The sequence below is a fragment of the Choloepus didactylus genome, chromosome 5 (genome assembly GCF_015220235.1).
Source record: "Choloepus didactylus isolate mChoDid1 chromosome 5, mChoDid1.pri, whole genome shotgun sequence".
NCBI classification, from domain to species: Eukaryota; Metazoa; Chordata; class Mammalia; order Pilosa; family Megalonychidae; genus Choloepus; species Choloepus didactylus.
The window spans coordinates 130,408,655-130,480,743 of NC_051311.1; the positions used below are offsets into that span (position 1 = coordinate 130,408,655).

The 72,089-nt window shown below is 39.2% G+C and overlaps 1 protein-coding gene across 1 annotated transcript; it reads right to left on the minus strand.

The window, feature by feature from the left end:
- Positions 1-33,297: 33,297 nt before the first annotated feature.
- LOC119534987 (protein O-glucosyltransferase 2-like) lies at positions 33,298-35,374 on the minus strand. The gene has a single exon (XM_037837518.1). It carries the CDS (start codon positions 35,004-35,006, stop codon positions 33,495-33,497), a length of 1,512 nt encoding a protein of 503 aa, XP_037693446.1. The 5' UTR covers positions 35,007-35,374; the 3' UTR covers positions 33,298-33,494.
- Positions 35,375-72,089: the final 36,715 nt, after the last annotated feature.

Here is a 72,089-nt window from a genome sequence, read left to right on the forward strand (position 1 = left end):
AAAGATTTATGGGAAAAATTATTTTATCTTGTAAACCAAATGTTAATGTGAATGTTAATGCTATCCAGTATCATCAGAAACTAGTTATAATTCCCATAATCCCATTCAGTTTTGCTGAATATCTCTGGTCCTGAAAATAAGAAATAAATATTAGCAGGAGATGGGGAGGAGAAAACTAGATTTTTAAAAAACTTCTTTATCCTAAAAGTCCATCACAGAATACACTAGTTTTTGGCTTTTCCTCTTCCAAAATCTCTTCTGGCTTATAACAAGAGGTTCATCATTTTCAGACCAAATCTAACATGCCTTGTAAACACACACCTGTCTAGCAAGATACATTCTATGGTGAGTTGAAAGTAAGTATTATGAATGTTGACAGAAAGAAAATCATAACAAGCGCAATCCATGGACACAGAAAATCTTTTAAAAGAGTGATTTTCTGTAAATAATGGTCACTTAGCATATTGAAACACCAGAGGTAAAAATTAGCTATTCCTTCCTCCTATGATACTTCAGCCAAAGATTGATCAAGAAGCCCGTTCTTCCTGTGACCACTTCAGGACATGTAAAAAAAGCATCAGTTTCCTATTATATGCTGATCATTTGTGATTTTAATTTATGAGGAACTACAGTGGGAACAGATCTTTGGTGGTAGGGAAGTAGTTATTTAAGTAAACAATGTTTCTAAAAATTAATTTTTAAAACATTAGCCATATTTAGTGTGTTATAGCACTGGTTAAAAAACAGCAACAACAACAGGCCATACATTTAAAATAGGAATGAAAAGTTTTTAGGCATAATAACTTCTTCATTAAAAATTTTAAAATGGTGACATAATCAAGATGCCCAAACCAAATGGAATCCAGTCATCCTTATCTTCAGTTATCTCTTATTTATGATCTAGGGTTTGCATCCTACTTTTGTTCACAAATAGTTTGTAAAAAAATAAAAAAAAAGTGACAAGATCTGATTATAGACATACCGTTAAATGAAAGGTCAAATGCAATACAGCAGTCTGCTGGCTGGAAAGCATGTAGGTGCTCTGCATTTCAGGCAGTGGATAAATATTCTGTGCAATGCGGGGGCTGTCATAGAATTTACCTTTGATTGAATGCTAATGTAAATAGTCATTTAAAATCCCTTTTAAATGATCATAACACAAGTTAGAGTGGCCTCCAGCAGCTTCATCCGTGTATCTTCTTTTGGAACATTTTTAATAGACATGCTTTGTCTTTTGAATGAGTCATACACCTCTGTTTTGATTAACTTTAATCAAATTTGGGGATTTTGTTTCCCTTGTAGATAGGTAGAGAATTAGCCACTTAGATATCACTGAAAAGAATTTTAATGAATGAAATAACAAAGCTTTTCATTGGAAATCCCCAGGGGAAAATTAGGCCCTAATGGAGTTAACTAAAGAAATGAGAAAGTTTTCTCCATTTCCCCTGCTTACCTCACCAAGTTGTAGGAAAACTTCCATGAAGATTTCATTTTTCCTGCCATTCATGACAGACCTAGATATATTTTTAATAATGTGAACTTGTACAAGTATGGGGTGGAACCTAATAATTGGATGAAGGAAGAAAAATGAAAACATGAGATCACATAGTAAAAGAAGTTGAAAAATCTGTAAGTTAAGAATGGATCAAAGACTACTACTTTTATTATTACTATTACTCAGACATTTATATGACTGAGAGTTCCTGCAGTTTATGCAGTGTTTCGGTCTTAAGATGTAAGACATAATCCTTGCTATTAATGTGGTACTTTAATTTTATAGCATAGTAAGCCAAATTGTTGCCATTCCTCTGTCATTCCCTTGGCTTGGGGACCTAGACAACACATTTATTGTTGCAAGTCACTGATGGGCCAGTTAATGCATCAAAGGACCCACAGGTACTTTGAGATAAGGTAGTGGTTCTCAAACTTAACCCTGCATCAAAGCCAGCTGGAGAGCTTGTTAAAACACAGACTGCAGGGCCCCACCTGCAGAGTTTCTCATCCAGTTGGGGGGAGGGGAGGTGGTTTGAGGTTTTGCATTTCTAACACGTTCCCATGGGAGGCTGATGGTGCTGGTCCCGGGAGCACACTTTGAAGAGACCACAGAAACAGATACTGTGGAGATTCCTGAGAGGTGTGAGATTATCACAGAGGAAGATCTCTGTGTATTAGGGAGAAAAGGGAAATAAATTGCTAATTGACTTCCTTTAATGTTTTGTCTTCCTCTACTTCTGTTCTTACTAGGTAATATCCAAGCTCAAGTCTCAGAATATGGCTTTCAATTGAAATTCAGATATATTTTTTCCCATGGAAGAAAAATACAATACCTGGAACATAATATGTTCGTAGTATATATTTGTTGCCTATGTTGAATTCTCTGGCTAACCTGAAGAAGACACTTACCACAATATTCCTACCATATAGCATTGCATGGTGCTAATGAGTTCTGATGAACACCAGAACAGTGTCTGAAGGTCAGTGACTCTATGGATGAGGTGAGCAAAGGAAATAGGGTTGGGTCTAGGAGGACGTGATGTGGAGAAAAGCAGAAATTCCTGGATATCAGGAATTTCAACTTTCAAGTACCAAAACCCTTAAGGAACCCTTATTACATGTGCAGTCCTGGCTTAGGGTGTGTGGATGGTGAAATGAGCTCCCTTCCCTTCAGGACACTGCAATCTTATTTGCTCTCGGTACCTGCACATAGACCTACTTCTGGAAGAGGACTGGGAACACATGGAGCCTAGGCCTGGGCCTGCCCCTGAGTACATGGATAATTTTGGGTCAGTTGCTAAACCTCTTTGATCCTCGTTTGCTCACATTTTTTTTAATGCTTTAGACTGTGCCCTGTCATATTCATGATCTTAATTTTCACAGCCATCCAGAAGTGTAAGGATTGTCCCCATTTTACAGTTGTAATCATATTTGTAAAACAGTGACAACAAAGCCTGTCCTGCACTTCAAAGCAGATTTCTGAGGATCAAAGAGATAAGATCCAGGTAACGGCTTTGTAAACTGTAAAGTGCAGCGCCAATGCAGAGGGTCATTCTTCATCTACTTATAAATATGTATGTAAGAAGGCCCTTCTCTATGACAGTCACCCTCAAATGTTCCTAATTAGAGAGAAAGGAGAACTAAAAGCATTTGCTTCCATGAGGCTAGAGCTCCAGGACATTCTCTTGGTTACTCTGTACGGATGTTTTTCTAATAGTGATCCATGAGAATGGCCTGAATTCTCTGCTTATGCCTGGGCTTCTGACTGATAAGCAGTCATGCCCTGGTTGTGTGGTGGCTATGCAAAGCGTCCTTCATGCAGTTATCCTCATGCAGTCTTGTATAGGCAGCACTTCTAGACAGTGCAGGGAGTGTTGGTGGTGGTGATGGGCATTCAGCTTCCAGCAAGAGCTAATGAGGCGTAACTGTGAGGTGGAAAAAACTCAGGAGCTAGGCATACTTTGATTGGATCTTGATTTAGTGACATACGTTTGTGTGGCTTTGGGGATAGCACTAGTTCTTTGAGTCTCAGTTCCCTCATTGGTAAAATGGGAATAAAAATAGTATCTCTGTCAAAGATTTCAGTGAGGATTAAATGGGTTACTGAAGTGTTTCCTAATAAATACAGGCGTTTGGCACATAGTAAGTACTTAAGTGATGTTGGCTGCTATTATGATCATGTGTAAGTTAGAAATTTGCAAAAGCACATTTTTAACCTGTAAATTCCTTAAAATTTTGTCTTTAAATCCAGGACGTGTCCAAAACCCATTTCTGTATAGAGTAGCCTTGCGGCATTTCAAAAGTGGACCTCCAGGCATGTTACCCCTCCCTTCTTGTCCCCATTGTTAGTTCTAGCTTGAGCCTAGTTCCTTTTGTCCATTTCTTTCCTTGTGATCATTTCTGATAATTTTGCTATCCACATTAGTGGTCTTTCAAATACGCATAATTCCCTTTTCCCGGATTTTCCAAGATTTGACAATTACAGCCATCCACCTGCTGCAGTCCACCTCTTTCCTTGCTGCCTTTACTGACCTTCCATGTCTAAAATTCAAAAGTCTGTTCCTAAACTGTTACCATCTGATCTCTTCTAATTCCTCCACAATCCCTTGCTTTCCACATTACCCTCATTGTGACCTACTCCGTCCTCTGCCTATGCTGCTCTTCCTGATCATATGTGTCTGTCAGGTTGTTTGTTTATCTGTACATATTATGTAGCAGTTACTGTGCTAGGCACTAGGGAAAGAGAGACAAAACACAGAGTCTGCCCTCAAGGTGCTCTTGATCTAATGAGGAAGACAGTTTATTAAACCAACAAAGATGGGGGTAAGTACTGGTGACTGTAGAAGCATAGGTGAATAGATAGTTTTCCCAGAGAAAGTGATGCTTGCGTCTTAAAAGACAAGCAGGTTGGCTATGTGTAGATGTATGGAAAGGGGATAAGAGTAAAGGAAGAGTGTGTGTGAAGATATAGAGGTCTTGGAGAGTCCAGATGCTTTAGGGAATTACGAATAGCTGGATATGGCCTGAGCATGAGGTGCAGGTGGGAAATGCTTGGAAAAAGAAGGAATGTGGGCCTGAGAAGGTCAGATCATGGAGGTCCTGTGTGCTCTACCAAGGAACCATATGATCTTATTTGTTAGGAAGAAATCTCTGAAAGAACATTCTGGCATCAATGGGGAAGATTGGTGGCAGGGCTGCTGCTTAGATCAGCATTGCACTCATCCAGGCAGGCGATGATAAGGGTCTAAACCACAGCAGCGGTTGACCCAGACTCTGAGTTTTGCACCTCTCTTCCCAGGCTGAACACTAGGGTCAGTCATGCCAACACTGATCTTACCATACTTTTTTAAAGTCTTGAAAATATACCTATCCTTTAACTTAATAATTTCACACCTTGAAATTTAACTGAGAGACATTTTCAAAGATAGATGTATGAAACTTGAATATCACTATACATTTTAGAAATAGCTTAATTATCCAATAATAGAAGAGTGGTTCAATAAATTTTCCTTCAACATTCAGTGATATTTGATGCAACCCATTAAAATTATCATGGAGGAGAAACTAAGACGGCGGCTAGCTGAGACAGGGCGAAAAAAACGCCTCCGTGAAAAACACTAGCTAAAAAACAGAAAGTGACCTAGAATACCGGTTACAGCGATGCGCCAGCTGGACGAGGGCTTCTAGCTCCAAAGGGGCCGTAAACTTGATGAAACTGAGAGTCTGCATTCTGAAATGAGTGAGTAAGCTGGCTGGAAGACCCGCAGCCATGCGGCAGGCTGGGGAAGCCAGGGTTCAGCATTTGGAGACCGGCTGGCTTTTTTTAAAAAAAAAGGGAAAAACCCAGGAGCGGCTCCAGCTGCGATTGTGGGAACCACGCAGTAAAACACAGCAAGAGGGGGCTGGGCCAGCTTCTCGGTGTCTGGCCGGGAAGATAGCCTGCAGCAGATACCCTTGGGTCTGGGGGAACGGAGGGGAGAGCCGGAAGCAGAAAGAAACCCCGCGGCTAGCAGCTGGCCCCCCGGAGGGCTGGATAAACTCCTGCCCAGGGCCATGCCCACAGCCCGGAGCCCCACCAGTTGTCCCGGAGCTGGGAAGGAGGAACTGTGCAAGGAGGAGGGGGCTGAGATGCCCCGTTCAGCCATTTTTGCCTCAGGCTGAGAGCGCCCCTGCACAGCCTGGTGGCCCGGGTCTTCCCTTGAGGGATGGTGCGCACTGGTGACATAGCACAGCATTCCCTCGGCTGAGCTCCTGGAGGAGCACGGCTGGGAGGGGGGATCCATTCGGAGAACCCAGGGACGCTACGCCAACTCCGGTGGTTTGTGGATCAGTGAGAGAGAGGGTCTGGGGCTGAACTGAAATGAAGGCTTAGACTCTTGTGGCGGCCTTGAATCTCCAGTATCCTGGGGGATTTGAATATTAAAACTGCCCTTCCTCCCTGGCCACCCATACACACGCCCCACATTCAGGGCAGACGTCTCCAGCAACATACCCAAACTGAGTTCTCCTACTGAACTCACAAGAATCATTTCTCCACACACTGCGGGAACAAGGTTGAGAACTGACTTGAGGGATATAGGTGACTCACAGACGCCATCTGCTGGTTAGTTAGAGAAAGTGTATGTCACCAAACTGTGTTCCTGAAAAATTAGATCGATATCCCTTTTTCTTTACAACTTGAAAGAACCCTATCAAGCAAAACAAATGCCAAGAGGCCAAAAACAACAGAAAATCTTAATGCATATGATAAAACCAGAAGATATGGCGAATCCAACTCCAAACACACAAATCAAAATATCGGAAGATACACTACCTCTCAAAATTAATCAAAGAACTACAATCGAGGAACGAAAACATGGCAAAGGATTTAAAGGACATCAAGAAGACCATGGCCCATGATATAAGTGACATAAAGAAGACCCTCGAAGAGCATAAAGAAGACATTGCAAGAGTAAATAAAAAAATAGAAGATCTTATGGAAATAAAAGAAACTGTTGGCCAAATTAAAAAGACTCTGGATATTCACAATACAAGACTAGAGGAAGCTGAACAACATCTCAGTGTCCTAGAAGCCCAAAGAACAGAAAATGAAAGAACAAAAGAAAGAATGGAGAAAAAAATTGAAGAAATCAAAATGGATCTCAGGGATACAATAGACAAAATAAAAAATCCAAACTTAAGACTCATTGGTGTCCCAGAAGGGGAAGAGAAGGGTGAAGCTCTAGAAAGAGTATTCAAAGAAATTGTTGGGGAAAACTTCCCAAAGATTCTACACAATATAAATACACAAAGCATAAATGCCCAGTGAACTCCAAATAGAATAAATCCAAATAAACCCACTCCAAGACATATTCTGATCAGACTGTCAAATACTGAAGAGAAGGAGCAAGTTCTGAAAGCAGCAAGAGAAAAGCAATTCACCACATACAAAGGAAACAACATAAGACTAAGTAGTGACTACTCAGCGGCCACCATGGAGGCGAGAAGGCAGTGGCATGACATATTTAAAATTCTGAGAGAGAAAAATTTCCAATCAAGAATACTTTATGCAGCAAAACTCTCCTTCAAATTTGAGGGAGAGCTTAAATTTTTCACAGACAAACAAATGCTGAGAGGCTTTGCTGATGAAAGACCTGCCCTACTTCAGATTCTGAGGGGAGCCCTGCCAGCGGAGAAACAGGGAAAGAAGAAAGAGATATAAAGAATTTTAACAGACATATATAGTACCTTACATCCCAAATCACCAGGACACTCATTTTTCTCTTGTGATCACAGATCTTTCTCCAGAAGGGACCATAAGTTGGTACATAAAACAATCCCCAAGAAATTAAAAAAAAAAAAAAAAAATTGAATATACTCAAAGCACATTCTCCAACCACAATGGAATACAAATAGAAGTCAATAATTTTTGAACTGTAATTCCACTATTTACTTCCTACATGATATAAAATACACAAACTCTAATGACAAATCAGTGGTTTTGAACTCAATGTAAAATATATAATTTTAGACAACTATATAAAGGTGGGGGAATGAAGGAGTATAGGAACATAGTTTATGTGTCCTATTGAAGTGAAGGTGGTATCAAAAAAAAAACAAGATTGATATAGATTTAAGAGGTTAATTTTAAGCCCCACAGCAAACACAAAGAAATTATCAGAGAATATAACCATAGAGATGAAGAGTAGAGTTTGGGTTAAGAGAAATGGGGGAAGGGGCAATGGGGAGTTAAGAAATGAGTGTAGGGTTGCTGTTTGAGGTAAAGAGAAATATCTAGTAATGGATGGTGGGAAAGAGCATTACAACATTCTAAACATGATTAATCCCACTAATGGAATTCTAGGGAGGGGTGGAATGGGAAGATTTAGGCTGTATATATGTTTCCACAACTGAAAAAAAAAAAAAAAAGACAGTCTAACTAGATGACAATTGAATACTAAGGATGAACTTGGATGGGACTGGAGGATAGAGGACAGGTGGCTCAAAGGGACACAGTTGAAACATAAGGAAAAGGAGATATAGAATGTAAGCTTTGTATCATTGTTGAATCTATTGTACTTCTTAGCTGCGCTTAATGGGATTGCATAAAAGAATGTTCTTGTTCATGGGAAGTGTATATGTGAATTATAGTGTATGTTCAAGGATGTGTGCAGCTAACTCTCGTATGTTCAGAAGACAGAGCAATAGATGATGGATGATAGATAGGGAGGAGGGGAGGGAGGGAGGGAAAGAAATAGCGATATGACAGCATGTTAAAGTTGGTGGATTGAGCTATTGGGGGAGGGAGGTCAGGGTATGATGGATCCTGTGTATGGGGTTAGTATTGTTTTTGCAACTGTGCATATAACTTTGAATTTATTTCAAAATAAAAAAAAATAAACTATGAATTAAGATAAAAAAAAATTATCATGAAACTGGATTTGACATTTATACTGCAATCCCTAAATAGGAATATTGAGTAATTTGCAAGACTCTTAAGCAAATTTTCTTCTCAGAAGAACTGGTGTTTTTCTCCCTCATGACTTGATTCATCATCTCCCTTAGGTCTCCAGTGTCAGGATGTTGGCGTGGGCCTGAAGAGATCTGTTGCCATCTTTAACACCCCAGTACAATTTTCCAGCCCCTTACTAAACTGAGTCTTATAGATTTGCCTGCAAACGCACGACTAGTAATAATGGGGGGTGCTGACATTTGAATCCCTTATCTGCCTGGCTCCAAGGTTCATGATCTTAACCACTGTACCTTTCAATGATCATGAAATAAACCCCAATGAATAGAAATCATGGAGACAAGGATAGTTAAATATTGAGTCCCTTTTATTTGTTCAAGGGAGTGGATATGTAAAGTGAAATTGAATCATATTTCATAAAGAAATGAGTATGATTATAAAGAACATCATGCACACAGTATACCTCATTTGCTACAAAAATGAACTTTAATGGATAATGAATGAAGATGGGTTCTTATGGTATAGAGTTGTACCTGATAACAATTTTCAGATGCAACAGATTATATAACCTGTAGTTTATATAAATATAGGGCATCAAGAGTCCATATATCCCTTGTTTTGCCACTCAGAACTTGAAGTTATGAAAAGGTAACTTTAAAAGCCCATTTAGTGAAAATGCAGGCTAGCAATCCAGTAGCTGCTATGTCATTCAGGCAGATGTATTTTTCAAAAATACGTGAAGATTTTTGAAGTGGTGCCACCTTTTCATATTGACTCATTATTATATGCAGTTACTTTATTATGCTTATGAGGGTCAGAGTGCCCCTCAGAATCTGCATCAAATCCAAAACCTCTGTCTCCACTTCTATCCCATGGTCCTGGCCCTCTCCTCTAGCCAAGAGGCTGATGGGGGAACAGGAAGAATGGAGATAAGCATCCTGCTCAAAAATCTCCTTTCTATCTCCCCTATAAATCTACGTGTCCCTGGGAAGGAATGCTAAAGAGAGAATGGGAGAAGAAAACAAAATTGCAATTCCACCTACAGCATGGCAAAAAGAACCTTCAGAATTTTGGAATTATCAAAGGGAAACCAACCTGTAGGCTCCACAAATAAAATAACATGAAAAGAAGAATGAGGGAACCAGAATCATTGTATGCCCCCTTTAAAAAAAATATGACTTGTCTTTGTTCCCTTTTTCTGAGATAACCTTCTGCCTTATGACTTGGCGATTATCTGTCGAGAAACACAGACAGGAGGCCTTTCAGATGAGGTGACTCATTAATAAGGAGAGCAGGCCCTGCTACTCTCAGCCTCCTTAGCATTGCAAACCAGGCTTCTTGTGGTGCTGGCTCTGACCAGGGCCTAACACAGTTCTACACAGGAGCTGCCTTGACCCTGCTGGAAGCTTGTCTCCTGGGCCTTTTTTTTTTTTTTTTCCTACCTCATTAACAGTCATTTATAAATTCCTTCCTAGGATAAGGCCAGAAGTTTCTCAGTTTGGGAATACTAACGAATCTCTAAAGAAAGTCTCCGTTCTAACTCGGACATTCAGTATTGTAGGTACAGTGCTGTCGGCTTTGCTGCCAAGTCGCCAAGGAAACCACTGCTATTTGTGACTCTGTTTGGAGCTCAGGAAGTAATTCTTACCTGCTTTAGCAAGACTGACAGTGTCATGACAGCTTTGAGAGGCTGTCGTTTCCATGAGGAGAGATTCTGTAAATCGATTATTAATGAAGCACTGCCATATTTTAAGTGACTCTGTTCTTTGAGGGAACGTGTTTATATTTAATTTTTGAAATATGAACCCTGAAATGGCACAGTAGCACAAAAGTCAGTTATTATTCCCCCCCAAAATGATTCAAAAATCAATCTTCATTACAAAACCCATAATAAAAAAATAAAAAATAGCAATTTATTGAGAAAAACTAAAGACATCCTGTGTCAGAAAAGCTATCATTAGTTGTGCTAAAACCAATATGTACATATTTTTAAAGAGAGATGTTGTAATTATGCAAAAGAATTTTAAGTACTTAGTGAATGGAGGACCCACTGAATTGTCACTATCATTGGTAGTTTGACATTTGCCCTGCTTCTGCCTCACACCAGCCGTGGAGGCAGCTGTTGTTAGAGATGTGTATGAATAGTTAAAAAAGAATTCTACCCATGCTGCCATGCTTCCACTCTTTCTTGAGTGTGATCAACTTGTTCTGACAAAATTTTGACTTCTTATGGCCTCAAGAATATTGCCACGTTCTGGTGCTTCTGAAAGTCTATGTTGAGGGAGGGGCATTAGAGGAGAGGGTGGGAGAGTAGGGCAACAGAAAAACCTTTTCAGTTGACATTAGTGGGCTCAGCATTTCTATATAAATGGGACAGTCAACCATCATTTTACATAAAGTTGTGAAAATATTGTCTTAAGCAAAGAATGAATGGGTGCTATTGAAGTTCATGGATAGATAAAGCCCCCAACCCACCTACCACATTGTCATGGGCTCTTCAGTACTTGGCTCCTATGTTTTAGGAATAAGACAGGGCCATTGAATTCTTGTAAATGGTTTCTGATGTGATCAGGTCTGTGTTTTAGAAAGGTATCTCTTGACTGAGCAGGAGACCTATCAATTTTGCCCAAGGAGGAGAGGATAGTAGCTTGGACTCAGATGCAGCAGTGGTGAGAAATAACAAGGGTCACAGCAGTAATAACCAAAGCTGTCATTTACTATGAGAGGCATTTTAGATGCCTTATTTTATTTACTTTTTGTAAGATCGTTGCATGATGGTATAATTATGCCCATTTTACAGTCTGAGAGATACGAAGTTAGTGACAAAGGTAATACAGCTAATAGGTGGTAGTGCTGCAGTTTGAACTGAGATGCGCTTGAGTTTAAAGTCATGATGTTTGAGCAGTCAAGAGGCAGACAGCAACAGATAAGTAAGAGAGTATTGACGTGTAATGGAGAAGTAGTACAGGTTGAGTCAGAGGTTTCCAGCTTAGTTTATGGGTGATTGATGATATTTGGAAGGGAAGATAATGAGTTTGTTTAGGATATATGGTCGTTTTTAAGTCAATGCAGAATGTGCAGAAGGAGAAGCCCAATAGGACTTTGGAAACTCAGTTCTGGAGATGATATTTAGGCTTATCTAAGGATAACAGTCCAAGTTGAACTCATGGACATTGATAAAACTTCTTGCAGACAGTACAGAAAATTTAAAGAGTAGAGGAGAGCTGAGAGTAGAATCTTGAGAAAATCTAGTGTACATCAGAATGAATAGAAAAGTTTATAAGGCGTATAGATGCCCTGGATTTTCCCCCGATCAATTAAATCGGGATTTCTAAGGTGAAGCCCAGGCAAAGGCAATTTATAAAAGCTCCACTATGATTCTAATGTGCCACATAGTTTGAAACCGTAGTTAAAGGAGTGGGTAGAATGAAGGCAGGGTGATGTGATGCCTGGGAACCATCTGGGGACAGTAGGAGCTTGTCACAGGCTGAGAGAAGTCAGGTAGAATGGGGCCCAAAAGGAAGCTGTTTGCAGCAATAATTTTAATGGAATTGTGAAGGAGGCAGGCAAACTATCTAGATGAATAGAATGGAAGCAAGGAGCATGGCTTCTCTTTTCAAGCGTTTGGGTGGTAAATAAATTGAGAGATCTCAGAATGCTTTTTCATGTGTGGGAGTGGCTTGGGCTTGGAGAGACTTTATCACATTTATTGCAAACAAATCCAATGGTGCTGGAATAATAAAGGAAGATATAAAAGAATAGAGATCCTGGAGGAGATGAGTTTGTGAGGATTGAGTCAAGAGCATAGGTGGTTTTGAAAAGGAGGAGTGACGTTCTTCTGTATCAAGAGGGAATGAAGATGTATGGAGATCAGTTACAAAGTAGAGGGAGAGCAAGTTCAGAAAGTTCAAACACAACTGTCTTTATTTTCCAGAAGTAGAAAGCCATTGGGCCTTTTTCTCCTGGAAAGGGATTTGCAGAGCTGTCAGGCACAAATGACTTCTCTCTTGTTGCTTTCAGAACTCTATTTATTTTTGGCTTTCAGTAGTTCGATCATAATGTAACTAGGTGTGGACTTCCTTGAGTCCATTTTACTTGGAATTTGTGATATTCATGAATGAGTATATTAATGTTTTTCATCAAATTATGGAAATTTAGCCTTTTTTCTTCAAATATATTTTTTCTGCCACCCTCCACCTTCTGGGATTCTTATTATGCATATGTTAGTTCACTTGCTGGTGTCCCTAGGTCTCTGAGACTCTGTTCATTTTTCTTCATTCATTTTCCTTCTGTTCATCAGATGGGATAAACTCAGTGAATTATCTTCAAGTTTGCTGATTCTTTCCTCTACCACACAAATCTGCCATTAAGTTATCATGAATTTTTCATTTCAGTTATACCTTGCAGCTCCAGAATGTCTATTTGTTTCTATTTTATAATTTCTGTCTCTTTATTGATATTCTCTATGTGGAGAAACATCATTATCATAAATTCCCTTAATTATTTAGACTGGTTTACCTTTAGTTTAAGATTTAAGGTCTCTGTCAAGTAAATCTAATACCTGGACTACCTCAGGGACAGTGGATGTAAGTTTCTATTGACTGATTTTTTCCTGTTTATGGGGCATACTTTCTTGTTTCTTAACAAGATAAATTATTGTCTCGTAAATTATTGCTGAACACTGGACATTTAAAAATATATAAATGTGGCAATCCTGGAATCAGATTCTCCTCCTTTCCCCAGGATTTGTTGTTGTTCCTGTTGTTGCTGCTACTGATAATTGTTTGTTTTTTTGTTTTCCTGAACTAATTTGGTAAAGTCTATATTCTTTGTCTTGTGTGGCCTCTGAAGTCTCTGCTTGGATAGCTTAGTGATCAGCTAATAATTGGATAAAGATTTCCTTAAATGCCTAGAACAAGTAAATCACGCTGCCTTTGCAAGGGGCTCTATGTGCATAATGGGACATACCATAAATATTTAGGCAGGCATTTGCTTATGCAAAGCTTCAAGTTCATTTAGAGGTAAGAGTTTAGGGCCTTCTCAGATCTATTCTGGACATGTGCACAGCTGTGGTTGTGCACACAGCCCTACAGATCTGCATGGCCTTCTAGGTTCCCAGGAATATGTCAGAGCTTTGCAAAGTCCCCATAGAAATAACATTCCTCAGATTTTCCTTTTAAGATTTTGACTGGCTTGCAGTTTGCCACGATGGTTATTACTGCCTCAAGCAGCTATGAACTTAGACAGCTGCCACTGATTGGTTTCAACAAATGCCCCCAGGGAAAAGTACTGTTGGTACTGGGTGAGCTCTGAGTCAGGTCAAATAAAGGCAAGCCTTGTGAGTGGAACTGCAGGCTAAATAATGACCATTCTCTGGGAATGGAATTTGAAGGAGCTCCAACCCCATTCTGCTCCAACTGTGGCTGCCAGGCTGCTGGATTTCACTGTGATTGGAGGCTATTGGTTTTCAAGGCTATCATGGAACTGGGAAGAAAGACTTGAAATCGCCAATTTGAAATGCCAGAAAACAGACAGTTCTTACCAAGATTCAGTTGTTTTTCTCAAATAAACACTCTCTGGATTGTTCCAGTTCTTTGGTTAATTTTCAGAGCACTGAAAATTTGGTTTTGACAATGTTCTTGTTGCTTTTATGGGGAAAGGGAGTTTTGGAGGTCTTTATGGCTTTTCTGCTTACACCTTTCTCTGTGACCTTGGACTAGTTGCATATCTCTGTGAGACATAGAACTCAGGATTTAATATTTAGGATTAAATAAGCTTCTAATGTGGCAAAGTGCCTGCCACATTAGAAGAACTTGATAAGCAATGGCTTCATGAGCATGTTGTTGAAGCAGAGTGAAAGCTAACTCAAGGAATGTGCCAGAATCTCCCCATCCCCATGTCATACTTTTTTGGATGCTCCAGGGAAAGAAGAGGTGAGTTGGCTGAGCCAGGACAAACCAAGGCCCATGGTTACTGTGGAGACCCCTAGGACTTGAGATGCAGTGAGAGAGTGCTACCTGAGTTCATGAGGATGCTGAGAGATAGAGATGCAAGTCAAGTGTGTCCTGGAAAACTGCACTCAAAATCCTGGAAAGCACTAGTCAAAACTCCAAATTTCATGCTCAAAGACAGAATTAGGATAAAGATACTAAGACCAAGATTAGGAGTTAGGCAGGGATCAGGTGAGTACTAGTTTAGGACAGAGATGGTATTAGGGAATTAGATGCAAGGGCAAGTGACAGAAAAGGGTTTCTGTAATTTGAGTAATTTTAAATAATGCCGTGATACAGATAATCCCAAAATATGATTAATTTAAAATTTGTCCATGGAGTTCATTTTTGCCTCCAGTTTGCTTCATAATATGAATATATAATTCAGCTATATAATGTTAAAATTAGTTTAAGTGGAAAACTGCACTTAAAATTTTTCAAGTTTTTCTGGCCAGTAGGAGCTGGCAGCCTGTCTTGATCTAATAAGGCCCAATTGGCTTAAAGGCCCAGGGTGAGGGAAGGGGTTGGTGGTGTGGGACATCAATTTAGCCTGCAACATTGGTGGGGAGGGGATGAGACCATTGTTGGGTGGTCCCAGGCCATGTGCATCATCCCAGATCACACAGAAAGGCCACAGCTAAGCCATCAGGAAACTTGGTAGAAGAAGATAAAATATTAGGCCAAGTGGGAACAGGCTCCTTTTTTCAAGTTTTCTCCACATTATTGGGAAGTCTTTCTCCTGCCTTATGTAGTAGAGGAGGAAAAGAACTGATTGTCTTTTCTCCTTGCCAGAAGCTCCACCACAGTCCTTTTGCTCATGCAGTTAAACAAAGCCATGAGTATGTAAGAAATGTAGAGTGAGGCAAAGATAAATGCCAAACTTAAAAATGGCAAAATACTTTCACTAAATTCATTTACAGTCACTTCTCAATAACATGCAACATATTCTGACAGTATGCCCTTGGGCTTCCTCAGTTGATATTGCTCAAGGAAATTAAACTAATTTTGACATTATATAGCTGAATTATATATTCATATTATGAAGCAAATTGGAGGCAAAAATGAACTCCTTGGACAAATTTTAAATTAATCATATTTTGGGATTATCTGTATCATGGCATTATTTAAAATTACTCAACATTTACTGAGTTCTTTGCATGTGGTAGGCACTGAGCCTAGGACCCGGAGAGGGAGATGAAGACAAGCAAAGAATTCAGGGAACTTATAATTGAGTGGAGAGGGAGAGAAGGAACAGAGAGACCAGCTGCAATGCAGAGCAAAAAATGTATGTGTTAAAAAGAGATATAAACTCTGTATGTGAGAGAACATGGAGGAATCAACAATTAAAACTGAGGAATGTTTCACATAAGAGGGACATAGCAAGAGATCTGTGCATTAACAGTTTTAAAGGGAAGAATTTTGATAGGCAAAGTATTGTCTCTGTTGGAAAATAATTTGTATAAAGTGAGAACCTTTTTTTCTATTTCATGTATCATTCATTATCATCCATGTATAAGTTTATCCTCATACAATAATTACAATCAAGAATATAGTATCTCCTTTAAAAAATAAAGCTATTTGAGTTTCTGCTTATAGATAAGAAGCTCCCTTAATTCATGATCAGAGAAGGATTTTAGATCACTCTAAAACTGAGTTATATTTCATTTCTAGTATTTTGGAATAGCTAGAAGGAAATACCTGAATCTGTTGAACTGTAATCCAGTAGACTTAATTCTTGATGACGATTGTATAACTACATAGATTTTATCATGGGACCGTGTGATTGTGAAAACCTTGTGACTGACACTCCCTTCATGCAGTGTGTGGGCAGATGAGTAATAAAGACAATAAAACCTGAGTTATAGATATTTTCATTTTGTTTATGTACAGTCAAACCTTAATTACCCATAAAAGTTATCAACCTGTTTGTAAAATGATGTTTTTTCTCTCTTTTAATATCAGGATACTGAAATATTAGAGAGTTAGATCCTGCTTTAAGGTCACTCAATTACTTAGGATGACGTTGAACTTATATTCTTTCAGTTTCTAGTAGAGTTGAACTACCTATTAGAATCACCATGTGCATAAATAAGCTCTTGATTCATATTATTTGAGCATTATCTAAAGCCCACTAAGATTTGCCTGAAGAGAAGGTAAAAATGTTTTTCAGTACAACATTTGTCAAGCTTCTACTATGTTAAAGATTTAATAGAAACTTCTTAGCATATGGGTGAGGGAATTGCCTTTGTTCTAGTTCAGTCCAGAATCTTCTTTTAACCCACTTTCTTCATGACATTATTTTCTGGTCTCTAGAACTTTACCCTCAGCCATAAAAATAGCTCACAACTATGTGCTACGTACTTCTCATAAACAGCCTCACTTAACCCTTAATCAACCCGAATAAGTACATACCACTTATGTACATTTTATACCTGCTGAAGTACAGAACATTTAAGTAATTTACTCAAAGTAATGCAGCTTGTATGTAATTGAGCTAGAATTCAAAACTATTTCATACAAAGGAATTAATAGTATCTATATGCGTAATAATAAATTGAACAGTGTTAAACTATTATTTAATCCAGCAGCTGGAACATTAATGATGCTGTTGAAAAGAGTCAGTGTTCTTGAAACATATAATGCCTCCTTTATGAACTTGCTCAGTCTTCTCTTTAAGGTAAGTTTTTAATCTGTTTACATACAGACTTGTTGCATCCAATACATAGATAAAGTGACTTCCACTACAGAGTTATTAACCTGGAAACAGCTTTCCTGGAATGTATGCTTGGGCCTGCAGCCCTGCCTTCTTTCTGGGATTCCATGTTTTGACTGCACTCCTTGGCCCAGGACTTCCATTTGGCTGTAAGTGTAACTTGCTGATTGCATCTTGAAAATAGAGTCTCTACTGGGCTAACGCACTGATTCCATGATGCATTCCTGACAAGATAATAAATATCTTTCCTTTCTCCCCCATCAGAGAAGATCTCATTTAACCATTTCATGACCACTCTCAGGTGAGAGACACTATCATCAGATACTCAGCATTCATAGGTGAGCGGAGTTCTTTTCCCATATGGAAATTCTGAGTAACTGAAGAAAATTTTGTAGACTATTTTCTGAAGTCTAGCTAATACAAGCTGGAAATTTCAGAACCACAAAAGATCTTTGAATATTAAAGAAGAAGAAAAACTGAAAATCACGGTTACTTAGTTTATGCTTTAGGAATCAATGTTTCCCTAAAGGTTTTGTGGTAGAGATAGTTTGGGTTCAGTTTTGCCAATACCAATTTGGTCTGGTATGTTGAATATACTAATTTCACATAATTGTCTCCACAGAATGTATCTACTTTCTTGCTATGTAGATTCAGTTCTCATATGCACAGGCAGGGTTGGAAGCTGCAAACTTGAAGATGTGTGCAGAAGTACAGTTCAGAAAATGTGTATTAAACCTACATGGCAGATGCGGTCCCTACCCTAGAGGCACTCACAAAGGTTTAGATGAAGAAGCAGGCACTTAAACAGAATGTTCAGTACAAGAGGTGAAAGTTGTGATAGAGGCACAAGTGCTTTAAAATTAATCATTATAACATTGTCATAGTCCTCGACTCTGCAACCTGAAATTCTCAATCATTTTGTCAATCAGTATTACTTATAGTGATAAGTGACTGGATGGAGCTCTGGTAGCTGTATTAGTTTCTTATTGTTGCTATAACAAATTAGCACAAACTTAGTAGCTTAAAACAATACAAATCTATTTTCTGATAGTTCTGGAGGTCAGAAATCTAAAGTAGATTTTACTGGACTGAAATCAAGGTGCTGCCTTTGGTGGATCTAGAAGACAATCCATTTTTCTTGCCTTTTCTGTGGCTTATAGCCTCTAGTAGTGAAGCCAGTAAGGTAGCATCTTCGAATCACTCTCTGTCCTCCATTACCGTCATCACATCTTTTTCTCTGACTCTTCTGTATCCCTCTTTTCCTCACAAGAACCCTTGTGATTACACTGGTCCCACCTGTATCACACAGGATAATTTTCCCATATCAATATCCTTAAACTTAATCATATCTGCAAAGTCTATTTTGCCATGTACAGTGTCATATTCACAGATTCTGGGGACTAAAGCATGGATAGCTTTGGGATGGCCATTTTTCTATCTACCCTGGTAGCATTTTAAAAAAACACAGGGCCCTTCTCTAACATTTATTGTGGCCCTACCTTGAGTGAACCATATGCATCTCATTCTCATTTTAGCCAACTAAATGCATACTTAGGACCAAAGGTGAGGCTGTTTGTAGAGAATACAGAATGGACATTTTCATCAGCAAATGCGTGTTGGTTAACAAATTACTTTGGCACCCCTGGGACCACGCTCTGACAGGCCAGTGTCATGTTCCTTTAATTGCCACCTTATCAACGGCTCTTTTGTAGACCACACAGAATTTCCCACTTGCACTCATCATCCCATAATTCTGTATTTCACTTTCCTCCATTTCCTTGGAGATTTGCTTGTTTTGGCTTGCTTGACATGCCCAGCTATCAATGGTGCACAGACAGTCAATGTTTCTACCTGCTATTCCTTACTTACTATGTTTCATTCAGTTCCAGCCATCAGGATCCAAAGCAGCAAGCTTGTTAAGTGATTAAACTCATTTTCTTCATTTGCTGTGGCGCCAGATTTCTGTTTCTTTATAAAAACTAGCTCAGTCATGTGGCAGGTTCAACTAGAGATTCCAGATGCAGATCATTTTCTCTACCATAAATTATCTCAGTCTTACTCAGAGTTTGAACTGTAAAGTTGGCAGAAAACAGTTTTTATTTTTTGGAACTTGCCCAATTATTGTAGCCTGTAAAATGAAAAGATTAAAAAAAGAAAAAGCCCAGTGATTTTTATTCTTTATATGCAGGCAGATAATGTATCTTTCTTTATAAATTGAATATTTGCATAGAGCTAAAGAAATTTTTCTATCAGCTTTTTTTCTGGATCTATAAATTTCAGAGTACCAAACCAGATTTCCAAAAAGGATATTATGTGGAGCTCTAATTTTTACATTTCTTCTGTTTGCTTTTCCTCATGTTCAGGTACTTATTTTTCTAATTTTAACATCTAATTCTATTCATAATTATTGAATTTTTATATATTAAGAAAAACTGGCACTCAATGTATGTGTTTAAATGAAAATGACTAATTCATAAATCGGATGATAATTTGATATTTATGAAGTGCCAGCTTTATCTGTTAGTATGAGAATTCTACAATTATCACTGAACTGTTCTTTGAAATTTTAAAAAATTGCATAAAAGGGGTTACTAAATTTCACAATTAAAATTCAGAAATGGAAAAATTATCTTACATAAATAATTATTTAGATACATGTTCCTCTGTGTTGGAATTATAGCCTTCACTCTCAAACCAAATATTCTGTTCAAATATCGAACTTCCAAGTGATGAATATTTGTGATAAAGATTCCTGCATACATGAAGCACTCAATAATTTTTTGAATGAATGACATTGGATGGTCAGCTACAAGATACTTTGACAGGAAACTAGAGAGATTAGATAAACATAAAGGAAGTGTTTTTATATGATCTATTCTCAGGGAAATATCAGACTATGTAGAGAAAATGACTTTAATGTCTTTCCATTTCTTCTGGTTTCTTCCTTTTGCTACATAATTTTACAAATACCTAAACATAGTGGCCAGAAATAGCACTAATCACTTATTTTGCTTACAAATCTGTGGTTTGGGTGGGGACAACTCCTCTCTGCTCCACATGGTATCAAAATAGGTGGCTTTACTGGGAGCCAGAGGATCTTCTTTCATGAGGGCTCCCTCACAAGGCTTGGCAAGTTGGCTCTCACGTGGGCCTCACTCTGCATCCTCCTCCATGGGCTGCTTGGGCTTCCTCACAACATGGTGGCTGGTTTTCAAGAGACACAAAGTAGAAGCAGCATATTTCTGAAAGCCAGAGCCCAGAAGCTCACACTCCTGCAGTATTCTACTGGTTAAGTAGTCACACAGCCCAGATTCAAAGGGAAAAGGCATAGACTCCACCTAGAAAGAAGCAGTGTCAAAAAATTTGCTGATATGTTTGAAAACTGCTACACCATTGCATTAAAATAAAACACAAGCTGCTTCCCTCAGACTCAAGGCATTAAGGGTTTGGCAAACTTTTTCTGTAAAAAACCAGATAGTAAATATCTTAGGTTTTGTGTGCAAAAGGACAGTGTCTTGTTGCTACTCTTCAACTCTGCTGTTTTAGCAAGAAAATAAGCATAGACACAGTATAAACAAATAGATATATCTGTGTCCCAATAAAACTTTACTTACCAAAGCATGTGGCAGTTCAGATTTAGCCTGCAGTCTCTAGTTGGCCAATCCTTGCCCTAGATGGTCTGCTTCCTCTTACTTCTCCATTCTCCCCTCTCTGCTGCTTGCCAAGGATCGATCACATACCTTCCTCTCAACCCCTGCAAGACCTCCCCTGGGCTCTGTGCACACCCTATTCCTAATAGCATTTGCTTCAGCCTAAATGTTACTTACTCTGCAAAGTCTTGCTAACTCTACTTTGTAGATCTCCCTTTGCTATTCTCCATGACAATTCCCTAACTATTTCCTCAGGAAGCACCTACATTTTATAATTTATATATGTATTCATTTTCTTCAGCATTCCACAAATATTTGGATGCCTACTGTGGTCCAGGCACATTCTAGACCCTGAGGTTAAATGGATAAATGTGGTGTGCAAGGCTCCTGCCATATGGGACAAACATTCTTTTAGGAGAGACAGGCAATAAGCCAGAAGACAAATAAACAAGATAACATCAACTGGTGCCCTCTGGGGCATGTAGGCTGGAGGGAAGCTTGGTATGACCAAGGAAAGGAGAGAAGCCAGTGTGATTGGAGCAAAGAGAGTGAGGGGAAGGATGCTATCTGATGATGTCAGAGAGGGTGGCAGGAGCTAGAAGTTGCAGGCCAAGTAGGAAGTGCAGATTTTATTCTATATGCATTAAACTTTGACAAACACTTATTGAGCATATGCATTGGGCCAGGTCCTATGTGAAGTGCTAAGATGTAGCAGAGAACAGGTTGTCTGTCCCATTGGTTGGGATGCTGCAAAAGGGCAAGGATCCGTTCTGTTTTCTCATCACAGTAAAACTAAGGCCTGGCACATAAGAGGCACTTAATTGGTATTTGAATGAATGAATGAAGGAATGTATAGGAACATTTTATTCTGTATGGTATCTATCTTAGGGTGAGTTCCCCAGGAGCAGAACTGATACGAGAATTCATGTGAAAATGATTTATTAAGGCTGTCCCCAGGAAAAATAGTAGGTGATTATAGAAGTGATGGAGGCCACACAACGGTGCCATATTAAATATAGCCCCAGGCAGCGTAACTTTGGCTCAGTCGTACAGAGAAATCTGGAGGCAGTGGGACCTATCTTAGAGCTATTCCTATCTTGGAACCAGGGAGCTGGGGCGTTTAGACTTCCAACCCATCAGTCCTAAGGAGATGTAAATTCTTAGGCACCCCTGGCTCTCCACAGGCAAAGAGGTCAGGCAGCCGAGGGCAGTCCTCCAACGAAGAGAGAAAATGCCTTCTGTGGGGAGATTGTGTTTACCAAAATGATAAAGGGATCTGTTATGGATTGAATCATATCCCCAATAAGATGTGTTCAATTCCTAACCCCGAGTCCTGAGAATGTGATCCTATTTGGAAACAGGGTCTTTGAAGATGTTATATGTTAAGATGAGGTCTAACTGGATTAAGGCGGGCCCTAGTCCAACACGTCTGGTGGCCTAATGAGGAGAGGAAATTCAGACACAGATGGAGAGAGTCAGAAAGAAGATGGCCATGTGACCAAGGCAGAGAATGAGTTACGCCATAAGCCCAAAGGGTGCAGTGCATTGCTGGTCATCCCCAGAACCCTATGGGTTTCAGGGGGAGTATGCACCTTGCCCACGCCTTGATTTCAGACTTCTAGACTGTAAGGAAGTAAACTTCCGTTGTTCTAATCCACCCAGGCTTGGTACTTTGTTATGGCAGCCCTAGAAAACTAAGACACACTAAAGGCCTATGGGTAGAGCCTGGCAGCATTTGCTGCAGTATCATCAGGTACTCCTTGTTAATATATTAAACATGTTAGTATAAGAAGTGCTTCAAGAAAATGCCCTGTGTTGCCAACCTGTGGGTTAAGAATTGTAGCATTGTTGCAAAAGGTCTACAGGCAACAAGCTTTGTCCTAAATAATTACCCTTCCCCCACGATTTGTTCTATTTATTTTTAAAGTTTCTGTAGATGCTACTGTGGTTGGTAAAATGCAAGTCCATTTAAAAAGTGTTATTGAATTCGTAACAGCTTTTAATATTATTTTAGTAATTAGGGATAGTAACAGCATAACTGTTATCATTTGGAAACAATGATAACACTTTAAAATTTTTTGACATTGTAAAGGTATCCTCAAGCTCAAAACTATGGAATCCCTGATGCAAATCTTCATAAAATTCTTTATCAGTAAAATATAACTTTTTTTTTCAGAAAGGAGATGGAAAGAAATGCTATGAAGAAAGCAATATAATATTTTTTAGAGTAAATAGTTATTCTAGTTGGACAAAGCATAATGGGAAATTTCCCTGGGTGTTAAGACAGGAGCCCTGGCTCTGAACAAGTCACACCCCCAATTTCCATGTATTTCTTGAATAACATATTATTTTCCTGCTTTGAGCCATGGATACCAGAGAAAAGGCAGCTGTAAGACATTTTAGTGTGCATAATACACTGTCACTCTAAAAAGTGTTTGCTGTTGTAAAACATTGTTTCTCACTTCATTTCACAGAATCATAACCCATTAGGCATCGCTTTCTCTGACCTTCAATAAATATCTGAGGACACAAAGAAAGCTACACATGATATAATGGATTTCTCCACTTCCAGTTTGGTGGGGGGAAAAACTTCCCCTGGATACTTTGATTCTCATTTCCATTTCTCACTTTCTAGTATGGCTACCCTTTGCAAGTACATACTGTTCTTATATCTGTATCCTAATTCTGTCAGGTTCAATGTAAATGATTACACAAATGTATTTAAGACATGATCTCTTAGCAACTGGCCAATCATCCAGCATTTTATCGGACTTTTCCTTTCCTTTGTGCATGTTCCAAACCCTCTCTAAAATAAAGTCAACTCTCAGTCCAAACACCAGGATCTTTCACTTTTGAATTGATCCTTTTTTTCTTTTCCTGCAACTCAAAATGTTTTGGCATCTTTAATGGCATGGCTTTTATTTATACATTTCTTAAGGCTACATCAGCAGTTTTCAACGTGGGGCAGTTTTGCTCCAGGGAGTCTTTTGGCGATGTCGAGAGACAGTTTTGGTTATCACAACTGGAGTGGAGGGATTGCTACTGGCATCTAGTGAGTAGAGGACAGGAATGCTGCTGAACATCCCACAATGTGTAAGACAGCACCCACAGCGAAGAATTAGGGTCCTAAATGTCAATAGTGCCGAGATTGAAAAACCCTGGGCTAGATTAAGGTCTTGCCTACATCTTTTTGAATAGATGGATGCTTGCAATAGTTTGTAAGCTTTAGAAGCTCTCAGTAACTGACATCATCAGTCTTTAGGTCTCCACGCAGTAATGAACAAATAGGCTCAAAGCAGAAGAGTAGGGCTTGGCTCTCTGAACCTTCTACCATGTAAGAGGTCAGATACCTGTTCTTGAGCTTATGAGAAGCCTAAATACCAGGGTTATTTATGTTTAAAACCCTGTGTCACTAGTGGGGTCATAGTAAGGTGACTGAGCCTCTCACCACTTCCTCCAGTACATGATTAATTATGAAGAAAGATCTCTGCATGAACTCAAAATGTTTCCCAAAGGAAGTTGTCTGCCATTGAGTTCGGCAAACCTTTCTTTTGCTTCAAGCCACCAGAAATGGATTATGCTTAACCCACATATGCTCTTTGCAGAGCAAGCCTTCCCAGGCAGATAAAAGCCATGAAATTTCATAAGTACAGCAGAGTGCTAAAAATTTGGATGGCAAATGCACGAAATACTGCTATCAATATCCTCGGGCTTAGAGCTGCTATTAACATCAGGCATATGTACTATGACTTTATTTCCTAAACTACATAGATAGTACTTAAACGTATGGATTTATTAGCACATTTGGCATATTTTATTTATAGCATAAGAAAGGTGAAGTATTCTGCAGCATTGCATGTTAAGATTAGGATTTATCGTCCAGGAATCCTTGAACAATTTTATCAAAAGCCCATTTCTAGGTGGTGTTTTTCTGCAATAAATCATACAGCAAGAATCTATCAGTGTACACCAGGAAGAGATAAATGAGTGTAGAGGAAAGAGGGTCATCACAGATTTTTTTTCTGTATCATGACCTGTCATTGGCAGAAATCCATTTATTATGGTTCACAGATGATTTTTTTACCTACTCGCTATGTTTTCTGTTCGGGGTGTTAGCCAAGATAAAATGAAAACCTAGCAAAATGTAAGTTATCAGAATCCATGACGACAGACATAACTTAAAGATCATGAGATACAAAGAGTATATTTTTTTCTACTCCATGTAGTTGCAACTGTTTCTGAAATGTCCTTTTTTTTTTCTTTTTTTTAATTTAGTTTTTTTTTTTTTAATTCTTAAAACAACTTTATTGAGGTATAATTGACATACAGTTAGCTGCACATATTTAAAAAGTACAATTTGATTGAAATGTCCTTTTAAAATGTAAATATTTTAATTTGAAAAGTAATTGCTCCACTATAAGAGTACAATTAATGGCAAAGCAGATTCCCATTGCAGACTAGAACTTTGCTCAGAATATTTTTTAAGAAGAAAAGCAAATGGGATTCTAGCGGTTGTTGAGTAGCTGTTGAATATCCTCTCAGTGATTTTTCTGTCCTGTTGTTACATACTCTATCTTATTTAACCTGTAACAAGGCCCCTGTAATTTGAAACAAGACCAGGTACATAGAAAAATACAGCATTGTCAGGCTAAATATAAGACTAATCTTTTTGAAGTTGTTTACCACAATTACAATTAAATTTACTTTTGATTGACAGAATTCAATAAAACATAGTATTTCAAGTTTCTTCTTTTTTGTAATTATTTTTGCACTGTGTTCCCTCACCCTTCAACAAGTTGTTTAAAAAAAGAAACAACTTGTGAAAAGCATTTCCACCTTCTTCAAATGAAACACTAGTGATTAGGCATTGAATGAATGCCATGTTTCCACACAAATATTCCAAACAGGTTTGCTTTCTTTGGAGGGGAAGCTGGGGGACACCCATCCCTGCACACTCCAGGACAGAGGTGTATCAACTTGAGGTAATGCTACATGATACCCAAGAGAACCACTTTCCCTCCACACCCCTAAAAAGCCCCCAAATGGACACTTGTTTAAATATCATACAGTAGAGCAATAGAAAAAATATAGGTGAACAATTGCTTTCCCAGTGTGAGACCCAGACTGGGTCCCTGTCCCTCCACTTCAAGGAGTATAAAGCAACTGAGGTTAAACATATCATCTCCTCCTTTCTGGTCAGGTAAAGATAAACCTTCTTTCTGTGGGACATGTAAACCTGTACACCGACAGTGAACCCACAGAAAGGAGCCAATAGCAAAACTGGATTGCTTCCTTCCTCTACTTTATCAAATACAATCTGCCCCTCTGCAATACTTAAGAGAAATTGGATAGTTTTTTTTTTAGTCTCAGGTAAAGTACCAGGGACAAGATAAGACAAGTTGAGGGAGTTGCCAGGGGCACAAAATTTAAGGGGTAGGGTGCCAAAAAAACTCAGTAATCAAGGTGATGGTTTCATGACATATTTTAGAAATTAAAATTAATGCAAAAAATCCATGATAAGCAAAATATCAAAATTTTAAATAATCAGTATTGATTTTTCCTTTTGCTCCAGTGTTGCTTGGCATGGCATTGCCTAGTACCCATTGAAACAAGTATTAGTGGAAGTTAAAGAAAGTCACTTGTCGTCTTTATAACTGCAGTGGTTCTATCTGGGCAAGAGAGACATCATCTGGAAGCAGGAATTTATCACATGGTATTGAGGCTGTGAAGTGTGTGCTTGGGGGCAGCACAGAGAAGCTTATAGCACAGTCGCTTCATGGGTTTTAGTCCTGGTCTACCACTAACTAGCAGTGACCCTGGGTGAATCATTTGACTTCTCCAGTTATCAGTTTCCTGATCCATAAGAGAATACTGGAGAAAAAGGAAGGCTTTGAGATACTTCTAGAATCTACCATTATCAATGAAAAATAATTTATATTAAAGTGATGACTTGGTCATTGAATTGAGTTTATTCAAGGTTAATCTGAAACATTAGTTGTGGTGTCAGTCGGGTAAGGAATTGGCTCATGTGATTGTGGGACCTGACAAGTTCCAATTCCTTGGGCTGGTTGGCAGGCTGGAAATTCAGAGAGGAGTCGATAAAGTGTTGAGGCAAAATTTCTTCTTCTCAGTGAAAATTCAGTTGTTGCTCTAAAAGCCTTCAACTGATGGGATGAGGCCCTCCCACATTACTGAGGGTACTCTTTCATTTAAAGACAACTGATTGTAGATGTTAATCACATCTACAAAATATCTTCACAGCAACATCTAGATTAGTGTTTGAATAAATAACTGGGTACTATAGCCTAGCCAAATTGACACATAAGACTAACCATCACAATTATCTTGTTTATTCTCTTAATAAAAACATTTCATTTGATTAGTTTTTAATTCCTCTAACTGGGCACCAGAAAGACACTGAGAATCTGAGGGTCAGGGGTAAATTCTGTTCCATCCGTGCTAAGGTCGTATCTGTTCTGAGAACCCATAAAAGATTATGCCTTTAATAAACATTGTGCTCATTTTGGTTCTTAAAATATGGTGTGATATTAGATAACTCATTACTTTTCAGCTAAGCAGTTCATTCTTCTGCGAGTCTAAATAGAACTAAAACTTGGCAATGCAATCAGAGACACAAGTCATTGCTAGTGTAGCCCATGAAAAAGATTCAAGAAGAAAGTTTTGCATCACCTAATCATCTGAAACTTCTCTAATTGGCCGTGTTAATCAGATTTTACCCTATTAGTAACTTGAAATGTCATTTAAATCCTTTTCTTGATAATTATTCCATCTCTTTCTTCAGCCTTCTTTGATACTTCGTTTTTAGTATCTGGGACACTTGTTTTTCTTGAAATGTTAGCCAATATCCTGAAAGATGTAATGTGCCCAGTTTTAGAGGGTATTTTTTGAAATGAGCACTCAATTATGAATGATAAACAACAAAAAGCAGAAATAGTTCACTCTTTTTTGTTTGAGAAGGTTAAAGTGAGCTAAGAACACTTGAAAGCCAAGACCAAATAATCGAATGTACAGCTTCTGCTGTGCTACATCACAGAGGAAAATTTAATTGTGTGTGCATATGTGTGCCGACACATGGGTGTGCGAAAATCTGAACTTGCTTTTCCCCTTCTTCCCCAGTGATCCCAGACCTGTGTCTGTCGCTGTTTCTGGTTGTCCCAGTCTACTTTCCCAGAGACCTGATCATCAGCATATGAGTATCTGAAGCCTTTCTTTACACTCTCAGCCTGCAAAGTGAGTTAAGGATATCCTGGAGCTTATAATCCATGTGATGTTTGATTGTAGAGCCCATGGGAAGAATTTAAATACTTTACCATTTAAAATAACTTAGGTTCAATTGTTATAAAAAGAGTGACTGATAGAAACAGAGAAGACTGACTGGACTCTTAACCCATTGCAGGGTGTAAATTAAAGGCTGTCTCTGGCCATTTTAACTTAGTCCAGACATTTTACACAATTATTGTCTCAACAGGGTAGAAGAATAAAAGGATCTTGCTTCCTTTGCTACATATTTTTTCTTATCATCTCTCATATTATACACTAAGAGAGGGGGAGAGAGGGAGGAAGAGAGATAAAGAGAGTAGAAAGAAGAGAGAGAAGAGAGAGCAATGCATTTCAGTTTATTAGTTTGCAAAATTAACCTGAAAAGGAATGTCAGTGACATGATTACTTAAAGCATCCCTCCTGTTAATTTATCCAGAAGCTTCCAGTTGGCAAAAACAAACAGACAAACAAACAAACAAAAAAACCATTATGAATCTAGGGGCAAAAAAAGACCCCTCTGTTACCAAAGAAATGAAGTTGCGTCTTGGGAGGTGTCAGTGGCAAAGAGTACTCTTTGAAGATGATGGTTTGATCACTCTGACGTATGAATTGTTTTTAAGATAAACAAAATTACAAGCTGAAGAGATATTGACGTATCTTGTTAACTTTTCTGCTTCTTTTGCCGGCTTCTTGGGCTGATGTTTAAAGGATTAGAATGATGCTTGCCTTCTGTGTGTTTGTGAAACTTCCCACTGAACAGCCTCTGAGAAAAATGCTCTGGTATATCATGTTTCCAACACTTAAAGATCTAATTGGGATATTGTTCTGTACATGCTGTTAGACACTGTAGTGACAAGAAGAATCCTAGCCTACATTGGCCGGGAGCCAATACATACCTTCTCTGAACAAAGTGCAGGATAATTAAAGTGCAACTACAGAGAGAGAGGGTACTACAGAGTATGCACAAAAATAGCCATCAATAAAGTGCTGCAGAGCATGTTCCTTGGGAACGTTAGGAGCTTGTGGCTATTTTCACTTTTGTTTTTTCAAATATGGCTCATCAGAAGTATTTTCTTTCTCACTTATTGAGTATTTTGTGAGAAATTATAAATTAAAAAAAAAAAAACCGATAAAACAAATGTCTCCTTCAGTCATCTATACGAAATTAGAGCCCCGTCAAGAGACTAAACGAATTTGATTTCACAAAATTTAAGGGGAAAGGAGGCATTTTAGAAGCTTCATTTCAATTACAAATGGAGAACTCAGAGCTAAATAAAATGCAGGGGGCATTTTTACATCAGTCACAATTCCTTTTCAAACAGCCTATTTAAATGTGCACAGGCCTTTCATGCAGAGCTACTCAAATGCCCTCGCATAGCAGGTTCTGCAAGTAAATCAGGAAGGCGTTGAGATTGTATAAGACTGCAACATGACCCCGGGTAAGCTCAGTTACCTTTCTAGCATAACCATTAAAAAAATAGTTTTTCCGTTCATTTTTTTTTAAAACCACAATTTTGTACAAATCATCAAGCATTGGGAACCTCTGAGTAGCTGGTTCCTACAGTGAAGCCCAAAGGATTTACACTGGAACTTCCCAATACCACTAAAGTGAACAATGCATATAAATCCCTTTTGCTGTGATGGGGAAATGGGATCCTTAGAAAGCTCCTTCGCTATTCAATGAAACCTGCCAATTTTTTACTCTTAAAATACGATTCGGTCCACAGGGCAACTTCAAAATGGTTTCTCCACATTTCTTTAGATCATGTGTAAATCAAGTGCTGTTCGGCAGATACCATGTATAAATCATCCATATTTTATTCCCACTCTTTTTATAGAATGCATTTGCAAGATCAATTTCTGATTTTGCAGAACTCCCTTGACCAGGTTAAACAAGAGATGCCTTGCTTTTTTATTTTGGTTTGCCTTTCCCTAAGCGACCCTCAGGAAACACAATGATAGTCTAAGTTCAGTACATAATCGTCTGGCAAGGTCAAATGTAGAGTTATAACAGACAGGCATCTATTTATTTACACATGTTGCCAGGCTATGCTGAGTTAGCTGCAACATATTCAAGTTTTTAAATCATAGAACTTGCTTTCAAATCAACTTCTCAAGACAGCTGAAGGATTCTAGTCAGTAGATACCTTCATGTTCCTTTTTCTAATTAAATCTCTTTATAGGGTCACTTAATGATATTGTTAGGATGCTTGATGCAGCCCACCAGGTGAAAGACTGTCTGTAAAGCATAAAGAATGAGCTGCTCTCCTTCTGCCACAGCCTCTGCTGATTTACAACCACTTTGTGTTTGATGTTGGACAGGATAATTTCATCAGTCTCCGACCCTTGTGATCACGTCCCAAAATGACTCGTCAGGTGAAGCCCTGGCGGAAGATTGCTTGTCACCTGTAGGAAGTAGCTGTCTGCTCTGAGTACTCTTTCCTCATAAATGTAATCATCTGTTAGTTATTCATTGAGCTATACTTCATGGCACGATGGAGTGGTGAGGGCAAGGAACGCACTCCTCACCGGGAAAATGCTTAGATACAACAACTGTGCCCATTCTATTTTTCTTTCTCTCTCTCTAATGTTGGGGGGCAGGGATGTCCATCTGGGTTCATTTCTGAAGGTTGCTATGGAAAACATCCATTTACATGCACTTTAAATATTTAATTTTAAAAAAATTTTACAAGTGAGGAAATGGATTTAGATAGTCAAACAGCTTGTCAGGTTTACCTTATTCTTTGATGAAGGCTGCTAGCATTTGCTAGAAACCTAGTCAGTATTTATGGTGTTTCTATGTGTTCAGCTCAGCTCCAGGAATTCTCACAAATTTGTGAGGAAATATTTAACCCAATGGCTGCGTTTTATTATTCAGACCTATTTTCCGTTGGTAGAGAGGTTGTACTAAAAGTTTTGGTGAATGGGAATTTTAAAAAGACTAAGTGGTAAAAGGATCCATTTGCGGGTCTGATGCATCTTCCTTTCACTTACTAGACATTTTTTGGGTGAGATGCAGCGTACTACTGGGATGATGGGGAGGTATCCGTGAGGAGAGAGGAACTCTGTGGAACTTGGGGATGAGCAGTTACCAACGTAATCAGCAAGGCCCCATGAATGAATGACACTGAAACTAAATTTGAATTGTGATGCATTTGATATATTTATTTTAAGGTCTCTCAACTGTTTGTGTTCTATATTTTTAAATTATGTAGGCTAAATTCTGACACATTTCCCTCCAAAATGAGAGAAAATAAGAAATACTAACTAAATATGTCTCTGTTATTACTTTCTGTCCCATGTTCTGATGGGACATGCTCACTCTTTGCTGAAAAATTAGAAAAATAAAGCCAATATAGTGAGTTTTAATAAAGTAATACATTAATTTTCAAGGACTCACCTGTATTGTAAGATCATGTCCTTCCTCTTACTTTTCCTGTTTTTTTATGGAATTATGGTAATAATAGATGGTAACTATAATTTTTAAATGCATTTACTTGGTAAAATAAAGTTTGCAATTGTCTTTATGCCCTTCATTTCCTCCAAACCTAGGAATCACCCCCCTAACTATGGGAAAAGGGCAGTTCCAGCTTGAGCCCAAGGCAAGTTCTGTTTATTGAAGAGCAGATTATCAAATGATAACATCAGGACCAGTATAAATTTAGGCCAACTTCTCTAATAAGCAGAGAGCACTAACAAAAGGAAATCTATTGAAGGTTTTATTTTTGCTTTTTGAGAGAAATTTATAAAATTACAGAAATAAATATATGTTAATAATGATGGCTATAAAACATGTAAGGTATGCTGAGTATCCTCCTAAGCATTTTACATGTACTATACATTTAATCATCATATCATTCTTATGAGATAAGTGCTAGTATCTCCATTTTACAGGTGAGGAAATGGACTTAGAGAAGGTGATTTGCCAAAAGTCAAATAGCTTGTCAAGTTTTCCTGTTTTCTAGGCTTTGTTCCTAACCAATTAGAAATATTCACAAATACATCAAATATTTCAGTTAGGTGATACAAATTGCCTCTCACACTTTTAAGTCTAATCTAGAATAACTAGTTTTTATATATTGGGCACCATATTTAATTTAATCCAATTCCCAATTAGCTAATTCATTCATTCATTGATAATCCAGCAGCTATTAAGCTCCTCCTATGTGCCAGGCACTGGGAATATGGTGGTAGACAAGGTAGATATGGTCCCTGTCTTTATGAGGATCACCTGAGGGGACAGATTATAATATAAATTACTCAAATAATTGTATGACTGCTGCTTATGAGGGCCTCAAAGGAGAAGTCAAGGGGCAATGAGCATGTTTAGTCAGAGTGGCTAAAGAAGGCCTGATATGCGTTCATATCATTGTAGTAGGAATCTTACTGTTTGTCTTGACAGGGATGAGATCATGGCCTGGGAACTGAGATTGAGGTCATAAATCTTAAACAGAAAAATTTCCACAGCTATTATCTATTCCTATGCTTATGAACTTTTGCCAATACACATAGGTTGATTTACCCTGATGAACTGTACCAGATTTTTTTCTTCCATCCATAATTTTGCATTAATAATTGAAATCCTGGGGCACAAACTTTCTTTCTAGATCAACAAATCCATCTTTGTCAGGGTCTACTTTTTGACCCCAGGGCTGTAGGAACTTTTCAGCATTTTGTCCAAACTTCTATCTACCAAAAACTGTAAGGTGGCTGTCCCCCATTAGTGAAGCATTCTGATATTCCTTGGGGATAATAATAAAATAATATAAGGAAATAAATGCAGTTAATAAATGTGACTAAGTAAAAATAGCATGTAACTAAACAAGCAGACTCAGAATTCCACTTGACCCAGTTTTCATCTTTTAGGAAGCAAATTTTAAATGATCTGTGTGAGCTAGTGTCCTATAATAATTGTCCTGTAAGGTCGTCTTTTTTGCATTTAGAAAATTAAATTGTATTTATTTACTCTTCATAGGTGAAGTATACTGTGTAAAATTCAAACAGTACAGTAGGGTGTACAGTGAAATGTTTCCCTCGTACTCCTTACCCCCAGCCTTCTAGGCCCCAACTCCATCTCTTTTATATCCTTGAGATATGTGCAATGCTTAGATAAACAAATACATAGATATATAAATGTTTAATGTAAAATGGAAACATGCTCTGCTCTCTACCTTGCTTTACTTTTTTTTTTTTTTTTTTTTTTTTTAAATAAAGGTGGTTTTATTATAAAATTCCAAATGTGTGTTTTAAGGACAGTTATGGGAATACTGTATAAGAAGAAACATGTCTCCATAATCTGAACAATCTCATAACAGATTTCATATTGTCCAAGGAATGAATATTTAAAAAAACATTCTTCTTTTCAGGTCAGAAGAGTCTTCAGAGCACCATTATTTCACTAGAAGATGGTTTTCATATCAGAGTTCATCTCTGGTCTTTTTTCTATGGCAAGTGCAAGGAAAGAGGTCATCCTCTGTCTGTGGTTCTACCCTCTTCATACCCTCTCGGATTTTCGGCTCAGTCACTTGTAAATTGGCGTATTCCTGGAAAAGTTTGAAATAATAACAAAATATGTCATCACCCATGAGATTATTTCTTGCAAATTCTTGTCCTGCTTTGGCTATATTTTTTGCCTCCTCATCATGATCTTTTGCCCATTTAAGTTTTTCTAGGAGATCACTGAGGTTACTTTTAACGGGAATATAGTGTTTCCAGGGTTGCAGCTCATTGTAAAAGTGTTCATAGTAGATGGAGTCCTGCTTCAGCACAACACTGTCGCCGACTAGTAGATATGGCAGGCGATATGCTGCTACAGTGCCATCGATATTTATTTGATACTTATGCTTGAAGAAATCAAAAAATGAAATGTGTTTCACAATGGGACCATACAGACTTTCATCATGTTTAAAGAAGAAAAAGTTGGTGAAAGCAGCGTCTATGAGTTCTGGGTGTTTTCTACTGAGTTTAACCAGCTCGAGTCTCTCTTTGCGGCTGTCTCGCCCTCTCCATACAGCTGTGGAGTTTTTGTTTTCCCAAGGAGGTCCTGTGTTAGCTTGCACAGACATCATATCCAGACTTACTCGGCCCATTGTTTCTAGAACTGAGTCAGTCAAGTCGTAAGTAGGCATCACGATATCTTTGGAATCTGTGGAGCCACACCAGGAAAAGATTGGATGGATGTTTGAATTGGATTTCTTTTTTTCCAAAGGCCAGTCTCCCAAATTAACAAAAAACTCAACATCTGGCATCTTTACCTTTCTAGTCAAAGAGAGTAGTATAGCATCCATAAAAATTCTAAAACCTACATGTTCACCATGAGTCTTGATATAAATCTTGTTATCCTTCAAGGTGTAGTGACACAAACTTTGTCTTTGTCCAAATCTTTCTGGGATTTCTACTGCAATCTTTTCTGGATTGATGGTAGGGAAATGTGCCAGATCTTTCTGAATCTGAGTAATGGTTCCCGGGCAGTTCATTTCTCGTAGCCAGGCTGCACTATCTTCCAAAGGGCAGTCACAATTCTCATGGTAAACCGGCCTTTTTAAAATATATGGAGATCTGGCCACATGTTGACGTTGGAATGTAACTTCTACCTTCAGATTTTTGTAGCTTGCATACATTCTGTATCTTACTATGAAGGATCCATCCTTTCGATCTAAAACCTGGACTCCAACTCTAGTGAATTGCTCATCTGGTGCTGAGATTTTAACCTGGAACACCTTTTCTCCTGGAGAAGATGTGAATTTATTCCCTGATGTATCCACCGCCTGAATATAGAAATAGCGGGCGGGAAGAACCACATCTGCTTTTAATCCAGGTCCCCATACTTCGCTCTTCTCCGGGCTCAGTCGCTTCTCTCCGCCGATCTCGGCAGATGCAGCAGTAATTGTTTCTAGAAAGAAGCAGTAAAGCAGCAAAATGCTAAACATTTACAAGATGGACTCTCGAAAAGATCCAGGGATAAAGTGAACGATGTAGACAGCACCAGCCGCAGCTTCGGCAGCTTCGGCAGTAGCACGTTTGCCAATCACAGCAGCAAACCTGGCTCAAATAAGTGTTGTTTAAGGTCCAAAGCAAGGCGTGCGGATCTCTTGCTTTCTTCCAAGAAATCACAACCAGAGGGCTGGCATGTTCAGGTTAAGGATGCTAGGTGTTCTGCTAAAACAGACCAGAACCACGCTGCTCCTCGTTCTTGGGACAAAGATAAACTTCTGCTACTTCTGCAACCCGAGCATCATTTGGGGGCGAATCAGCCTCAGGTTCCAGTCCAAGGTGAAAACCAAGGAGATTGGTTCGAGTGTCAGGGCCCCGGTTTAGTAAGGCGGTCTCCAAGTGGATGGAGGAGTGGACACGCGTCCGAAGCGCCGCGGGCTTCTTGGGATATGTAGTTCGGGATAGAACGAGCGGAAATCCTGCCAGGTTTTACCCATCTCTCAGTGATTTATTTACTTTTCGAAAACTGTTTTCGGGGCACGGATAAATATTACAGATGCTCAATAGCGGGACACGCAGGTCTGGAGACACAGCTAAGCTGCTGCTGCTTCGTTTTTGGTCACCATATCCTCTGCACATGCAGAGGGCAGGTATAAAACAAGATGAAACAAAGGTTTCGTAAATGAGATCTAACGTCTGATCGTTGGGCACGGCCATCCAAGGCGCTTTCCCCGCTCGCTCGGCTGGGACCGGGGACTACAGCCCCAGGGTAACCGAGGACGCGTCAAGGGCAGCGCGGGCAAGGCAGGCCGCACTCTAGAAGCTGTAGTCCCGGGTCCATGCTGGACTCTGACGTGGCCGCAGCGACCGACCCCACGCTGACAGACAGAGGTACCCCCGGGGCTGTGGGCAGGGTCCGAGATCTCCGCCGACTGCTAGTGCGCCCCGCGCGCCCCACCCTACGTAGGGCAACCACCGGCGCAGCCTGCCTGGCCTGAAGCCGCGCCTTGTTTAGGTGCCGCAAACCCCCCCTGGGCTGTGGAGGAGTCAACACATCTCAGGGCCCTCTGTCCATCCGAATGGAAAACCATTGCTTCCGTTCCCTTCCTCCCGGGAAAGACATAGGGTCAGCCACCGTCTTTAGATTTTCAGAAGCTGGGCCTCAAGAGTGGAGGAGAAGCACTAGGAAAACAAGGGACAAGTCCTCCTGTGAACAAAGCTCGATTTGGAGGTGCCCTTGTCAATCCTGTGAATACCGGGAGTTCCTACTCAGGCATTTGTCTTCCTGCCAGAAGCGGCAGGGGCTCTGGCACAGGGCGCAGAGAGCCCGCCCCCTCGCCCCTACCCGCACGAGGGGTACACTAGGAGAGGTCGCGGGGTGGGCGGCCCGCAAAGCACCTCACGGTCAGTTTCGGAATCGGACCTGAAGCCTTCCTCTTCTCTCCTTCCCTCTGGAGCTCGATTGCTGCCCCTAACCTAGACCGGCTGTGTGGCTCTGTGATCTAAAGCGAGCCTAGTCGGAAGCTAAGCAGGGCTTTGTTTATTTTATTTTTTGCAATTATCATTATTAATGGTATCGCATGGTTCATTAAACTGCCTGAATAGGGGATTTCCCATTTCCCTCTTGGCCCTGATGCTGTAACTCTACCCTGGTCACACTCGCCCGGGCACCTTTACCACAAGGAAGGGTAACCAGGGCAGATTCCAGGCAGTCCTGGCCCCAGACCTCTCCCCTTCTTCCCCGACCCTTCGCCGCGAACTCCCATCTTCCTGCCCGCGTGGGATGGAGGGAGAAAAAGAGGCTCCGCTTCCCTGTTGGTGAGGGGCAACGTGGTCGTCTGCGCCGTGGCGAGGAGGACTATCCTCCTCTAGGGAAGTGGGGCCGAGGCTGCTTTACTTTTAAATTTTATATATTTGGGATATTGGCCCCTATTGGTACACATGGAGCTGCTGCCTTCTTTTTAGTGGCTATAGATGTTCCAATGTTATGTTGTCTTATGCCTATAACATCAGAATCAGGAATAACACACAGTAAGCCCTACAGAATTCCATGTGATTAAAAGTAATATTTGATAAAATATAGAGACCATACTTGAGAGAATGATCATTATGACTAGCCAAGAAGGTGCACATTTCTCCAGCTGGATTTGGTTGTTCATTTAATGGTAGAAATAGAGATAATGAAATAAGAGTTTAGAAGGTATGGGTTATATAAAAAAGAGTAGGCTATTTTACTCAATCTTAACTCTTACATCAAGAAAGCATTGTCCTCCCAAGCAGAAGATGCAAAGAACATCAAAGCAATGGCATTTAAATGCTGTAGGTTCTCAATAATATTTGATCAGATAAATGAATGAATGGATGTCTGAATGGATGAAGCAAAGGATCTGCCTTCTCTTAAGAATGTTAGAAAGAGCAGGAGGAGAAAGTGATGTTCTCTTTTCTGTAATATGAAAACTGATTAATATATAGTTCCTTTGTTATGGAAATATCATGAATGTGAGAATAAATTTCTATTTCTACCAATGAGGATACTGCTGTTATCAATCTGGAATCCAAATTATGCCTCCTTGGCTGAGCCCATTCAACACTGAGGTAGAGTCATTGGTGTACAAAAAGGAAAGGAAATGACCTTTTAAAAAGAAAACCATAAGAAACAGGTTGGTTGTGAAGCTCTCTGCAAAAGACTACCATTATAGTTCTGGATAAATAAGTAACTTATACTATCGGGATGGGTAAAGGTAAGGGTAGACAATTGGGACAGGAGAAATGATGGAAGAAGCAAGAAAAAGGTGTTTTGTAAACTAGGGTAGCAAATGGGAAGGTGAAGCCATGGAAAGACATGGCACTACTCTGCAAAAGATCAGTTTCCCAAAAGAATTTGGTAGGGGTGGAGGGAAATATTTTTATATTAAAACAAACGTATCTGTATTGTCATAGAATGTAAAATTCACATCAAGTGTAAAGAGCAAAACCTTAGGCATATGCACCAAACTTGTTTTCCTTTGCCTCTGTACTTTTGTACATGCTGTTCCCCTGTCTGGGGATGACCCTGCCCAAAGCCCCTAACGTCCACGCATTCTTAAAAAGTCTGCTGATATACAAAGAAATCCTACAACTCAATGACAATAGTACAGACAGCCCAATTATAAAATGGGCAAAAGATATGAAAAGACAGTTCTCTGAAGAGGAAATACAAATGGCCAAGAAACACATGAAAAAATGTTCAGCTTCACTAGCTATTAGAGAGATGCAAATTAAGACCACAATGAGATACCATCTAACACCGGTTAGAATGGCTGCCATTAAACAAACAGGAAACTACAAATGCTGGAGGGGATGTGGAGAAATTGGAACTCTTATTCATTGTTGGTGGGACTGTATAATGGTTCAGCCACTCTGGAAGTCAGTCTGGCAGTTCCTTAGAAAACTAGATATAGAGTTACCATTCGATCCAGCGATTGCACTTCTCGGTATATACCCGGAAGATCGGAAAGCAGTGACACAAACAGATATCTGCACGCCAATGTTCATAGCAGCATTATTCACAATTGCCAAAAGATGGAAACAACCCAAATGTCCTTCAACAGATGAGTGGATAAATAAAATGTGGTATATACACACGATGGAATACTATGCGGCAGTAAGAAGGAACGATCTCGTGAAACATATGACAACATGGATGAACCTTGAAGACATAATGCTGAGCGAAATAAGCCAGGCACAGAAAGAGAAATATTATATGCTACCACTAATGTGAACTTTGAAAAATGTAAAACAAATGGTTTATAATGTAGAATGTAGGGGAACTAGCAATAGAGAGCAATTAAGGAAGGGGGAACAATAATCCAAGAAGAACAGATAAGCTATTTAACATTCTGGGGATGCCCAGGAATGACTATGGTCTGTTAATTTCTGATGGATATAGTAGGAACAAGTTCACAGAAATGTTGTTATATTAGGTAACTTTCTTGGGGTAAAGTAGGAACATGTTGGAAGTTAAGCAGTTATCTTAGGTTAGTTGTCTTTTTCTTACTCCCTTGTTATGGTCTCTTTGAAATGTTCTTTTATTGTATGTTTGTTCTCTTTTTAACTTTTTTTTCATACAGTTGATTTAAAAAAGAAGGAAAAGTTAAAAAAAAAAAGAAAAACAAGGAAAAAAAGATGTAGTGCCCCCTTGAGGAGCCTGTGGAGAATGCAGGGGTATTGGCCTACCCCACCTCAATGGTTGCTAACATGACCACAGACATAGGGGACTGGTGGTTTGATGGGTTGAGCCTCTACCATAGGTTTTACCCTTGGGAAGACGGTTGCTGCAAAGGAGAGGCTAGGCCTCCCTATGGTTGTGCCTAAGAGCCTCCTCCCGAATGCCTCTTTGTTGCTCAGATGTGGCCCTCTCTCTCTGGCTAAGCCAACTTGAAAGGTGAAATCACTGCCCTCCCCACTACGTGGGATCAGACACCCAGGGGAGTGAATCTCCCTGGCAACGTGGAATATGACTCCCGGGGAGGAATGTAGACCTGGCATCGTGGGACGGAGAACATCTTCTTGACCAAAAGGGGGATGTGAAAGGAAATGAAATAAGCTTCAGTAGCAGAGAGATTCCAAAAGGAGCCGAGAGGTCACTCTGGTGGGCACTCTTACGCACACTTTAGACAACCCTTTTTAGGTTCTAAAGAATTGGGGTAGCTGGTGGTGGATACCTGAAACTATCAAACTACAACCCAGAACCCATGAATCTCGAAGACAGTTGTATAAAAATGTAGATTATGAGGGGTGACAAGGGGATTGGGAAAGCCATAAGGACCACACTCCACTTTGTCTAGTTTATGGATGGATGAGTAGAAAAATAGGGGAAGGAAACAAACAGACAAAGGTACCCAGTGTTCTTTTTCACTTCAGTTGCTCTTTTTCACTCTAATTATTGTTCTTGTTATTTTTGTGTGTGTGCTAATGAAGGTGTCAGGGATTGATTTAGGTGATGAATGTACCACTATGTAATGGTACTGTGAACAATCGAAAGTACGATTTGTTTTGTACGACTGCGTGGTATGTGAATATATCTCAATAAAATGAAGATAAAAAAAAAAGTCTGCTGAAATATAAACTCTTCTAGAAAATCTTTTTTGAAAAACAAAAGCAAAAACAGTACATTAAGCGTCAAGAAAAGTATGACCATGTTGCGCATTGCTTCAAGATCATGAAAATGGCGACAAACACTTGTTGAGTGCTGTGTGAGGTGGCATCTCATCCAAGCCCCATAGCTGCTTATGAGGTTGGAACTCCTATTGTCATCTTGAGGCTGAGGCGACTCAAAGAGCAGTTAATTCACTTGCCTTTGTTTAGATAGCTGATAAGTGGAGGGCCCAACTTAGACTTTCCATTCCGAGGCTTACGCTCTTAGTGACTGCCATGTTCTACTCCTCATTCCCAGACTCTGCTGACCCTCATGTTCATCTTCAGGGGTGCTATACTGGAAAAGTTGGAGGAGAACCTAAATTTGGTCACCTCATCAGAACCCTGGTGACTCCATTAATTAGGAGCTGACTAATAAGGAAATGGTTTGGATCAGACTCGAGAAAGCCCCAGGGAAAAGAGATCTAGCAGTGGCTTTCCTTTGTCTTCTTTTCCAAGCTCACAGAAGACAACCTAATAATACATGACAAGGAATTGGCAATTTGAAGTCTGATGTGCTTTTTCTTGTGACAGCTAAATGTTGAAATTTAGAAAAATAATTAAGAAGCTAGTAGCAGTAACATTTTAACTATTGTCGTTCTGGAATACAATTACAGAACTAGAGATTTTTGATTCCTAGGTAAAGGAGTTATGATATCATTGCATATTGTATTATAATGTAAGATCTGTGAGAAAAAGAACCTTATCCACTTGCCCACCCCTGTGTCCCCAAAACCTAGAGCAATGCTGGGCACATAGTCGAGGCTTAATAAATAATTGTTAAATGAATAAATTATTGATATAAATAGCAATTGAATAGTGGACATAGTGAGATCTGGCTTGTGCTTAATTGCCTTGTTTCTTTTAAATATTATTTCTAAAGCATTTCTTTGTTGTTCAAGAAGTAAAGAGATAGTAATTTCATGCAATTATTTTAAAGTGCTCTCTTAAATACTTGACCTACCTTGACTTCTATTGCCTGATAACTATTACTAGAATTACAAACTTAAAGGCAAAAAACAGCCTTAGGTGATTGATTTTAGCTAATTCAACCTATTTTAGTGATAGAACTACAAAATAAAGAAGAAAGTCCCAGATTTAGCACACCCACCCCAGCATGACATTTTATTTTTTTAAATTTGTTGTCAATTTAAGAGGTAAAGCTATATCTAATTTTAATTTGCATTTATTCAAATATTAATAAGGGTTGAACATCTTATCATATGTGCACTGCCCCCCCCCCCTTTGTTAATCTAGAATTTTACAGGGTTATCTTTTAGGGACTTACTATTCTTAGGAATTTATATGAGCTCTTTAATAAAAATAGTAATCATTCTTATAATATTTGCTGTATATATTTTTCTCCAGTGTACTTCCTGCCTTTATAGTGGTATCTTTTTAAAATAGAAAATGCTCAAAATGATTATATCAAATTGATAAAAGAGTGATAGAGCATCATAAGGAATATGTAGACTGTTAGCAATTTCAAGGGAAAATACTTGAAAAGTTTTTTTTCACTTAAACTTCCAAACTCCTTTGCTCTAGTAATTCATAGTCACAATCAGAGGATAGATCACATTATTCTGTAATGAATATAGTAGTGACTCTTGTAACAAAGAGAACGTGTATTGTTTTAGAACTAATTTAGTAATTGGAGTTAGTCAATGTATTTTGGAATTTCTCTTTTCTCCAATATTCATGTCCTTAGAACAAAAGGTTCTCCTCCGTTTTCTTATACAAAATGGCAACACCCTCTTCAATCAGGGTGACATTGATTTGCTAATATGCTTTAGGAATCTGTACAAAGATTTGGGAACTAAGCTGGCCCATTAGCATGCCATCCTGCACAGACTGGATTGCTTCCATTCTAACCGAGGCAGACACCCTTGAACAGAGCAGTGCCACTTTGTCTGACTCATTAACCTTATAATATTTTGTGGGTAGCTTCCAACTGACAACCACATCCTTCCCCAGTAAGAAGTACAAACCTTATGGAGACTGGAGATTTCACTTCTTGGGAACAGTGAGATGGAAGACAATTCTGTGTCCAGTTCTGGAAGGTGGGCAGCATAGAGACAACTGGGAAAGATAACCTAGCTGCCAATCAAACCAAGGACTTCATTTACCAACTTCCTGTACTGGGATCATCCTCCTGTCACAGCAGACAATTTTTCAGGGTCTCTGGATTATAGTAGCAGAAAACATTTAATTTTGGAAAGAAGGAATATATGTTTAACCTATAACCTTTAATGTTAATGTCCAGATCCTACCACTACCAATAAATGGTTGAGCACCTAATACATGCAAAGCCCTGCATCAAAAAGTTCTGTAGAAAGAGTAACTGGTGACATAGCAGGATGATGCAGAGTATGAAACTTTCCAGAAGTTTTTTTTTTCTCCATATGGAACCAAATATGGACATAACAGTATACCACTGTGTAATTTGATGTTGTTTTCTTTGTAGCATGACAACACAGAGTAAATTACTTTCAATTACTGGGTTCTGAGATACTGAATTTTGGTACTTCTCTCACCAAAGAGACCAATGAAATGGAGAAAGTGGCAGAAGGGCAAATAATTTCTGCTTACTTATACTCATTAGAAATTGCCAATCGGGTTTTTTTTTTTTTTTTTTTAACTGTAAAAGAAAAGTGTTCCCAATTGGAAGGTATCATGTTCAGCTAAGAGAAAATTGAAAATTGTTTATAATCAAATTAAAACATACAGACACGGGAAAAGGATTCATTATGCTTGTGTGATGATCAATTCCCAACCATAAGGATTGTAGTGCCCACCAGTGTAATGAGGGTTTCTTTTTAATACATTGTTTGTCTTTAAATTATATCAAATGAAGATAGAGGGAAAGAAAAAATAATCTTTCTTTTCCTGAATGAAAGAAATGATGAATGGCATCACAGCCTGTGGCCACAAGCACAAAGTAGTGTGGCTGACATCAGTGCTAGTCTAAATGCAGCCCTGGAAGCCACAACTCTGGCATAAACCAAATCGTGCACTCCAGAATTGCCTTCTGAAGTTGCAAGAAAGGCAGCCTATCTGCTTCAGCTCCATTTGAAAAGCATGTGTCTCCTCTGAAGCATGGTCTGTGTCCCAACTTTCCGTGGAGGAAGATGGGTTGGTCCACTGGGCAGTGGTCTCTTAAAAAATGAGTGCTTTTAGCAATGGGTTAAGAAAAGCAACAAAGCCTTACTCAGGTTGAAGGTTTTTGTTGTTCATTTTTTGAAAGATGATTCACTATCATTAAACCCTTTTTCATTCATTTGGTGAAATCCACCTAATGGTTTCTTCTTCCAGGAGAAGAATCATAAACACATCACTTTCTCCTTGAATCAGCGATGTCAGACACACATCCCAAAATGTTTGCATTCTGAGTGTTGTCCTGGGTATGTCTTTTTATGGTAGTAGGAAGGGGGAGTGCTGCTGGTTCTCTGGAAATAGGCTTAGCGCAACTGAGAGGAAATCTGAGAATTGATGCAAGAGTCTTCACATAGAGTCTTGTTAGCACTGGGGTCTGTGCCACCAACCTCATGGACAGGTCTTTCACTGTCTCCTACCAGGGTGGACAATCTGCGATGAAACTACATGTTGGGTTGGGAGGTATTTGCTTGTAGCCCATTGTAACACTGGTCTCTGGGCAGGAACCCTGTCAGGGGTTACTCATGATGGCCATCTGGGTAACTGATCTGATGTGCTATAGTCACAGTTGACAATCATTTTTCTATTTCATGATGGAAAAGGGGGCAGAAGCTTGGGGTTAAATGTCTTTTAGATGCCACCTTGTGTGTCCTTGGACACCTCAAGTTCTTTAGTATTTATGTTAGGGGCAGGAAAAGGGGGATGCTGATTTTATAAAATTGCATGTAGAGTGGTATCACTTCAGAAAACCTTCCAGAATGTTCTTCACAATATTGATTTAAACCAGAGATAAGGATTGGAATGGAAAGAACAAATCAGAATTGAACCGAAAGAATGTGATGAACTTTCAGGGGCTGTGACTAAAAGTGAATGTTTCCTTAGGGGTCTCCCAGAAAAGAGGGAAATGAGTTTGAGGTCAGTATCACCTTCTGATACCGGCCAAGGCCTGAAACCAGGCTCTAGCCACATTTTTGAGGAGGCGTGAGCCGTTACAATCCTTGTTAAAAAGCAGATCATGGATCTGGGGCTCCTGTCCCGTTTCAGAAGGAAGGAATAGCCCAGAAATGAGTGTGTCCTCACACACATTCAGGTGAGGCTCAGTTTAGTCTTTACACAGACTTTGTGTCAAAGTTGCTGCTCCTTGCTTCTTCATGTGCTTGGGTGGCTTTGGTTCTGTGTCTGCAGACACCTCCTAACAATATTACTTGGGTCGTGCTTTCCTCCCTCTGCAGTCAGCAAAGCAGGGAAAATATGCTGTGGCTTACTATGAAAACAACTCAGAAACACAGAACCCACAGAAAGCTCAATGATTATTTTTTCAATGTTTTCCTACAAGAGCCAGGTAGTGACCTGTACAGAAAATACTTTTTTGGAGTATTGAAATTGTTCCGCATGTAAAATATGGGGTAATTACCTGTTTATATTAAAATTCTGAATTAAAAAAAAAAAATGAGTGCTAATGGCTGCTGATAACTTAGCTGGGAAACTTTGCAAGACAGAGGAAAGATGGTCTTTGCAAAACAGAGCAAATGTTAAGACACTCATTGGAAATCACACTTTAAAAATAAAGCCATGATCCTTTTCTAAAAAATTATAACTTAAATGTAGAGAAGAAAGTAATTTGAACACTCCTCCCATTTTCTACAGAAGAAGATGGACGTAGGGACTATTTTACTCTCTAACAAAGCTCCATTGTTTTCTCAAGAAACAATTTGCTTTATGGGGTTTAAATTAAAGGGAAGCTACTCCATGGCAAAGCAAATCTTTGTTTTAAAGCATTTAGAGAGCACCTATATTGGTGAACGCCCTTGTGGGCTAATGCTTGTTCTGAGATGAGTTTTGTTTTTAATTGGAAATATTTCTAATCATTTATCATGAAAAAACAAATACAAGGCAAGAAGTTAACTAACATAATTTAATGATATGACTTTACATAAAGGAGTCCCCAAAGTCTTAGTGCAATGCCCTAAGAAATCCCCTGTATGTAATGAATTAAATGCTCTCTTATGCACTCAGAATATAGGAGATACATACCATTCTTGAAACAATAAAGAAAATGAACACTGAAATTCTTTTGCAGAGCCCTGGAAGGAGCTAAGTTAATGCAAAATCTTAAAATTCTAGTTGGCCTGATTGTTCCACTGACTTTGTAAATAAACTTTCAGTCAAAAGTTGACTTCTCTGGTAGGGATTGTAACTTGGTACTTCCAAAGTTATTTCATTAAGTTTACCACATAATTACAAATGAAGAAAATATAGGGCTCATTTTTTAAAAATCCATTATTATAAAATCCTGCCATTTCAAAAGCAGTTATTTTTAAAAAGTAGCCTTTCAGGAAAAACTAAGTTTGGAAAGCATTATAACATATAGAATAGACACAGGACTTTTTAACTTACTTTGTTATAGGAAAGATGAATGAAACTTTTAATTTTTTAAGAAATACCTCTGAGCATCTTTATTTCCATTTAATGGAATTTTATGAGCACCTCAATAATAATACCATGGTAACTCTGAGCCACTATTTCAGCAGTGTGTGGGCTGCATTATTTGTTTATCTTTCCTTAATTTTTTTTGTAATGAAAGTGTCATAAATGCAAACATCAGTCCATTTCATCAGTTTTTTAGACATTTGAAAACATAAGGTCAATGAAATTAGCTTATCCAAAAGTGTACAAATTTTTTTTTGAATAAGGTTTAGTCCATATGAGGGAGATAAATAAGATCCTGTAAAAGCAAGATGTAGGAATATAGATCAAAGGCTCAAGAAAAGCATCCTTAAAGATGTGAAGATTAAACTAAGATTAAACTAATGCTGAGGAGTTAGCTAAGAGAACTGGGAGATAAATGGTCTGGGCAAAGGGAGAAATGTGTGCCAGCCTGGATATGAAATTTAGCACAGTTTATTAGGAGGCTTGAAGCTCTAGAGTGCTGGGGGGAAATGGCAAGAAAAAGACTGGAGGATAGATAGCTCAGAATGCAGGCGTTATTACAAGGACAACCACTAAAGGGTTTTAAGCATGGGAGTGGTATGTTAAAAGATTTTCGTTGAAGATCGATTTCATAGCTGCTTAGAGAATGGATTGTTGTGGGACATTTGGATAACCAGTCTGGGGAAAAATACAATTGATGTAGTGCATGGGATTGACATGCAAGGAAAGTTACAAAAACTTGGACAGGGTTCTCATTCTTCCTGGCCTTTCAAATAATACTCGGGAGTTTGGATTCTATCCTGTCTAGATAGAACATTGAAAGGTTTAAAGCATAGAGAAACATAATTGCTTTATTGTTACTGTTTGTGGTGGTTTGAAGCTGTATGTACCCCAGAAAAACATGTCCTTAAATCGAATCCATTCCTGTGGGTATTAACCCATTGTAAGTAGGACCTTCTGATAAGGCTACTTCAGTTAAGGTTTGACCTATCTCAGTCAGGATGAGTCTTGATCCTATTACTGGAGTCCTATATAAGTGGAGTGAAATTCAGACAGAAAGCAAGAAGCTACATCAAAGAAATAAGGAAGAGAAGGGAAAGACCAGAAGACACCACCATGTGCCTTGCCACGTGACAGAGGAGCCAAGGGTCTCCTCCAGGCAGCCCAGAATGCCACAGACTTTGGAGAGAGCATCGCCTTGATTATGCCTTGATCTGGACTTTCTTTTAGCCTCAAAACCATAAGATAATAAATTCCCATTGTTTAAGCCAACCCGTTTCATGGTATTTGTTTATGCAGCCTAGGAAACTAAACCAGTATTGTTGCTGTATTTAAGATCATTCTGATGGTGGTAAAAATTCTTGTTGATTATCTATTACAACATAAAAAACCAACCCAGAGATAGAGGCTTAAAATTACTATTCATTTTATTATGCTTACAATCTGTGGGTCAGGAGTTTGAGCAGGGTTCAACTGGGAGATTCTTCTCCATGTGGCATCAACTGGGATCAGTGGGTGATATTCAGCTGGTAATGGATCTGGTCTGGAGGACCCACAAAGGCTTCACACACATATCTGGTACCTTGGCTGGGGTGGCTGGAAGTCCACACTAATCTGGGGCCACTCCCTCTCCATGTGGTCTCAGGACCTCCCCATAAGGTCTCTGCAGCAGGGTGTTCAGACTTCTTGTGTGGTGGTTCAGGGCTGCTGCAATGGCAAAGTGTCCAGTTTTCATTTTGACCATTTCAGTTCAAGCTAACACAATTCCTTTTAAAACTTGTTGGGATTTCTATGTATCAAACCATATTCCACTCTACAAAGCCCTTCAGGATAGGCCTTTCCCTGCCTTGGGATCCCTGAGAGGCTACTGTGGGTGTGCCGGTTTGAAAGTATTATGTCCCCAAGAAAAAACCATATTCTTTGACGCAATCTTGTGGGGGCAGATGTATTAGTGCTGATTAGATTTTTTTAAATTGAAAACAAGGAGAAACAAACCAGTGTGAGGGAATCAACTGCCATTTCAGAATCAGGGCCTCAGTGGGTAGTCCATGGCTGGAACAGGCAAGGCCACAGCTGCTGGCTAAGGTGGAATTGCTACTCTAACGGCTCCTGTTGTACACACCTGAGAAAGACAGATTTCTTTTGTAAACTCCTTTTCCTGTGGCTTGGCTGTTGTATGTTCAATATATTTTCAGTATATCTGTCTTTTAAATGTGTGCCCTTGGATCTTGTTAGCCCTTATTTTCCCCCTTTTATGATTGGTTTATCTTTTTAATTTTATTGTATTGGGTGGAGTTCAATATGTCACTTCAGATCCTTTGAGAAATGGGGCAGGATACAAATAAACCAATAATATAGCAATACTTTCAGACACATACTTATTATAACATATAGAAACAAAAGATATTAAGACAGAATTGTATTCTTCTTTATCTTCGTTCTTTCAGAATTACTGTAGTTAAAAGTAATCATCTCTAATCCAAAATTTGGATCATAACCCTGTTAGTATTGCTTTAGGAAACATAGTATTTAGGTTTTAGTCTATGAACATGCACTTAGCCTGACCAGTTTGGTATAGGATGGATTTGGAATTTGGATTCCCAATTTTAAGTGGTGATCAGAGTTCAGGAAGCATGCCCCAAAACAAAGGAAAAGACTGAAAAACAATACTATTGACTTTTTTTACTAGCTTGTAAAGAGGAACGGTGAAGTGCCAGTGACTCAGGAAAGGGGATTTGAAGGCCTGGATTCTACCTGGTTCTGCCATCAGGTGGCTGAGGGCCCCCCAGCAAATCACAGAGCCCACAGAGCTCCTTTCCTTCCCACAGTCTCCAACTTCCAAGGTGAAGCTGGCTTCCGTAGCCTCCCTCAAGCTCTCATCTCTCCCCGAGTGCACCTCTTTCATTACATCTTCCATGTGGCTTTCAGTGATTTGGGAGGGTGTCTCATGCATAAGCTTGTCCAGACTGTGTTTTGTTTGGTTATTACTCAGCTCTGTATTCCCAATACCCAGCGCAGTAGCTGGCACCTAGTTGGTGCTCAATAAAAACATGTTGAATAAATGTATGAGTGACATTACTCATCAGTTTATATTTCTTGGCCTTGATTTCATTTATAAAACCAAGGAATTAACTCAGCTGATCCAAAATTGTCTTTTAGCAATGTATACTTTGATTCTTGTATATAAGGCTACCTAAGGCCTTTCTAGACCTTAAAACAAGTAATCCTTACATTTCCTTAAAGTTAGAAACCATGCAGCTTTTTGGTCTCCATTTTGAGGATTAAGGTATCAAACAGGTTGTGAAGTGGCTGTAATCTGAGTGAGTACCTGGAAAAAGAAAAAGTGTACATGGCCCTTTGGACTCTCAGGATGGCCCATGCTTTCCAGATGTCCTTGCATTTCATTATATCCCTGGGGGAAAAAAAGTAATGATAAAAAGAAAAACAAAGAGACCAGCATTTGGAAAGGAAATAGGGAAGAGCAGAGAATAAAAGGATCAGAAACAACTGAGAGAAGACAGTCTGAGACATTTGTCAGAGAAAAGAAGTAAAAGTGTGGTCAGGACTAAGGCTCTGACAATGGAGGGAGGCTTTAAGAGATATTTGATCCACACTTTTACTCAGAGAGCAAATTCAGAAAATGTCTCAGGCTTCTCTCCTTTTTGTCACCAATACATTATTGGAGCAGCTTCAAAATGAGTTTTAACAGAAGCACTTTAAAAAGATTGAGACAAAAATGTAATAATTGCATTCTCAGACTTGTAATTTCAGAAATTCGTATGTTGAGGGCTCCAAACATGCTACTTCAAATTTGGATTCCTTTTCACTCTTCTCAAAAGACTAGCTTAGTCAGATTGGAGCTTATCGCTATTTTTGAGTCATACCCAGCAAATGGTTGGAGTCCATTGTCAGAGACGGAAAACTGTATTTTTCCATAATTCAAAAATAATTGAAAGAATGTAGCTCAACAATTTTGAAATGATGAATTTTTTTTTTAGAGAACAGTTGAGTTCAGTCCAATCTTAGAAAATTTCAGACCCAAAGGATTTTTTTTGAGAAAATAAAGAGAAAGGAATCAATGAACAAAAATGGTGTGTTAGAGCAAAAACCGTCGTTTTTAGCTGTTATCTGTCACGTTCCCTAAAGGAATATAGAATGCATTTTTAAAATGCATCTCTTATTGACAAAAGTCAAGGAAAAAGGTACTCTCGTGAGTCAAAAGAAGTCACCGATTATTATGTTTAATTGCTTAAGGTAGAGGAGAAGTGAATGAGGAAGAGGAGAGGAGAAAGAGGAATATATTCAGCCTGAGGTACCCGAGGACACTTTATTTTCCTATATTTTGCGACTGTTTCACACCAGCCTAAAGCATAGTGCAGGCTCTTACCTTGTCTCCCTTTGAGGAAAGGAAGGGAAAGGGAACGTAAAAAAAAAAAAAAATCATCTGGATGGTAAATAGAAAAGGCACTTGTGCAGCCCTGGCCCCCTGTCATTGTCTTCATTGTAAGCAGTGTCACAGCCATCACATTAGGTTGGCGCCACGGGGTGCATGCAAATAGGGGAGAGAGCAAGGCAGGCAAGGCTGCGCAGCTACCACCTGCACATTTCAGATTGTTGGCAGGTACATTGCAGTGGACTAAAACAGAATAATTACTGAAGATAGAGTTGGCAAGTATAGTGTGTGGGAGAAGCATTCAATTGCACACAAGTACGATAGGTGAGCTATAAAAAAAAATGGTTGGGAGGGAAAGGGGGAAAAAATCACCTATTAAACACCAGACAGCTGGCAATTCCAGATCTTCCATTTTGTTTTCTATGAAATAAGAAAGACTGACCTATGAAGCCAGTTGCAAGCAGATTTTGGACCACTGATCTAAGCAGGGAATACAGTGGGTAAAAATCAGGGTCTTCAGAGGGCCCCCTTGAATACCAAATGGAAAAAGCCCTCAAGGGCCGGGAACATGTAAGCAAATGCATGATAACAATATGGTACTTGAGTAATCTCAGGGATGTCTGTTTTATCTATCAAGCACGTATTGCACTTACATGCCAGTCATTGTTCTGAGCCCTTTATATTTATTAGCTCATTTAACTCTTAGAGCAACCTTATCTTGCTCTTCTTGTCATCCCCATTTTATATGTAGATGAGGAAACTGAGTCACAGGAAATTAAATGACTTGCCCAAGACCATTTAGCTGTTAAGTGATTGGGTGGCAGTGCATCCTGAGTAGCCTAGCTCCCCAGTCCACCCTCTGAACCATCACATCAAGCGTCTCCTAATGAGAATGTATAGTGATACTGAACGGAATGTTGTCAGAGACTTACAAAGAACAACAAAAATTATTGTTGTATGCAAGTTGTCAAAATGAACAGCCTTACCTCTCTGATAGTGTAGTTATTTACATAAAGTAGTTATTTTTTATGTAAATCTTTATATCCCATTTACCAAATTTTTGCCAGTGAAATACCTAAAACATATTAGGTCTCCTCCTTTAAAGAGCCTAAAATATGTACAAATTTATGTCACATACATTCCCCAAATTGCAGTTGTGTGTTGGGCCAGGGGGATCTGCCTCTAGGTTGTGGTCCATCCGGCCACAGATTGTCATCTACTTAATTGTTATTATTTGTGCCACATCTAGCAGTATGCTTTAATCTGCACTGTTGATTGCCCACTCAGTCCATCATTTTTCTAGCTCTGATTTTCTCAGATAGCCTCCCCAATTTAGTGCATGGCTTTCCCCTGGCTGTTGTTATTGAGCCAGGACACATAATTTAAGCCAGCGTAATTAGACTAAGGGAAAGAAGTTATATTCCAAGGTTAACGGAGGGGCTTTCCCTTTCCCCTTTCTCTCTCTCTCTACTGCTGCATGAAGCCACGAAAACATACAGTCCCCATTGCCACTGGCAGCTGTCTTGCAGCTGTAGAGGGAATCAGCTTAGTTTGAAGAACTTAGGTCCTTGATGGCATCCTGAAGCAGCGGAATGTACTGTACCTGGAACCTACTTTGCCTTGGGGTCTCCTGTCCTGTGAGACAAATTTCCATATTGTTTTCTACTTTTTTACAGCCAAAATCATCCTAAATAATACAAGCCTTCAGACCTGGACTCCTAAGTTAAACCCTCCCCTGCAAGCTCCATCTAGGCCCTAAACAGCTTTGACACAGATCTCAAATACTTCTGCGTCTAGATTTTCAGCTGTAAGCCCTTTTTAATCTAGAAACCTCTTAGAGGCCTGAACTATCTGGAATGCTGAGTTAATCAAGCTCTGACTTCCTTTTAAGTTACGCTGGCATTAGAATATCATTGAAAGGGGTGGGGTGTGAAGTGACCATGTAGAGATCAAATTCACAGCAGAAATTTGTTTGAGAATAGAATCTGCTTCTTCCTTCTGTAGGTGTTATTTTTTTCCCTACAGCATTGGAATGTGGGGGTGGGAGGCATTAATTTTTGTGGTAAGAATCCTGAATTCAGATTCTGTTCCACCACTCATTAGTTTTGTGACCTTAAGCAAATTACTTAGTCTCACTAAACCTCATTTTCCTCAGTGTAAAAATAGGGGAAATAGCCGTATTATCTCTGATCTTGTAAGGATTACAGATAATATCTGTAAAGTCAATAGAATATATACATCTTATACCAGTTTGAGACTGTTATGGACTCCAGAAGAGCCATGATCTATTTTTTTTTTAATTCAGTTTTTATTGAGATATAGTCACATACTATACAATCATCCATGGTGTACAATCAACTGTTCACAATACCATCATATCGTTGTACATTCATCACCCCAATCTATTTTTGAACATTTTCCTTATACCAGAAAGAATCAGAATCAGAATAAAAAATAAAAGTAAAAAAGAACACCCAAATCATCCCCCCCATCCCACCCTATTTTTCATTTAGTTTTTGTTCCCATTTATCTACTCATCCATCCATACACTGAATAAAGGGAGTGCGAGCCACAGGGTTTTCACAATCAAATTGTCACCCCTTGTAATCTACATTGTTGTACAATTGTCTTCAAGAGTCAAGGCTACTGGGTTGGAGTTTGCTGTTTCAGGTATTTACTTCCAACTATTCCAGTGCATTAAAACCTAAAAAGTGTTACCTATATAGTGTGTAATAATGTCCACCCGAGTGACCTCTTGACTCCATTTGAAATCTCTCAGCCACTGAAGCTTTGTTTCTTTTCATTTCATATCCCTTTTTGGTCAAAAAGATGCTCTCAATCCCACAGTACCGCGTCCAGATTCATCCCTGGGAGTCATATCCTGCGTTGCTAGGGAGATTTACACCCCTGGGAGTCAGGTCCCACATAGAGGGGAGGGCAGTGAGATCATCTGCCAAGGTGAGCCATGATCTTTTAATCCAATCTTGTTGGGTGGAACCTTTTGATTAAGTGTTTCCATGGAGATGTGACTCACCCAACTGTGGGTGAGAACTTTGATTAACTTATTTCCATGGAGCTGTTAACCTGCCCATTCAGGTTGGGTCTTAATTTGATCACTGAGTCCTTTAAGAAGGCTTAGGGAGAGAAGAAACTTAGGGAAACTAAGATATGTAATCCAGAATTTGCCTCCTGAGAGAAGGTAAGAGCTGACAGAGATGCTTAGAGATGCTGGGAGATGCAGACAGAAAGACGTTTGGAGATGCTAAGCTAAGAGATGAAGCCCAGAAGTTTGCCCCAGAGAAGCTAAGAGAGGACCCCCAGACACTTAGAGAGAAATGCCCTGGGAGAACAAGCAAGAATGCACAAGAGCTGAGAGAGAGAAGCTAAGAGAGACAGAAGCCAAGAGACATTTTGGAGAAAGCCATTTTGAAACCAGAACCTGGGAGCAAAGGACAAGCAGACACCAGCCACGTGCCTTCCCAGCTGACAGAGACAGAGGTGTCCCAGATGCCATTGGCTTTTCTTCAATGAAGGTATCCTCTCGTTGATGCCTTAGTTTGGACACTTTTATGGCCTTAGAACTATAAGTTTAAAACCTGTTAATCCACTTCATAAAAGCCAATCCATTTCTGGTGTTTTGCATAACAGCAGCATTAGCAAACTGGAACACATCTCCAAAATGGCAACCATTATGATGATCCTGGCTCTGCATCTCTGTTGTCCATTACTCTCATTTACTCAACAAATAATTAGTGAGCACCTGCTATATTTCCAGGTGTGGGCATAGGCACCAGTGCTTAATGACATTTTTATTGTACATTAGTATCTCTTAGAAGAAAAATGTTCATGTATGAGTGGGATTAAGTGTATACATATCTCCATTTTAAAAATATTTCTTTCAAAGTTGATGTTCCTCCTCTTTTAGCCTTATTATAACTTACTCAAAGGTAGTTTGCCTCTAGGAAGGTACAGAGCCAGGACTTCCTTTTAGAAAAATCACCTTGTTTCTTTCTGGTCCTAACTTCATGAAAAAAGTATCCTAGCATTTTTAAATGAATGTCAAGAATTCGGTGGACTCCTATTGTCTCTTGTGACTGTGGAGGCTAAAGTATGAGTTGAGAAAGATCATCTTAACTCATCATGTTAAAGTTAACTTTTATCCCAGAAGTAAAGAATCAACTTTCCCACATGCCAGAAGAAGCCATGGCAGCTGGCTTTCAGGATGTTTTTGTCTTCTCAGCATTTCTGGACAACTGTCATCAGGAAGTTTGCACACTCCTTTACATGAGGTGGCAATGGTGAGGTCAGAACGGACCCCAAAGAGAAGAGCTTCTGAGGCAATAGTCATCTGTGTGGGTTAGTCCTTCCTGCTCATGTGGAGATTCATCCTCCAACTTACAGAAAAGGGCATGATTGATTAATAGAACAGTGATTTATCTGTACCTGAGCTGAAGTGTTAAAGAGGGAGCACTACCCCCTGAGGCCATTCTGTTGCTGGAAACAGAAATCATCTAAGAGATTTCCTAGGGGAGAGGGTAACGTCAGAGATGTAGAGCTGTGGAGTTCAGCTGTCCCTCCCTACTTGGCAATTTTTCCCTCCATTGCCAACCCTGGAATTCTGGTGTTAACTTTATTAAGGGATTCTGCAGTCCCAATGGGCTACCTCATTGAATGTTTCTCACTTCCCTCCACTGGAAAACTCTCCATTGAAGACTTAGATCGAAATTGGTATCATTAGGAGCCACCCCTACTTCTGCTGTGTCTCCAATAAGGGAAGTAACATGTCATCCCAGCCAGTGCCTGCTCTACAAGTTAAATACTGATCAAGTATATCCAGTGAATCAGCAGCATTGTGAAACAGCTCACTTTTACTCTCTGAGGAATATTATTACAAACCATGAACTTGACCGATACATTCTTATAGTTTTTTACCCCTTAGCATATGACCAATTGATTCCTTAAAAAAAATTATCAAGTTAAAAAAATCAAAATCACAAACTCAGTGAAGCCCCTATTTTTTGAGGTGCTGTGGAGATTAGGACTCGAAATCACATCAGAAACATGACATAAGTCGGATAAAGAAAGTTGAACAGAGATACAAGAGACTTGAGAAGACAGGAGAGGATTGCTTTTTAAATGACTGTGCATGTCTTGAGAACCCTACCCCTCTTGGCTGGAGTGATCAGCAGGGGTCATGGGAAAGCCGTGAAGTATGGGTAGGGTAAAAAGAATGACAAGTGAGAGAAGAGGTGCTGAAGGCAGAAAAGAGTGTCAACAAAGGCTCCCCAGTAACTATCCCAGGTCTACTGGACCTGAAGAAGGCCGTATTGGTATGTTGGAGCCAGTTAGTTGAGCTTTGAATGTGAAACTCAGGTGTTTACATTGTTCTTGTAGGCAGTTGGGAGACGGAGACTTTCTATAGTGAATATAATGATGAATGTTGGCTTTTGTGACTATTAGTCTAGCAGGTACGTGAAGGGGGAATTAGAAGAGGGAAAAGAGGAAGTGACTGCAGAGGCCATAGGGCTTGAAATCAGGATGGTAGTGGTGGGGAGAGCAAGAAGGGAAGTAGCAAGATGCTGACTATCAGGTAATTTCCCTGTGGAGACTCAGTGAAGGGTTTATATTTCTTCACTACGATTCATGGGACAAAATTTCAATATTGTCTTCATCGAGTTCAAATTGCAGAGCATGATAAAGTTTTCATTTTTTTCAAGGCTTTTGAAGAGCAGTATTAAAAGCTTATGAGTTATATATTCAGTATAACCAGCATCCAACTCTTCACTGCATGTAATATGGATAAGTAAAATATGCATCTCGTGTATGATTTGTGTATAAGTATATCAATAATAATGTATAAAGAAAACATATCTAAAATTTAATCAGGGTTTCTGATTATAAACTGTATGAATCAGTAAGAAAACATTCTTGGAGTAGAATCTTCAACATCACAAATCTCAATGCTTAGATATCAGGCTTTAAATTAAATTTTAGTCATCAAACCAAATCATAAAATGTCATAGCCTAATTCTTACCTCACGATGAAGAGAGTAACTAAGCAGAGAAAAATGATTTCTCGCCTCCCACACTTGCTTCTCCCTTCACCCGTCTCGCCATTGTGGCAAAAGCCATATTGCATACTACATGGTGGCTGAGAGAGACTTGCTTAATCTTTTATTTGCAGACACGTAAATCAGTACAGGGCACAAGGCATTTCAAAGCATAGCATCCCTAACTGCCAACTTGGTCTGGCCCACTTGTTCCTTGCCCTGTTCCGTGCTCTGGTTGGGACCACACAACCCAAAGAAATGTGGGAAAAATCAACACACTTGACAGAAGGGGATAGAGAATGAGGAGGGACTGTCCTTCCTCCCTCACACCCCTCAGCATCCCTCCCAATGGGCTGGACTGCCTCCATTTGCAGGAAAAGTCCTTTTCAACCCTTCAAATAACTTTTTAAAGCTAAGTTCCCATTTTAACTCTTTATTTTAGGAAAATTATTAAATTGTCAGCTTCTTTAAGGCAGATGTCACGTGTTATTCATTTTCAAATTCTTGTTCTTGGCTCCCTCTTGGCAATGCTTACCTCAGACCCTAACAGATAGCAGATACATGATTAATACTTATCAACTTGAGTTTTTGAACTGTGTTTTCTTAAAGATATAGATTAAAATATATAAAACAGGAGAATTAATCAGGAACAAAGATAATTTTAATAAACTATTCCTGTTAGCTTTCAGGTTTAGTGAATCACTACCATAAAGGTCTCCCTTTGATGAGAGCCCTGAGCCCTGCGTTTTGGACAGAAGTTGATGCCGATGTATTCTTATATCCATTGCAACATGGATTTGTGCACCTGACAACGTGCAACAGAGGGTGAATCCTTTATTGAATGGCCCTTAGATGGTTAATTTTGTTTCCTGATGGGCAGATACTGAAGCTACAGAAAAGCTGCTCTTGTAGTTCAAAGAGCCTTTTCAATTTTTAATTTGACATATAGAGAGTTACATGGTCTACGACACATGCAGACCAGCAGTTATCTCTCATCAGCTTCTTTGGTTGGTTTCAACCCATCTTGGCTGAAAGTGGCTCTATTATGGGAAATATTTCTGGCCTTAGCTTACATGTGTGGTTCAATGACAAGATCCCTGATAAACTGGAACAGAGAATGAGGAAATGGGCTTTTAAATGATCAACTGATCATTCACCTCTCCAGGGCCTGTTTCTGCCTGACAGACTTATTAAAGAAAAGAGTCACACAAAGAAGACTCAGAGTTTGTCTTTTATGTCCTGGACAAATGTGAATCACAGACTCATAGAGCTGGAAAAGAACCTGAGAGGTCATCTCATCCAGTGTTGCCATTTTAGTGTAAGGAAACTGATGCTTATAGGACTAAATGACTCACCCAAGGTCATGCAGCTACCAGACTAGAATTCAGCTCACTCAGGGCTCTTTTCTTGCTGACTTCCTTGTTGATTGGTATCAGGGAAATCTAGAAGATAAAAATAGAGGCACTGTAGTTTTTCATGGTTTTCTCCAAGGCTGTCATTGTATGGGGAATTGTTATGAAGCTTCTTGGTTTCCTCATCTCAGCCACTACTTTAAATGGGTGGGATACTAGAAAGAGCACTGGCTGTGCAGTTGGACTTGGACTTGGTCTCAGCATATAGTCATTGCTGTACTTAACTGAGCTGTTGTGCATACATTATTTTTTTTTTATCTTCACAAGTCTGGAAGTATCATTAGCCTTATTTTGAAGATGGAGAGGCTGAGGCTTAGGGAGATTAAGTATCTTCCCCAGTGCCATGCAGGCATTCAAACCAGGTGTCTGATTCCCAAATCCCCATTCTTTCTGCAATACCACACTGCACTTATTAACAGTGTGTCCTAAGGCAAGTTTCTTAGCCTGTCCACACCACGGTTTCCTCAATTGTAAAATGGATGCAATGATACTCTTTCTAGTACAGATGCAGGTTGAAATAAGGACTAATGCATATAAAGTACCTGGCTTTGGACTTGACCCATACTGAAGACACCCAACAAGTCAGCTTTTTTTTTCAGCAGGAGTTTCATCCTGAACGATATTGTTTCATGTTGAAAAGAGAAAATTGAACACTTCCAAGGTGTCAGGCAAGGTCAGAAATGAATGTTCTGGATGATAACCCCAAATTGTCAAAATAACTTGATGGCAAAATTTGAATTGCAGAGAATTTGGGCTCTAAGCCTGTTGGCTGTGAGTGAAGTAATTGAATCAACCACAGGCAGAGAAAGAACTAACATTAATTAAGGATCCTAAATTTGAAATGTAGGTAGGGTTTCCAGAAAAATATGTTCAATATTCTGGTAAAATGTTACCTCCACTAGACAGTGGAGTTTTTTCCAAGTCCCCTTTATTGATCCTACCCTGTATGTTCTATACAAAGCGAAAAGATGCAGGCATATTCATTTAATAATGGCATCAGAAATTATTTGACCATGTCTTGAAGCAATATGTGTCCTTTTGTACTACACTTCTGAAATTACAGGCTAAGAATAGATGTGATTCAATTTACAACAATTCGATTTGCCTGCAATGTTTCAGAAATATAGCTATTGTATTTATCCAGGAACACTTTTTATAGTTGATAGCAATCAAAGAGGTTTATATTAAGAAGATAACAATAAAATGAAAATACAAATAAAAAGAATATTATGCTTGATTCAGCTCCCCAAAAGATGGTGAATGATGAATAAGGAAAATCACAAAGGTATTAAACAAAATCAGTAAGTTTTTAGATTTAGTAATTGACCTTAGAAAAAATCATTACACAAACTCCTGAATGAAAAGGTGTGTGTTCGTGGGTGAAATAGGAGCAGCCAACTTCACTTAAACATTCCATCACACAAGAAAGACCTGAGATAAAGATGACTAACAAGCAAAAGGCTGATCTTATCTAGACTATAAATTGCAAGCGAGTGGGGATCCATGTTTATTGTTTATTGGTTTTTCTGTTACATAACAGAGTTCTTGACCCATGGAGAGTACTCAGTAAATACTTATTGAATGAATGAAACAAGGACTAAGGCCTAAACTGTGGTAGAAGAAAAGTTTATGAGAAAGCTACTGAATTGAAGATTTGGCCCAAAATATCTGTGGAGTAAGGTTAAGAATTCCAGAGGACTACATAAGCTAGTGCATGTGTGCTGGTTTTTCTATAGGCAAAATCAGATGAAGAAATCCACCTAAACACATTTTATGCTACAGCATTGCCTATCTGATGCATAGCATCCTTTTTCATGGAATATTAGCCCTGAGCTTGCCTAGCATTCTTCCCCACAAGAGATAAATTAAATTTGCACCATGTATTTTTAAATACATTCCCTATAAGATATTCCTATATAGAAGTTAACAACCATGGAGTGAACCTGGGACAAGTCACTTTACTAATTAATAGAAACAGAAGGTATTTGGATGAGTAAGTAATGTTCTGGAAGAGTAAGTTTAGACAACTTTTGTCTAAACAATGATTTTAGGAATTAAAGGACTTTCAAAACCTTATACTGAATTAAGCAGCATATATTCTGTAATTGAAATACATCTTCCTTCTTATTTTGCAATAATTGGTTGAGTAGCTTAGGATTTGCCTTTCTGAAGTCCTCTCTGTTCGGGATGGATGAGCTGTCTTCTCTCATAAGCACATAAAGGCTGCTGGGAGACAGTCTAGGCTTCACAGGACTCAGGATTAGTATGTGATGCAAAGTCTGAGACCTTTAAAATGAGCTTCTTAGCCCTAGTATGGCCCCACTCCCTGGGGCCTACATTCCCTCTCTTCCATTTTGTGTGGCATTCCCATCTTGGCCACTTTCTGGGCACTTTGCATGACATCTCTGGAATTCTATAATCGTCCCTGGCCTGACATTGGAGTTAAGATCCTGTCTCAAACCTGCCTGTAGCCAGGGTTGGATAAAATCTCTCTAGTGACAGCTGACTCCCAGTTCCTACTACGCACCAGAGAACAGGCGGGCTCTTTGCTTCCACCTGCTCTCAAAATAACGGTTGTGGAGAAGAGCAGTTGCAGACCCAGAAATCAGATGAAACTAGTATTTGTTGGCTTCTTTGAAGTGTATCCTGGGCCTGGGCCAAAGGAAGAGGAATGAGGAAATTTCTTCTCTTTTGATTTATAAACATAGAAAAATCTATTGCACAAGAGTAGGTGATTTAACAAAAGGCATCTTGTTGGCACCAATGAGTAATTATTTACTCACATATGACCCCCAAATTGGCCCAATGCTTTATAGCCATTACTTGATTAATCCTTATCAGGATTGTTAAACGGAGGAGAGGTGATCCTTCCTGGCAGCTGTGGGGGTGTTTCATTCCATATCTCAGTGTTTTAGAAGTCTTCATCTTATCTCCCCAGCTAGAATGTAATCTCCATAAAAGAAGGAAATGTGAAGTGTATAGTAGGCAGAATTCTAAGATGGCCACTGTGATCTCTGCCTCCTGGTATTTTAGCTGTATAATCCCCTCCCTTTGAGAGTGCATCGGACCCGTGACCTGCTTCTACTCAGTAGAGTATGGCAAAGATGACAGCATGGAGGAGAGAGAGTCCTTCTGACCTTGAAGAAGCAAACAGCTATGTTGGGGAACTTCCAGTGGAGGAGGGAAGGTGGAAGGGTACTGCCTGTGACCTGTAAGAGCTGAGAGTGGCCCTCAGCGACAGCCAGCCAGAAAATCACAGGAGAGGAATTCTGCCAACCACTTGAGGGAGCCTGGAAACAGATGAGAACACAACCCAGCCAACCTTTTTTTTTTTTTTAATGCAATTTTATTGCAATATAATCACATAATATACAATCATTCAAAGTGTACAATCAGTTGTTCACAGTATCATCGTATAGTTGTGCTTTTATCACCACAGTCAAACTTGGAACATTTTCATCACTCCAAAAAAATAAAACAGAAATTAAAATTAAAAAGAACATCCAAAACATCCCATTCCCCTCCTCCCCCCATTGTTCATTTACTTTTTTTAATACATTTTGAGATATATTCACATACCCTACAGTTATCCACAGTGTACAATCAGTTATTCACAGTACCATCATACAGTTGTGGATTCATCACCAGAATCAATTTTTGAACCTTTTCCTTATTCCAAAATAAAAATAAAAGCAAAAAAGAACACCTAAATCTTTCCATCGCCTCCATCCCACTCTAATCTTCATCTAATTTTTGTTCCCCTTTTTCCACTTATCTGTCCATATACTAGATAAAGGGAGTGCAAGCCTCGAGTTTTCACAGTCACACAGTCACACTATGCAATCTTCATAGTCTATACAGTCATCTTCAAGATTCAAGGTCACTGGGTTGCAGTTTGACAGCTTCAGGTGTTTCTCTCTAGCCAGCCAACCTTTGAATTGCAGTCCAGTGAGACCCCAAGTAGAGGACTCAGCGAAGTTGTGCCTGGATCCCTGAGCCACAGAAACTGTGAGATAATAAACATGTGTTGTATTGAGCCACTAGATCTGGAGAAATTTGTTATGCAGCAATAGAATATTAATGGAATATACCTGCCCCATTCCTCCTCCTGCCTCTCCCAGAGTGCTGAGCACAACGTAGGGGCCCAATAAGTAAACATGTCTTGATTGATCAATTACCATTTTCAAAATTTGTCCTTCAATGTATTGGATTTGAGGCCTTTGAGTTCTTGTTCATCTTCCGTATCCGTTTCAGGTACATAGGGTCAAGTCATATCTTTTCTGGTCCTTAGGGGAAAAAGCAAAGTTACTGAGAAGTAAAATGCTCCTCAAGAATCCTCATTGCTCCAGAAATAAACATTAAAAGAGATGTATTGCTGTATTAAAAAAAAAAAAAAAGAATGTCTCCCAGTGTTTGGTCTTAGAAAGATGTCTAGATGTGCCCTAGTCATATTAGATGGAGATTTGGTTAGTTGTGGTCCCACCAAGAATGGGTTGGCATACAGGGAGCCTTACTTTCCTCACCACCACCACCTGTGTAGAATTTCAGGGCTCCTGCTGGGGCTATCTAGGTGGGTTAAGGTTGATGAGAAGTGAGCAGGGTCTCAGGGAACTAACAAATGTCACTTGTGCAGGGAGCTCACTTTAATGAGGCTGGATGTTCTGGGGGCACTGACTCAACTCCTGAGGGTTTATGATACTTTCTTGAGGCAGGGCCAACTACATAAATTGTGCAGTCCAGTGCATAAATGAAAGTAATGTGCCCCTTGCTCAAAAAATAGAAAAAAAATGACTGTTAAAGATACTGATGTATAAAACTTTTTCCTTTCTTCTGTGATCTCTCTCCAGACCTGTCATGGTGGTTTCTTTATTTGCTTTTTAATGTCATGCTCCCTCAGACATGGAGATACCAGTTGGGGGAGAGCAGGCCCTCACAGGCACGCAAAGCATTTGCCTAGCCGCTGCATGCACCTACACAAACGACCCACCTGCTGCCAGGTTCCCCCCTCCTGCCAGTCATTGGACTAATATGCTGAGCCCCAGCCCAGGACTGGAAAGTCAATCTCTCCTTCCAAAGGGTCTGATGCTCCAACCCACAGTGGATGGGCAATATCCATGAGATTGTGACCTCCATGCTGGGATTCACTCGGTAGCTGGATCAGGGGTAAGCAAGAGGCTTGCCCCATCCACTTGCCTCCCAAGTGCATGTGGTCCTACCAGCCCCGGGCTGGAACGGTCACCACCTGGAGACTCAGTGGGGAGCACACCACCTGATCCTGACCTCCCTCACACCCATTCCCAGGCTCGCACTGGTGGCAAAGGGCATCAGAACTCTCTGGGTGGGGTCGGGGAGGGGGAGGCTGGGAGAAGTTCAGGGCCTGCAGCTGAGAACCACCCACCCCAGTCCCCCACCCCTGCCTGCTCCATTGTCCCATCAGACTTCACTCACAAAGCACAAAATCAAGGGTAAAATTGTGAACGATTTCAAGACAACAGCAGCAGAACATTAAACCCCAAGTGCAGGGTCCTTTTGAGCAGAGGGCCTGGTGTGAATGCACCATCGCCATGAATGAAGAGCCGCAGTTGGGGGGTGGGGGTGTGGGCGGGATGTTCTCTAGGCAGATTCTGCTTCTCTCTGTAAGGCCTTTCTGGGCTTCTCATTTTCCTTCTCTATATTCATTTCCCTTCTCCATACTCCCTCTACCCCTTAGATTTTTATCTGCTCTGGGAGTCATGGAGTTTAGGGGGAGTTTTCTCCAGCTCCTGCCTTGAGTCCACTTTTAGGAATATCAGAAGCATTTTATCTACTTTCCTATGGCAACAACCCGTCCCTAAGGAAACGGGTGCTTCATGGTCTAGCTAAAAGGGGAGAAGAGCCACAGGGTAAAAAGGAAATGCTTGTAATGCAAAGCATAATTGTTTAATATATCAAAATATGATTTCCCCCTGCAGGAGTCCTAATATTTTACTAAGAACATTAGTGGGTGTGATGTGCATGAGGAGTTTTGCTGAAGAGATCAAGAAATGCATGATAAATGCACAATTTGAATTCACACATTTAAACACTTTTAAACTTTGATATCACACAGGGAACCCATCATTGGCAGTTGCTACTATTAGGGAAGCCCTCTGGCAAGTCCAGCAACCCACATTGCTGCTCTCCCTAATTGTCCTTAATAACATATTTCTTTAACAAACACCTAATCTTAACATGACTGAATCCTGGGTCTCTACCCACTTCTTCATTTCAAGCAAAAAGGTTTGATACATAATCAAAGTGCATGATTTGATTTTCAGAGCCCATTAAGGAAGACAGTCCACAGAGTAATCCTGTTAATATTTCTGCTATTAAAGTATCTGTTCCCTATATTTGGATTATGCAGGATGAATGGAATCTAAATATTTAAATGTCTTCCATAAAAATATCTGACAACTGGAAAATGTTTTAAAAGCCTATAAAGTCTGACATTGGATAATAAGGATCAGCTAACAGAATTCATTTTTATTAAAGTATTTCAAATGGTCCAGTCATTGATGCATCTTAACACTATAATGGCATAATACCCTTTCCTCAAATCTTCAGAGAGGCAGAATGATCACAAATTAAGCAAGTTCACAATGTTTTCATAAGCACAGGAATATTAGTCCATAAGAAATACTTCTGGTATGAATGATGAGATTTTGAGAAAGTACCATTTTGGTATACAATGATCTAGTTGCCTATGGTTATAAATTACATCAGACCCAGTTCTCTTCCCCTTCTGTCCTGCAAATTCCTCTTCTTTCTGATGACAAAGGGAGTTCTGAGCATGAAATAAATGAACCAAGTGATGAGGTGAATAAGAACCTGACCCCACATAGTTTTTCCTTTTTCCTCTCTCTCTTTTTTTTCCATTTTGTTGTGTGTAATAACTGAGAGTGTGGCAGGAAGTAATCAGCAGAGAAGGCACAGGCACTTGAAGCAAAGAGGGAACATTTGCTGCCAGGAAGTAATCTTAACTTTCAGCTTTCATTCCAGCCTTAATGCTCTTCCTCATATGGATGAAAAAAAGGAGTGAACAGCCAATGCCTTACTCTCCCCACAAGAACTGAGTTGTCTAAGGGCCCAGCACAATGGCCCCACAGATAGGGGATGCTGAAACAATGCAATCATCAGTATCCAGAAAAGGCATCACACTTCTGTGCGCCCTGTAGAAGGCCATGTCTTGGAGTAATCGCGCGCAAAATCGGGTGGCTTGAAGAGAGTCATTTGCATGAGAAACACTAAAAGAACTATTGTCTGCACTATCATCCCTTGTTGTAAATTCATATTTTTAGGCTAGGAAGGACTGACTCTACACACTTCCATGGAGAGGCAGAATAGCAGAGGTTAAGAGCATAGGCTCTAAAATAGGACACAGCCTGGGTTCAAATCCTGGCTCTACCTTGTACTAATGATGGGATATGGAGAAAATCTCTTAACCCCTTTAAGATAAGTTTACTCATTTGTAAAATGAGGCTGTTGAGAATACCTTCCTCATGGGGGTATTATAAAATAAAGAGTTTATGTAAAGACCTTAAACAGGGCCTGGCATATAGTAAGGAATCAATACATGTTGGCTTAATACCATGACCACAGAATGACTTTTAAAGTAATTCAACACTCTGTTGTCCACATTTTTTGCAAGCCATAATCCCAGTGAGATAGGGTCCTGGTCTTCTTAAATGTTTTTAAATTTATAAAATGTTTATGAATCCTTGGTGCTTTACAAAACCACAAAAATGTATGTGTAATCACTTCCACATATTTGGAATAATACTCAGAATGGAATCTAAATAATTAAATATCTCTTAGAAAAATATAAGCCTATATTAGGCTTTTAAATGGACATCTAAAAGTCTTCGTAGCATCAAATTGGAGCCTTGATGTTATCTATATGCCGTCCAGCTGATCCTTCCAGCTGTCATAAGTGCTTTCCTAATTTTTGCTCTTTCATCTTTTCCACATTATTCCATCTCTAATAGCAGGAGTCAGCAGCTGGAGTCACCATGGGATCTGCTTAATGGCTGCAGGACCCAGAAGAAACCCGAAAATGTTTCTGGAAAATATCTCTGTGTGTGTATGATACTTGAGCTAAATGCTCAGAAGCAGCTTCTTGGCTGAGTTCCATTCAAACTACAGTTGGAGCCCGTGAAAATCGCTTTGGCATCAATATTTTATATGTGACTGTCTATCATGAAGAATATTCCTACTGATGATTTCTATTTTTATAAATACTTGAAAATACATGTCTCGCATAAGAGTTTTGACCTCTTTTTATCTTTCCAGTGGAAATTCCTTCATAAAGAAGTGTCATCTTTCTCATACAATTATGCTTTGTGAGTGACTATTTATAGCACTGTGAAAATTAGGGAACGTAGTATTCCTTTTGACTTCAGAAAAATTGTTAAGCGTCAAATTGCATGTCAAGGGGAAAATGGTTTCGTGAAAAAATTTAACAGTTCTCGCTATTTTCCACTACCCCCTGCCACCTTCCACTCTCAAATACATAGAGGACTTACAGTCATTACCTTCCAATAAAATAAAACTAGCATCAAAAATAAAACTGAACATTTTAAATGCCCTGGAAGAACTATAGTATTTGCTTTTTCAAATGAAAACCCATGGTAAGTGCTTTCTGAAAGAAATGGTGATTCTTGGAGGGGCAGTCCAGCATCTAATATACATTATTTATTAATTGGAATTTTCTCATACTGCCTTTTCTTACAGCTGGATTTACTTACATAAAGGGTAACTTTATTTTATGACTTCAAAATCTCCTTATGTCATCCATTAGACCCCCTTGTAGACATTTACTCTTTCTTATCTGTCATTTGTGTGGTTTTCAGAAATAGTAAAATTTTTATCCTACCTGAAAAATGAAAATGTTCTAAACCAAAGAAATAACTAATGTCTCTATCTGGAGCCATCAAATGATTTAAATGCCAAGAGTATATCCCATGCTATACCAAATGTGGAAATGAGGAAAGATAAGCTCAAGATGTATGAATCCTCAATAAATAAGGAAGAGGCTTCTTTTAAAATGCAGCTAAGACAAATGAGTAAATAATACAGACTTCCCCATTTTTTATTAATTAATGTGTAGGAATATAGGGGAAAACAAAGATTGTAATACTTTCTTTCATGTGAATTTTAAGAAGTTGTGTGTGAGAAGTAAAAGAAGTCTCTCTAGGGTACCTGGAGGATCCTGGGTCCAAGGTAGGTCAAGGTCAGCTGATGGTATGATTCGTTCTATGGGAAAAGCACCAGTGAATTTGTTTAACACTGATCATAGAATCTGGAATCTGAATCTCTCTGAAGAATCCTGACCCCAATACTTGAGTGCTTATGGCTGTTTATACAGAATTACCAAAAACTGCAAACAACCCAAATGTCCTTCAGTGTGTAATGGATAAGCAAACTGTGGTCATCCTGACAGTGGAATACTATTCATCAATAGAAGGGAATGAACTTTGGAATATACAACACAGATGAATCTAAAATGCATCATGCCATGTCAAAAAGTCATCATACAGGTGGTTTCTGGTCCAAAATGTAAGGAGCTTGGAAGTTGTCACTCCCATCCTCACAACAAGAAAAAAGCTAGAAAACTGGCAATTAACAAATCTCTGAGGTCCTTCAGATAATTGAGGTCACAGACAAAACCAGTGCCCTGAAAACTAGAGATGGGCAGGTACTCAGAATCACAGCTTACCGGAAATGGAAGCCTAGGAGCAGAGGCCTTCACCTGGAGCCACCACTGGTGGGAACACTTAAACTGTAACTGAGAGATTGCCGGAGGCTCTGTGTGGACTTGCTTGAGAGTTAAAAGCTTCCGGGGTCCAGTCTTAGGAGGACTCCCTCACTTTCATGAGTTTTTACCTGTAGGAGCCCTACCAGATTCTCAGATGAAATTTCTCAGAGAAAAATTCCCCTCATTCTTTCAGTAGGGGGGAGAGGAAAAGGAACCATTTTAAATGCACTCAGAGCATTCTGTTCTCCTTAACAATGTACTACCCTCAAAAGAAACTATTTTACTAGAGCCTAAACAACTTGGATTTTATCGAAGCCTAACCAATGTGAGGGAAGGGAAAGATCACAGCCACAGCTCCCTCCGCCCTTTCTGTCTCACCCAAGAGGTGGGGGTGAGCTTACAAGTAATTATGAAAGTCACAGCCCAGGGGCACAGGCTCATTAAAAGACTGAGACCTAATCATTGGAATATAGAATGCTCCCCCCCCCCCACCTTACCATCACATTATTCAGGCTCCTGTAAAGTAATAGGGGATTATAGCTAAAAGAAATGCCAGGCTCTCACCCTATTTAAGAAGGAGTCTCTAGGAAAATCTGCAGATAATAGGGAAGACCAAAGCAAGGACAGAGAAGGAAACTTTAGCCTCAGATAACTTTATCTATAGCCAGAAAACAGTAAACATAGCCAACCTCCAAGCCAGATAAACATAAAAAACTCATACTAAAGGCCTATTTACCTCAGTTCCTTTTGCCTGATACATCATGTTCAGCTTTCAACAAAAAATTCCAATGCATGCCCAAAGGCATAAAACACCCTACAAGGCAGGCATCAGAACAAAACTCAAAAATGGCAGATACTTTGGAATTACCACACTAGGAATTTAAAATAAGTAGAATTAAAATGTTAAGGGCTCTAATGGAAAAAGTGGAAAGCATGTATAACAGATGAGTAATGGAAGCAGAGAGATTAAACCTCTAAGAGAGAATCAAAAGGGACTGCTAAACATCAAAAACATTTTAACAAAAATGAAGAATGCTTTTTATTGGCTCGTCGATAGACTGAACACAGCTGAGGAAAGAACCAATGAGTTTGAAGATATGTTGGTAGAAACTCTCAAAACTGAATTACAAACAGAAAAAAGATGGAACAAACTATCCAAAAACTGTGGGGCAATTACAAAAGGTGTAACATATACATAATGGGAATACCAGAAAGAAAAGAAAGAGAGAAAGGAACAGAAGAAATACTTGAAGTAATCATGGCTGTGAATTTTCTAATATTAATAACAGTCAACAAACCACAGATCCAGGAATCCAAGAGAACATCAAGCATGATATATACCAAAAATAAATACCTAGCATATCATGTTCAAACTATAGAAATCAAAGACAAAGAGAAAATCTTGAAAGAAGCCAGAGGAAAACAAAACACTTTACCCATAGATGAACAAGAATGAATATTACAACAGACTTCTCTTCAGGAACTGTGCAAGCAAGAAGAGAGTGGAATGAAATATTTAAAGTGCTGAAAGAGGGGAAAGAAACCCCTCTAACCTAAACTTCTGTATCCATCAACATTATCCTTCTGTTCCTGTTTGAAGCTGTTATAGACCCCAGGAGAGCCATACTCTTTTTTTTTCACTTGCAATTTTTTTGAGATATAGTCACATACCATACAATCATCCAAAGTGTACAATCAATTGCTCACAGTATCATCATGCAGTTATGCCTTCACCATAATTTTTGAACATTTTCATTACTCCAAAAAAAGTAATAAAAATAAAGATAAGTTAAAAAAGAACACCAAACACCCCCCCCCCATTATTCATTTAATTTTTGTCCCCATTTTTCTACTCATCTACTTTATACACTGGATAAAGGGAGTATGAGCCACAAGGTTTTCACAATCACATGGTCACACCATATAAGCTATATAGTTATATGCTTATCTTCAAGAATCAACACTACTGGATTGCAGTGAAACAGTCTCAGGTATTTTCTTCTAGCTATTTTAATACACTAAAAACTAAAAAGGGATATCTATATAATGTGTAAGAATAATCTCCAGAATGATCTCTTGACTCCATTTGAAATCTCTCAGCCACTGAAACTTTACTTTGTTTCATTTCTCTTCCCCCTTTTGGTCAAGAAGGCTTTCTCAATCCCATGATTCTGGGTCCACACTCATCTGTGGAAGTCATGTCCCACATTGCCAGGGAGATTTACACTCCTGGAATCATGTCCCACATAGGGTGGAGGGCAGCGAGTCCATCTGCCAAGTTGGCTTAAAGAAAGACGCCACATCTGAGCAACAAAAGATGTTCTCTGGGGGTGACTCTTTGGCATAATTGTAAGTAGGCTTAGACTTTCCTTTGCAGTAACAGGCTTCATAAGGGCAAGCCCCAAGACTGAGGGCTTGGCCTACTAAATTGTGCCAATTTATTCTGCAATGTGTGCAAGAATATAAGGAATTTCCCAGGTGGGTAAATTTAATATTTCCACATTTTTCCCCAGTCACTCAAGGGAGAGCCATGATCTTTTAATCCAGTCTTTTGGGGTGAGACCTTTTGATTAGATATTTCCATGGAGATGTGGCCCCATCTAGTCAGGGTAGTTCTTAATTAGAACATTGGAGTCCTCCTGAGCTCCTTCACAGAGAAAAGGATCTCAGAGGAGCTGAGAGAGACATTTTGGAGAGAAGCTAAGATATGTAATCCAGAGTTTGTCCCCAGGAGAAGCTAAAAGCTGGCACAAACCCAGATGCTTGGAGATGCAGACAGAAAGACATTTGGATATGCTAAGCTAAGGGATGAAGCCCAGAAGTTTGCCCCAAAGAAGCCAAGAGAGGAATCCCAGATGCTTAGAGAGAAATGCCCTGGGAGAACAAGCATTGATGCACAGGAGCTGAGAGAGAGAGAGAAGCTAAGAGAGACAGAAGCCCAGAGATATTTTGAAGAAAGCCATTTTGAAACCAGAACCTGGGAGCAAAAGACCAGCAGACACCAGCCGTGTGCCTTCCCAGCTAACAGAGGTGTTCTGGACACCATCAGCCTTTCTTCAGCGAGCGTATCTTCTTGTTGATGCCTTAGTTTGGACACTTTTATGACCTTAGAGTTGCAAATTTGCAACCTAATTAATCCCCTTTATAAAAGCCAATCCATTTCTGGTATTTTGCTTAACGACAGCTTTAGCAAACTGGAACACCTTCAAACATGAAGGAGAAATAAGGACTTTCTCAGAAAAATAAAAATTGAGGGGATTTGTCCTGCTTTGCAAGAAATGTTAAAAGAATTTCTTCAGAGAGAAGGAAAACCATATGTTAGAAACTTAGATCTATATAAAGAAAGGAAGAGCATTCAAGAAGGAACAAATGAAGGTAAAATAAAAGGTTTTCATTTTCTTATTCTTAATCAATCTAATACATAACTGTTCAAAATAATAATAGCAACAAAGTATTCAGTGACTATAGCTTATGAACAAGTGAAATAAATGACAGCAGTGTTAGAAGGGATAGGAGGGAGGAGTTGGGAGCACTGTGAGGTGGTATTGTGTTATTTGAAAGTGTACTTAGGTTAGTTGTAAATTTATATTGCAAACTATAGGGAAACCACTAAAAATTTTTAAATATAATTAATATGCTAAGGGAGGAGAAAAATATAATCATATAAAATGCTCAAATAAAACCAGAAAAGACAGAAAAGAAAAAGTGGAAGACAAAAAAGAAACAAAGAACAAGGGCAAAAAATAGGAAATAATGAAAATATGGTAGACAGAAACCCAGCTGTATCAATAATCACTTAAATATGAATGGTTTAATGCACCAATTAAAAGACAGAGACTGAGATATTGTATAAAAAGCAAGACCCAACTATATGTCATCTAAAACACTTGAAATGCAAAGATACAGAGAGATTAAAAATAAAGTGATGGAGAAAGATATACCATACTAATGCTAATCAAAATAAAGCTGGAGTGGCTATATTAATTTCAGACAAAGTAGATTTCAGAGTAAGGAAAATTATTAAGGATAAAGTAGGGCATTAATTATATAATGATAAAGGGGTCAATTTTCCAAGAAAACATAACAATCCTTCATGTGTGTGCACCTAACAAAGTGTCAAGATACATGAGGCAAAAACTGATAGAACTGCAAAGAGAAGTACACAAATATGCTATTATAGTTGGAGACTTCAAAACCTGAAATTCTGAAAGCAGCAAGAGAAAAGCAATCCATCACATACAAGGGAAGGTCAGTAAGACTATGTACAGATTTCTCTGCAGAAACCATGGAGGCAAGAAGACAGTGGCATGATATATTTAAGATACTGAAAGAGAAAAACTGCCAACCAAGAATTCTATATCCAGCAAAACTTTCCTTCAAAAATGAGGGAGAGATTAAAACATTTTCAGACAAGCAGACACTGAGAGAGTTTGTGAATAAGAGACCAGCACTACAAGAAATACTAAAGGGAGTGCTACAGGCTGATAGGAAAAGACAGGAGAGAGAGAGTTGGAGAAGAGTGCAGAAATGAAGATTATCAGGAAAGGTCAAAGGAGAGGAAAAAATAAGATATGACATATAAATTCCAAAAAATAAAATGGTAGTAGAAAGTACTGCCCTTAGAGTAATAACACTAAATGTAAATGGATTAAACTCCCCAATAAAAAGACACAGACTGGCAGAATGGATTAAAA

Coding starts and splice junctions, on each gene's coding strand:
- LOC119534987 (XM_037837518.1), bottom strand. CDS start 35,006: ATGTTTAGCATTTTGCTGCTTTACTGCTTCTTTCTAGAAACAATTACT.